We start from the raw sequence: 72089 nt of genomic DNA on the forward strand, positions 1-72089 counted from the left end.
CCAGTGAGCATTTGTCCACATCATGGGACACTAACCAAGCTGGCTGGCTCTTTTCAGGGAACACCTGGGTTTTGCAATGGCTAAAGTGTTGCCTACATATTGACAGAGCTGCATGTAGGAAGCTTGCCTAGTATTGTAACTACTATGAATTGAGCAGGAGGAAGGGCCTGAAGTATATACCTGAGGATGCTAGTGGGAGCCTAGGCAAGGTGAGGAAAGAGGAAAAAGGTGTTACAATTTGCTACACTACAGATTTGTGCGGTATAGCTATGTTGGTCAGGGGTGTGCTGTGCAATCTCAGACCAACGCAGATGTGCCAGCAAAAGGCCCTAACGTAGCCAGTTGTACCAGAAAAGCTGTGCTTTTGTAGCTCTAGTTTATTTTGCTTGGGGGAATTGGATCAAGCTATGATGGCAAAAGCACAATTTTGCTTGTGTAAGCTGCATTTACACTAGGAGCACGCTGCCAATATAGTACAGTACTTTAGCTATGATAGCAAAGCACTCCTAGTGTGTACCTGGCCTTACATTAAATAATAAATCACTCAGTTTAATCCTAGTGTCTGTTTGCCTGTCCCAATCAAAATACTACACAAAACAAGCAGTCTAGTCCAAACCTGGTTCTAGACAGGACTTCTGATCTCTTAGGGTCCAATCCTGCAAACACTACTGATCATGTCTTACTACTGATTGAATTCAGTGGGATTACTCATGGTAATAAGCACTACAGTGGGTAGCAAGTTTCTTATGCCCCACTCTTGCATTTGGATCTTCATGGGCAGCTCCTTATGGCTGCAGTGTCCCACTGAAATCAGGGATGTTCCATATGGATGCAAGAGTCCATCCATAAGGATCCCTTAAACTATGAGATCTGCCTTTAGCTCTGTTTTTTTGTACAGCACTGTGTACACTGCAACCACACACGCATACACGCGCACACAATTGGCCTTTAACCTGTCATGGATAGTGAAGCCTACCCAGATTTATTTTTAGTCAATTTTTAAGACTTTAAATGAAAAATATTAATATTTAGCTCTTGTATAGAACTGTACTTCCAAAGAACTTTATAAACCGAACTACTCCAAACACCTGTTGGAAGATGGCAGATACAAAAAGAAATGGAAGCAGAGAGATCAAGTGACTTGCCAAAGATCATACAAGGAGTCCGTTGCAGAGCTTGGATTATCCAGCGCTGACTGGGGGAGGAAAGAGAGGGCAAAATGCCCAAGGCCTGACTCTCCATTGCCTTGCACCTGGTGTTGTCATTCCACTTGCAGAACATTATCAGCACAGAATGATAGTGCTTTCACTCTCTTTGCCCAGGCTTAAATGACAGCAGCAGGCACAGGAGAATAGGACTTCAGTTTTCCTGCTGCCCCCAAACCTACGCTTACCTGTTGATCTATCAGTGAACTGCTGTTTTTAACAATACCACATCTGAGGAGCTGCTGGAAGCGTTGCTCAGCCAGCTAGGGACCAGGTATTTGCTTTGCCATAGCAATTAGTGGTATGAAGAGCAAAAGAAAAAGCGCAACTACCCTCCCTGCAGCTGGGCAATGCCCCTCATATTAGAGGCTCATGAATCTTCATACACTTGTTAAGGAACCAGAAAAAAAAATCATGCACTAAAACTAAAGTCTTTTTCTTCTCAGTATTTTTAGCTGCCGGGTGAATCCCAGTCAGTAACAAGCTCCCTGCAATTATTACAACCTGTCATCTCTCATTTAGCCATCCGCCTCAGAGCCCTGGGCTGTGCTGCCTGCATTGTTAGCTGTTCCACGCATGGAAAGCGAGTTAGATGTTATTGGTGTTGAAAGTTGCTGCTGAAACGTGTCCTTTAGTTAGTGCAAACATAAAATTATATCACTTCTGGTTGACATTTCAGGGTTTTAAACTCCCTTGTTTCCACCAAAATGTGTAATTTTTGGGGTAGCCCTTTTCTGGTATTATCATTGTTATAGTATTTTTGTTTCCAGCACTTGTGGCATGAAAACCAAGAAACCTGGAGGAAGCAGGAAAACTATTTTCTGAACTGACAGAATGAGTCATGCTAAATGAATGGGAATTTTAAACAGAGGTGCGTTGTTGAACAGAGCAAGTAGTGTGTTTCAGGAGCGATCAATATCTCCTTCAGATTGAAAAAGAAGCATGCCCTGTGGGTTTTAATGGAAAGACAGACAACTCATAAAAGTTACCTAACTGGACAATGGATGTTGGCATTTCCCCCAGAAAAATTCAGCTGGGGAGTCTGACAGTGGACACAGACGATGAGGTGCTTTGACAGTAGCATGCCAATATGCCCTTAAGTATAAGGGCTCTGTTTATACTGCCAGTTTTTATAATTGTGCTCGCATACTACAGTGATGAGAGCCATGTAAGTCCCTGGATACACTGATAGTTACACAGAATGAATCAGTGTGCTTAAGTAGGTGCTTTTGTCCTGCTTCTTTGTGCATTCTCCTTTAGGTTTTGTGCACTTCTGCTACCTGCTGAAAATGTTCATCTTTGGATGCTTACCCAAACTGCAAATCTTCTGTGCCTTGCCTGCCACTAAGTCCTATGGCATCCTTTTGTCCAAGTCCCTTGAAAAATGTGGAAATATTGAAATGCGGGATTAAAAAGGGAAGAACCCAGCACAAATTAGATTTTTGAAAACTAGAAAAACTACCAGCAGATGAAAATAAAAAGAACATGCAAGAAAACATTGTAAGTAATAGAGGAACAGTGGTGGAAAGAGTTACAACTCTTAAAACAACACGTGCCAGTAACCACATTTCTTCTTACTACCCTTTGTTCTAGCGTTGATAGGGCTTATAGGCCTGATTCTTAGAGATGTTGACTATCTGCAATTAATGTTGTAGTCTCATCAGATTTGGCTGTGCTCAGCACGTCGCTGCATCAGGTTCTATGTTTATACCAAGGGGGTACGTTCTTGTTTGATGGGATGTTGAAAATTGCTAGGATTAGAGAACAGTAACTCTGTTATTAGAGAAGGGACCAAGCTGCTAAATTCACACTCAGATCTTGAAGTCATCCTCTAAACTTCATGGGGCATTAGATTCTGGAGTTTTAAATTCACCCCACTGGATATGAGGGTGAGCTTTGAAATTTGGATCCAGGCTGAGATTCAGGTTCCATTTAATCACTCTGTAGTGCTCACTATTGTAGTATGAGTCCTGAACTCCTCTCCAACAATCCTGGGTATATGGTGCCATTATTTTATTTTTAGCATGTAGTGTAACTTTTAGTCATAGCTGTGTCTATGCATGGTATTGGTATTGAACTCCCTAACTATAAAAACCTACTTTTCGGGGGGGTTTAGTAGAAACTCAGACCAAACTCTCAAAATTGGGCCTGGCTTTGAGCATACTGGGTGATGTATGGCTTTTCCCTTGAACCCACCTAAAATTCTGTCTTGTGAAGCTTTGCCGTTGAAGTGGGTGAATGTTACTGGTTTTTACCTAGTTCTACCTTGTGTACTTGAATTTTTGTTCAGACACAAACTGAAAACTCCCAGCAAAATGTATCTGGGAGGGACGGGATTGGGAATCCACATGAATCAAAACTACAGAAAGTATTTGCACAAGTCTTAGAAATAAGTCATTCAGGACTCTCTCAGCTCTACAATAACGCACGGGTGCTCAGACAGCATCCATCATGATAGTATGTAAGCATTGTAGAGGTCTGAACACCTTGCTAAAAGTCTGGGGGTGAAATCCTGGTAATAGAAGTCAGTGGCAAAACTCCCATTGGCTTCAGTGGGGCCAGGATTTCACCCTGGGTGTCTGGATCCAAGGTTTAGCTACCTAACATCGTGGTGATGGGCCTGACATAAGAACTTGAATAGAACAGAATAATTTTACTGTGATCTGTTAAGAATTCTAGTTTGGGATTTTGGGGTAAAATATCCAATAATAAAACACAATCTTTATCAATACAGGGTGGGAAGGGAAAGGGAGGTGGAATCATTTGTCTATAATAAAGAATAAATGTTAAAGAATTAATGTCCCACACTCTTTGTTTTCTTGGCATTTCATTATCCATTCTGTTGTTACGTTCTTTGTCACTGGAAAAGAGCACTGGGCCAGTATAGTCAATGATCTCATCGAGATGGCTTGTGCAGTTGCTCTGTTTATGTGCCTTGAAGCATTTTCTCGTCTGATTTGGTTTACCACTTTGACAAAAAAAAAAAAGTCTTTCATTTTTGCAAAGGGCTCTGTCCCCCACACCTCACCCCAGTCATTTGGTATGTGAGGAAAAAATAGCGCCTTAGTAGTTTAAGGGGAGGACGTTCCACTGCAGATTCCCACAATTTATAAGACAGGGCAGGAAAGTCTTGGTGACTCATAAACACTAACAGATTCTGTGAATTTGTTTCTCTTTGTTGTTTGTTATCCTTAATTTCATGGTTTTCCTTCTTTTGAGCATGTTTGTGTATTTTAGACCATGCCATCATTTTGTCAGGACAACTCTGTGTGTGGTTCCCACAGAGGAGAAATGTTGTTGACTACCTTATGGCTGTTCCTAGTGCACTCAGAAATACGAAAAAAGCAGTTGATATGTGTTTCTGGATTGCACTATATTCTGGACACGCTGATTATGGGATAATGAACAGGAGTGCAGGAAATGCTTTTAAGATACGGGACAGTAGTTATATTATTTTGCACCTATAGGACTGGATCCTCAGCTGGTGTAAATCTGAGTACTCCATTGAAGTCAGTGGCATTATTCTGACTTTTCTGATAGCTCTGGATCTGACCCAGAGTCCTTTCCATCCAAGAACTAAAAGTGATTCCCAAGTATCAGTGAATTGAGCTTTGGGACCCGTGTGAGTTAGTTATTCCTGTTTTAGAGATGAGGGACTGAGACGTTGTAACCTAACCAAGGTCACAAGATATCAAAGCATCCAGATTTCCTAATTCTTGCTCCATGTTTGTCCACAGGTGTAGTCTTCCTCCTGAATGCTCTTCCATATCACAGTTGTTTCCCAGTGCCCAAGCTATGAAAGACTTGGGATAAGTCTACAATATGGAGCTTTTCTGTTGACGTAGGAATACCACCTCCCCAAACAAAGTTAGCTATGTTGACAGAAGCCCTCTTTGGTTGACATAGCTGCATCTACACAGGAGGTTTTGTTGGCTTAACGACATCAGTCAGGGTTGTGTGGTTTTTTTGTTGCCTCCCCCCAAACCTAGCTATGCCTATGTAACTTTGCAGTGTAGACCAAGCCTTGGACTGTTAGTCTACCTGAGGCCAAAGTCTTCTCTGTTAATTATTCTCCTCATGAGAATAGAAGAGAGTGTTCCTTTAAAATATATAATTGCATGCCTCTTGTGTGTAGAAGAGATAAGAGGGACCTTAAGCAAGGAGATCCTGTTGGCTCTGTGTGGACATCAGAGACACCATGACACTTTCTGTAAGCCTATGAATTTTTCAATTGCTACCTCTGGCCAAAAATTCCCCTCTTCCACTAAAGAACTGTTCTCTAGCTGATGCCCAACCTCTGCCCCAAGATGGCTACAGTTTAATCACGCTGGATGTATAGTGTATGGAAAGCACTTTGGGACCTTTCAGGATGTAAGGTGCATTATACAGGTAAAACATTGTTTCATTAAATAACCACATGCCAACCATGTGTACTATCAGCCTGCATTGGCACATATATGCGTGTTAGGAGTTGTCAGTTGTCCAAGAACATACTTGCTATACAGAATTAATATTGAAAGACCTTTTGTTCCCTTTCCGTAGACATAGGAACAATATATAGCAGCTGTTTCAGACAAGATGCATTAGTATTTGTCTGTCTCTCGCTGTAACCACATGAATCTTAAAACTTTCCCAAAGGTTGTTGAGCAATTCTGTTTGCTTTAGAATTTTAGTTCCCAATTACCTAAGGGAAGGATATTACCTCTTTAAACAGAGTTCAAAAACCCCAAGAATTTTTATAAATAGCTCACATCCTCTTGATAACAACTAGGCTGCTATTTATTGCCCACTTCCCCTCAGACAGACAGGTTGGAGTGGTTAAAACTGTACTTCCCATGGAATCCACAGGAACTTGGTGTTGTCAGGTTCCTGCAATTGTTTGTGACTCTGGGCTTCCTTTTGCAGTTTACAACATCCAGCCAAGCTAATTCTGAAAAGAAGGTAGCCAGGGGATTGTTAGAGCACATTTCTGCTTTGCTGGAATCTTAACCAGCATTTTTTGCTCACTTCACTGGGACATGAAATAAAGTTCCATCGTTCCGGGGTGTGTGGTGGGTGTTGGGGTTTGTTTGGAGTTTTTTTTTTTTTTTAAATCTTGGGAGATGTGGGGTAAGAAATGGGGATCCTTCTCCATCCTTGTTTTACCTCCCCATCTCTTTCATTCAAGGTCAAATGACAATGAACCTTCCCCCTAGGTTTGGGTGGGTTGGACACAGTTTTCTAAGGACGTTCTTGTACTGGTCAGAAAGTAAAATACTAATAAAAGATGAAGTTCCATTTATCATGGATTTGGGGTAATAACTCTAGCCTATCAAGACAGGAGCTGGAGGGTGGAGACAATGTATTGCTGACATTTTGGTGTAAAAACACACAAAACTTCAGTGCTAGTTCCATGTCCATAAGCCAAGCCATCCCTATAGCCGATATATTTAAAAATCTTCCTGGTGCAAAAACTGAATCTACAACCCTTTGACAGGGCAGGTCGATGAACTGACCCATAATCAGTGTAACGTGGAAGATGCCAAGAAAGGGGTTGTCTGACTCCTGAAGAGTCTCCATGTTGGCTACCAACTTGGGGAAGCCTCTTTATAGGTGTCAGATACCATTCTTTACCAAACTACTGTTTATAAGTGCAGGCCGGATTTAATAAAAGTGCCTTGATTAATGGGAGTTGTGGGAAGTTGGGAGCTCTGAATAGTGAGCACCCAAGTTTTTGGAAATTTTGGCTGTTCCACATTTCATGATTTGGAATAGAGCTAGGATTTTATAACTGATCCTCTATCTTCCAGTAATTCTAAAATCCAGTGTTTTACCTATAGGTAAAGACATCTGTAGGCCTCTTTGTAACAGACTGTAAGGGTGCAACCTCAGCTCTAGGGCACCCCCTCACACATGGATACAACATGGCAGGGGACTTCACATTGTCTACCACCATCCCCCGCACCCACATGTCTGCCTCCTGGGCCATGATGACCAGTCCTAGCTGATGTCTTCTTCTGACTCCCTCTCTGGGTTTACTGTGACTTGGGCCTCCAGCCAAGTCACATAACAGTTCACTCCCCTTCTGGGGTACTCAGAGTCCCAGCTGACATATACAACAGGTCCTCCGTCCCTCCTGGGCTTCTCTCTGTTTTTCCTCATTCTTGTTAGAGTGCTGACTCCCCAAAGTTTTCCCTGCTGGGAGTCCAAATACCCATAAACCAACCTCTCCCCCTTCTGGGCTTCTCTTCTGTTCCCCTATCCTTGTTGGCCTTAGCTCAGGGCTCCCACACAGGTACCCTACTCTGTTCCCTTTAGGTCTGTTTCTCCTTTTTACAGGCCATAACTCAGGGCTTCCTCCAGAAGCCTACCCAGCTCTCAATGGGTGTCTCAGCCTGACTTCCTCAGGGTCTTCCTGGAGGGAAATGCTCCCTTGTTCCTCCCTCCAGGGTCTTCATTCTCTACTCAGCTCCCAGCTATATTTAGGTAGTAAACTCCCTGTTTTACCACCACAGCTGGCATCAGTCTTTCTAAATAAGCCCCATTACACCCAGCTAGGATCACTAATTAGCCCTAATGTTGCCAGCTCCTCATTGAGGTTGAGAGATAACTGCTAAGTCATGGGCAAGCCTGAGCCCAGCTTGCCTCAAAGGTCCAGCCAGCCCATGATATGGAGACTCTTCCAAGAAGCATCAGGACAGATTGGAAAGATTCATGACAAATTGTCATTGTACAGAATGGTGCTTGGGCACAAAATAAAATAAGTGACATAACCATAGTTGCTCTTACTCAAACCTGGAAACCTCTTTCAGATTTTGTAGAAGCGTATCGTATGAATTCTTCTTGTACTTCTCAGACAATATAATGGAGGGTGGGATTTTAAAAAACAATCAGTATTGACTAAAACTCTGCGTCTTTTGGAGTTAATGTGAGTGTTATCATTCACTTCAATTGGAGCAGAGTTAGGCCAACACTGGGCACTTTTAAAATTCCCATTCATAAGCCTGATTCAAAGCTCACCCAAGTCAATGAAATGGCTCCTGTTGTCTTCAGTGGGTTTTGGATTAAGGCTCCTAAAATCTGAAGTGTAGGATCAGTGATAATATTATTGCAACCTCTGTAAGGAAAAAATAATAAAATACAATAACAAATAGTTGATTTTTAAGCACCTATCTGAAGAAGAGGGCTCCATTGTAATGATGAAATTAAACATATGCTTTATAGCAGTGAGTAGATCCAAATGTACCTTGGACTACAGCACCAATTTTGTTCTTCTAAACATAATTATCCACTCAAGTGGGATAATTAAAATGGAGGGACATGGAGCAAAACATCTGAGTTTCATGCTCTGAGAAGAATAGATGTTTCTGATTAGGAAAAAAAGTTACATAACAGTATAGCATAATCAAAAACATACCTAGAGCTCAGCAGAACTTGGTTTTATGGTTTATTCAGTGTTCCTTCACACCTAAATTTCTGTTCATGCTCTGTTGTGAGAAAGAAATAAGTCAGTGAAAACTTCAGTATTTAAGAACAATCAAAAACAAAGTATTTAACTTTTCTACCTCTCCCTTCTCTGATGCAATCTGAATAACAGGGGTCTGCATGTTTCTTTTGTTTTTCTAGAAGAGATCATACTCTGCATGAGCTCATCTGAGTTATAGGCAGCACAAGTACCATCATCTAAAGTTAAAGTACCTTATATTTTGATAAGATCCAGTTTTCAATTGCTTATAACTTTGTCAAACTCAAACCATTTGGGCTGAAATATTCTCTGCTGTGTGTCTGTCTTGCACTGAATTTTTTTGAAAACTTTCAGCTAAAATGGAGGCTGGGGAGACGTGCTTTGATGTCAAGAATGTGCCTTTCCTCATTTCCTTAAAAAATTGCCAAAATTTGGCCGTAAGGCTCTGAAAAATCTGTTTGTACATGCTCAGTAGAGGACTATACTGTAGATTTTAAGATCACAGCCCTGCTGATGACCAATTGGGAGGGTGAGGGTCAATGTGGTTTTAAAGGATGAAATTCCATCCTTAATTCTTAATCCACTGGGCAACCTAAATTCCAGCATTTTCTAACTCTTCAATGGCTGACTTTGCAACCTTAATGCTTTTTCAATATAGGGTTTTTTTTTTTTAATTTTTTTTTTTTGCAGTGGGCACTGTTAATACAACATTAAATATGCCACAGAATTTGATTTTTTTTATTGCAGTATTTGTTGTATTTACTATACTTAGACCAAGAAATATTGCAAACACTGGTAATGTTTTTATTCCACCCGGTGTATTAAGTTAAGTGACCATCAAACTTGAAGTCATAGTTATTGAAAATGGGCCATATCCTCAGCAGGTGTAAATTGGCATAGCTTAAATGATGGCAATGGAGATCTGAGGATCTGGCTCAATACTTCTAGTTATTGTAATCCATTTTTAATGGAAGAACTGTTGTCCAGTGGTTAGAGCAGAGGCTGAGAATCAGGATTTTTGTGCTCTATTTTGTTTTTTACACTGAGTCACCGTACAACCTCAAGCAAGTTGCTTAAGCTTCTGTTTTAAGAAAATGTAAAAAAGAGATAAAGAGGAATGTTGTGAGACTGAACTTATGAATATTTCTAACGTGCTTTCCAATGGATGAGCCACTGGAGGTGCTACTTGGGAGGCAGAGTGAAGAATCAGCGAGTGAGGTGGCTCCACTAAAGACTAAGCGAAATGCCCTCTATGTGTGGAGAAGAACTTGGTGCATGTAGTGCATAGCCAGAATCTTTTGGTTTCTGAACAGTGCCAAGCCAAGCATTGCTGTGAATCCAGTGAGGATTCTGGCTGTTTGCACGCAGAAGTATTCAGGGTTTCTTCTCCAGTTGGGACCTCCTGGATGAGAGAGACTTCCAAAAAGCATGTGCGAAATTTGAAATGTTTAAACACAGAAATGCTACATAAGTGAGTAGCAGCAGCCTGTGTGTTTTGTTTTTTCCAGCCCTCTGTGGAAAGACATGAGGGGCCCCATTCCCTGTGCATATGCAAGATATCTCCACAGGCATCAAGTAATCCCAAATCACCCAGCATGGCAAAAGTCAGACAAGCAAATTAGGGAGGGAAGTTGTCATAGTACCATGATAACTTGTGGTGCCGAAACCAGACCATGGATAAACGGGGATGGAACAGAGGCTGAGGAGGGAGCAGCCAACAAAGCCGCAGCAGGGCTTGGCAGCCTTTTGGTAGCTGGGTATGAGGTCTATGGAGCTAGGGGTCCCTATAGGACCTCCCAGGTAGCATAGGTGTAATGCAACTACTGTCAATAAAAGAGAGACTAAAAACTGCCTTAAAATGAAGCTGCAGTCAGGTTGTTGGGGGTGTCTTAAAAAGATCCTCTAAATGAGTGAATCTATTAGGTTTTAGTCTGTTCCCTGTCAGTGAGAATCTGAACATGGGCTGGCTGGCTGTTTGGAAAGAGTTATAGAGTTACAGAGTCTTTCACGTCTAGATGCCCAGGTCAGACTGAAAGTTATTCCCACCTGATGACTGTTCAGTGGCCTGAAATGAATTTAAAGTGGTAACCAGAACAAAGACCTGATCCAAAGCTCACTGAAGTCAGTAGATTAGGCCTTGAGCATCTATATCGCCACCATTGTCCTGCTAGATGGCAGGGTCAGCTGGGACTGCATGGGTCATGGAAAATGAACTCTCCTGTGACCACTTGGGAGAAGTGTTCCATTCTGTGCTGTACTAACTCTTTCAGAAAATGACTCCAGCCTCTAGGGCTGTGTGATGGGGTGTACCAGGCATTTGCTGCCCTCTGCCACAGATTCTGCTGGTTTGGTGCACCCCCACCCCAGGAAGCGGCCCTTTAAGAGGAAAATAGCTGGAGTTTTGGGCCTCCAGGTTTGCCTAGAAAGGCTTCCCTGGATCAGCTGCTGATGGAAGGAGCAAGACTTGGTTCTCCAGCTGCTAGAAGCATTGGGAGCAGCCAATCAGGGCCCAGCCGGCCAAATAAAAAGGTTTGGGTGCTTCTGTCAGTTGGCAGTTCCTGGGTGAAACCAGGGTGTGGACGGGTAGGTGGAAGGAAGAGAGTCACTGTCCTCCCCCCGCAAAAAAGTCAGTCCTGAGCAGAGTCTATTGCTGACCACACTTTGTGTTTAGGTCACTGACGGACCTTTTTGATTTACTTTGAGTGTACAGTCCAGGTGTGACAACCTGAGTTAGACATTAGCTGGATTATTGAGCTCATTTCACAGGACAGCCACTGGCTCCGTCAGTCAGCACCTTTCGCCAGCCCAACTTCACATACACACACACACACAACCCTGTGAAAATGTTTTTAAAAAACAAACAAACCAGCCTTGTGGTGAACATCTTCCCTTCCCCCATTTTTGGAACACCGAATACATTTCGTTTTTCTGATGATTTTAGGTTAAGATATTAAAGCCAAAATCTTCAAAAGCAACTGTCATCTTTGGGTGCCTCAACTCTAGTGCACTCCACGTTAGACCCTGAAGGCCTGATTTTTCAGAAGTGCTGAGCACACACTGCTCCAGTTGAATTCAGGGAAAGCAGAAGTTGCTCAGCAGCTTTCACAAATCAGGTCCAAGCTATTTTTGATTGGATACCTAGAAAGTGAGGCAACCAAAAATCAGTGTCCAGTTTTGGAAAACTTGGACCCTGAAGTCTATTCAGGATATCCTCTTTAGCCAAATACAAATATGGATTTTTTTTTTTTAAATCCTGCTTTCTGCTCTGATGCCATTTTGAAGTGTTCATGGTACTATCCTGGGGTAATTTTGCTCTTGTATTCAAATGAGATACACAAAACAATAGAGTATTTAACTTTTCCAGTATCACTTTCCCCAGATTTTGCATGGAAATAATAGCTACAGAAAACAAATCTTTAGAACTGAGTTTCCACTTTTGAAACACTTTGCCTTGACCTCTTAATTTATTTTTTGAATAGGGATCATTTGCTTTGTATGCAAACATAGGTGCCCCCCTGAACGGTAGCTGTTGCTCTCAACTCTTTGATGGAGATCTGTAAAGTTTTATGGCTCTCAGGGGAAGAGCCTAGTGATTCACTATGTCACACAGGAGTTATTATCATTAGGAAGTAAAACAAAATGCAAAGGCAATTTATCTTTATCCAAACCATTTGTCTGACTCACAAAAAGCCAGGCTTTTTATACGTGTGATGTATATTGGCCTTTGAATTATCTGAGTGGAGCCAAACTCTCATCATTACATGGGACTTCCCCCTGTCGTTACCCCAGATTTAACTCCACCCCACACCACTTTGGCATTTGCTAGCTCTGTTAGGAATTATTTACAAGGGAACGGCTGACTCAGGAAACTGCAGTTCTAGAAACTGGGATGTGTGTTATGGAACTAAAGCCAAACTAATTCAAAGCTTCCTGTGCTGCAGTTCTGCTTGTGGCCCTCTTTCCAGTATTTGGGACCTGGCAATTTGAGAGGTGAATGAGCGAAAGTTCTCAGTATCAGCAGTGCATTATGAATGTCAATTTGCAGCCTGTAAAATAACTTTCCCAAGGCACAAGAGAATCAGGCCTTGAATTTCTTATCAGGTTTCAATATAAACAGAGTAGACCCTGTTCACTAAGTGGAATAGCAGCAAGTTATGCTTCCTTACATACATATACACAAAATGAATGTGTGTGACTAATTATATAGATATATATATATATATAAACGTAATGTGTATGTCTATATATGGGGGAGAGAATATTTGTATCATAATTACAAAGAGCAATAGATTAACCATATGCTAGAAGGAGCTAAATTTGAAAGGGCTGGTTTTGCTAGATCCAATAAAATCTATGCTTATAGGACCAGATCTAGCAACATTCAGTAGCCTGAGAACTATGCTGAGTCTGAGCCTATAAGGTACTCAACACCCATGGAGAGTGCTCAGCATTTTGCAGAATTGAGCCAAATGTGAAGTTAGAAATTAATAGGGCTTGCTGAATTATATAATTGTGATGGACATATCGTACCCAGCCTGGTTGATCATATCTGATCATGAATCATGTTTATACCTTTATTCTGGTTCTTGTTCTTTACCCTGACTATTCCATTCTTTCTTTCTGGGGACTAGCCTCTCATTTTCAACTATAAATATTCTCATCACTTCCTATTAAATAAAACCCCCACTCTTTTTCAAGCAATAGCAGCTTTCTAATATAAAGATACGGCACTGTTATGTATATGTCCCCTTGTTTTATAATCATCCTGCATTGATGGTGTTGGAGATTGAGGGGGTTCTCAGTTATTGAAAATGTAATAAAAATGTTTTAAAAACAGATACTACTTTGGATTGAAACATTATCACCCTAACATCTACCTCATAAAATCAGCAGATTCCTTTGGCCATTTTCCAGTGGGGAAAATGTAAATGTTCAATTAACATTTCAAAAGCCCTATGAACAAGACATCAATATGCCAAATTCTAACTGGGTTCTGATTTATATGTTCTAGCCAGGCTGGCAACTTTCAAGAAAAGTTGAGTGTGTTTTTCTTCTCAGCATTACTTTTACTTGCAAATTGTTCTCATATCATCGACCAAAGAATCCCCTCTAGTTTTGGTCAAGTTTCATGTGATCTAAAGGTCAAGTCCTTCACCCTCTACAAGCACTGTGATAACTTGAATTAAAGAAGGTAAATTCAAACAATTCATGTCCCAACTCTTGGCAGCATCACGCTAACCATTATAGTTACTGCCACTGTTTTATGTTCTCATTGGCCTATATTCTGACATCTGGTTGGACTCCTGATTGGTTGAGGTTTCACTGTCCAATGCCTGTGCAACACCCTCCTCCCCCATCTCATTCAATTAATTATACACCAGAAGGAACCATTAGATTATATCATCTAATCTGACCTCATGTATAACAGAGGCTATAGGATTTAATCCAGTTACTCCTATATTGAGCCCAATAGTTTGTGTAAATAAACAACATGAATGGTGAAAAGCAAACTGGAGTTTTAATCCTTTCATTTTTAATAATCAAATATGTTGTTGGTTCTGTAGATAATAGTATATTTGAAAAAATACTTAATGGAACAGTGTCTCTTTAAGAGGCCTTCAGAAACGCTAATTTGAATGCAAATTATCTGTTTAAAAAAAAATTAACCCCATTTCACAGATGAGAAATAGAGATACAATGATACTTTCCTTGGCACACAGCCCTCTTCTCGGTAGTAACTGACTCTTTCACTGGTATGAGTGTGGCATGTGTGTAGTAATTATGTCTATTAGTGGCAGCACAAAGATTTGCTTCCTTGTGTTTATCATATTCGTCACCTCTCCCAAAATTACTGAAAACAATCCAAGGACCAGTCATGTACAAAGTAAAAGGAATTGGGATGAAGAAGATTTTGGGGAAAAGGGCCAAATCTATCTCAAAGGGTTTTCCTGAAGATTTCATCCATTCCATCAGTCTGCCCTTATTTGTCAGCATTCATGCAAGCAATGTGAACCCCTTCGGTATCACCTGTCGGTGTATTTTCTTTCTTTTTTTTTCCCCAGCGGGGCATGGCACATCTCAGATTTAAAATGAAGTGGGAGAGTTTTTGGTGGTCTTTAGAACAAGCTGAGTTAAAGTGGTGCAACCACTGATAGGATTTCTACCAGCATAGGGAAAAGGGCTCTGCACTGAATCCGAATCCATAATTGAACATTGGGCAGAGAATGCAGCTGCCAGCCTCCACTTTGGGGATAGAAACAGTCATTGGGTAAACTAGCCTCACTTTGGAGAATCTAAATGTGTCTTCAGAGCCCTGCTTTCTTATTCAGGGGCTTCCTTTCTGCCTTATGGAGCAGCTTATCCCCACTGCTGAGCTCCCGTGGGAGTATATACTGCTTCCAAAAATGAGGCAGCTGATAGATCAGTAGCAATGGAAGGAGGCTTTTAGCTGATTATCCCCCTTCTCCATGTGACTATAATCACCTGTATGACGGGGATGGACTGATGCCTGTTGAGGACCTGGATGGGGTTTGTTACACAGAGAACAGCTGCAGCCATTGTGGTTGGCTCTCAAGTTCCTAAACAATAATATAGCAACACATAGCACTTCTCATCTGGTTTCATAGTGTGTTACAAACACAGAACGCCTGATGGAGAGGTCAGTGTTGTTCCCATTTTATAAAGGGGGATCCTCAGATGCAAAGAATGTAAGTAACTTTTCTAGAGACAAACAGTGAGTCAGTGAGGCAAGACTGAAACCTAGGATTCCTGGCTCCCACTCATCTCCATGTTCTAGCTTCTAGACCACACGCCCTCCTCTGATATTTATAGTGCAACTGGTTAGACATTTTCCACAGCTCAAATGTTATTAGAGGAAATCCTGTTGTGTAAACCTGGTTATTTTACCTAGCAGTTCCTATGTTTGCAGTTAGCAGAGGAATTTGTGCTCCTTTACATTTTTTTCCTTTGGAAAACAAAAATCATAAGAAACAATGCACCACTTTTTGGAGACATTGGTATAAACTAATAACATTTCATCTGTGATCAACAATGTGCTATGTTTGGCATGTTGCTGGTTCACTATATACTCCTTTTAGGCTATTGCATTCCTACAGTGCATTTCAAGTGGCACTGTGAATTCTTTACAGCTGTTTTCAGAGACGTAGCATGGTACCCCCTGGGGGTTTCTAAATGCTTAGGAAGGTTCAGCAGGTAGGGTCTTCTTGGGCCTAGAGACACAATGACTGCCTGAGCCATTTCACCTAAGCAGAGCTGGGTTTGAATCCTGCTTCAGTTCATAAATCCCCAAGAGTTTGGTGAATTGTTCTTCTTTGAAACTGACCTTTGTCCACAGCACAAAATTCATAACGTGAGAGGAAATCTTTACTTGTGTGGCCAAATAAGAGTGTCAAAGCGGTAGCCTTGATGCCATTGCCATATCCATGTGTGGGAAGCTTGCACAGCATCTGCCCTATTTGTGCCAGGTTAACCTGGTGCTATTACACTAATGCAATAATAATTTAAAACACAGCAGCCTCCTGTGCTCAGCTTTTCCCTCAGAAAACTGATTCTCACTGTTGCTCAGAGATCTCCCCTAATGCTTAGAGGTGAGACAAATTAGATTCAAAAGCCAAATGCCTAAACACCTGCAACCTACAAGAGACAGGGATAGATTGGGTGCTAAATAGGTCAGGGTGTTGTGCCTCTTCCTCAGAGCTAATCCCCAGGCCCCTGCAGACACCCAACCACTCCAGTGCAGACTCCCCCATTGGTCTCTGACATGTACTTTTGCCTGGCTGGCCATATGCCAGACAGACTAGACTGCTTACAGATGTTTTTCAGACTAAGGTGCTCTGTCCCTGGCCCCATGTGTGTTAAAAGAGCAAGGGATGGCCATTCTTCTATCTCTACAACCAGTGCATTGCTGCAAGTGTACGTGTAGCCACACGAAAAGCAAGAAAAAGTGTCTGTGCAAAGAAGCAGGGGAGAGTATAAAAAGGGAAGAGTTTGATGGGGGTGGGAATTTATTTCAAGCCTGTAGCTGTTGAGTGTTAATATACATGTCAATACAGGAAGTGTCTTCTAATGACATGGGGAAATGAGGAGAGTTTTTCAATCATCTGCTGCTTAACACATACAGATGTATTCATAATTATCCTGTGCCTCGGGGTGGCAGGCACAGGTGGGCTCCGAAAGGACTTGTGTTCCTGCCAGACAGCGGAGCCTGAAAGAGTAACACGCAGACAATTGGAATGCCATTTATCGTGCAAAACACAATAAAACCTGGAGCTTTCTTCCTGCCTCAGAGACCCATAAATTATTAAAATTACACCTGCCTCAGGCCACGGACATATTGTTTTATTAAAATTTGGGTGAATAAACTTTAAAACTGTTGGAGGGGAGGGAAGGCCAAATAAGGGGAGTGGGAGTCCTGCCGCCATTTCCTTTGGCCTCCATCTCTGTCACATAGTTGTCTGCTTATGTTAATCCAGTTAGTCATGACTGTACATTTCAAGTCAACTTTATAACTGTTCGGTGCAAAAGCACAGGCTATACACTGTGAAATGAAAACAGTATACCAGTGGGGAGTGGGGTTGGATGCTAAGAGGCACCCTTGTGTCAAACTATGTCTCAGCAAAGTTTCTCCGCAGCTGAGATGATTTAAACCTGCAATCAGGTACATTATACTAAAGACCCAGCTGTAACCATGTTAAAAAAGACATTTGATTTTATTTGTCCCTAACCTTTTTAAAGAAGAAAATGAATCCTTGCTGTCCAAAAGCTCTTTACTACTGACGGAGCAGGACACACACCATCCCATATACATTTGTTGTCTCTTCACTGTAAATATCCTAAATCAACCAAATTTTTAAATGTGCACGTAAACAGGAGTTAACTAAATCAAAGGGCCATAATCTCATCTGGTTGCACCACAACTTGTTTCCCCCATATGTCCCTTTTGAAGTGCTCAGCACCTGAGTGTATCTGTAACTTCACTCCACTGAAATAAAAATCAGAGGTTAAAAAGCATCAGTGCACACCTTATATAAACTAGGTGTGTCTTTGAGGCTGCCTGTCTCATGGGGGTAGTGATATACAGCTGGTCTGTTCTTGCTGTCTGTCCCTAGAGAGCAGAACTCTTGTGGATGGACAATAGGGTCGAAGCACTGGAGGACCCCTGTGGTTTTTGGTCCTTCTCATGGCATCCCATTCCACATTCCCAGTGTTGTCAGTTGTTGCCTTGCCATTAATAGCAAGGGTACATGGTCTGCCAAAGCCACAGTTGAGGTTGGAGATGGGATATGGTCTGACATCTAATGGTGGGCATGGGTTACAGAGGAAACATGGAGTAGGATTCCTATATGCCCTTGAATTGGTGCTTAGGTGTTCTAATTTACACAGTACCTATTATACTAATTAAACTAACAATTGGTGTAGTTGGACAGATATTTCCTTTGTAGAAGAAGTTTGGGAATGGGCATGTAGGATATGCCAAAGAGCTCTTTTTAGAAGGATGATGAGGCAGAAATTGAACACAACTTATTCACTTTTCTGCTCAGTTTAGACACAGAAAGCAATTTCAGTACTAAAAAATACTCTGACAGAGGATTGTTTTATCATTGTAGAACATTGCCACACCCATAGCTTCATTTCTGTGTAAGAAACAGCAAAGGTTGAACAAGTCACCCAGGTAAGCTAAATAAATAAAACGGGAGAGCAGAGGAAGTCAAATTAAAAAATTCTGGATTATCCACTCTCTCTCTCTCTCTCACTCACTCACTCACTCAACTGCTTTAAGCTTTCAGAATTCTCTTCCGAGATCTTTGTGTTGACAGAGTGATCAAATATAGGAGTGTGTGTGTTCATGTCGCTGCTTTATTTTATTTTATTTTTGGCTCAAGGGGGGAAAAAAAAGGCTTGGCAGCTTTCAATTTATTTCAGCCTCTGGATACTTTCAGGTCAGGACTCTACTTGAGCTTTGCACTGTCACAGCTTCAGGCCCCCAGCCAGAAAGCAAGATCATTAACTGTAGTAGTAGAGTCTGATCTAAATGTTCAATCTGCGGCTTACCTCCTAAAAGACTGCTGATTCTATGAACTGGTGCCCATGAGGGAGATATGAATGATGCAATTCAGGTTCTAGAACTACTTAGACATTCCAGTCCTGCTTGGTATCCAACTACTGGGCTTGGCCCATCAATGCTCATATTTCTAGAATAATTGCTCAAAAAAATTTCTTTAAAAAAAAAGTAAAGAAACCACAAACAGCCATTTGTATATTTAACAATATATATTTATATATATATATTTCTAGATCAGTACATTCAGTTTTAACTTGTTTTTCTTCACAAACAGAAGAACTCTTACAATAGTAGACTTTCTAAAATAAATACTATTAAAATAGAGCTTCAAAATAAATATTCTATACAAAGGAAACCTTCTGTAGTAACTTCCGGTGTGTGTATGGAGGTGATTGGTAGGGACGGGAATCCTTGAACAGCTTTTCATAACAAGAAAGAAAGAAGGAAAAAAAAAAAATTCCCAGTGCTGCAAGAGAGACAAAAATGGAGGCAATAAACTAGAGATTTTAGTTTAGTAAAGCAATGAGAATCTGCTTTCAAAAGACAAGTAAAACTTAAGTATTGTGCCAAATCCTGTCCCATTCCTCCTTTACAGCACTGTTCTGTTTAACACCATAGCATGCCTCTGAGGGAATACCTTTGCTTCCCCTACACTGGATGCACAGGAGATGCAAGTTAAAAATAGAGGCCACATCTCTTCCAGGATGCACAAAATGGGCAAGTCCTCTCAACCAGTGTCTTGCTCCCACTTGTGCTCATGATGATAGGAGCAAGCTCCCTCTGGAATTGCACCAGTGTGACCAGAGAGAAGTCCCGGGGTCAAACAGGGTTCATAGTTATATGGCCTAGCCAGCAGCCATTCTCCTGTGTAAGGCCCGGTCTATACTTAGGTTGACATATGGCACTCAGGGGTGTGTAAAACAGCCACTTCTGAGTGCTGTAACTATGCTGACCTAATCTCCCCAAGTAGACACAGGTAGGTGGATGGAAGAATGCTTCTATCAACTTAGCTACCAACACTCTGGGAAGTGGTGTTCCTAAACGAACTGGAAAAAAACCCTTCCATCACTATAGACTGCATCTACACTATGGGATTATGCTGGCATAGCTATTCTGCTGGAGTCCCTGTAGTATAGACATGGCTTAAGAGAACGTGGTAGCTTGCAGGGATGAAAGACCATGTTGCATGTCAGGATCTGTTCTCTGCATGAGAGGAAGTTTACTTTATATAAACTAGGTGTGCTGTAGCCTAGCCCAAATTTAAATGACATACTACACTGTCCCTGTATGCTTTATGTCTCAGGAGTAGCATGAGGTGAAAGTGGAGTAAGTCCCTTAAAAGTGAAGGGTGGGAGCAGGAGGAAAAAGGGAAACACAGTTGTTGGCTGGAAAACTATCCTCCATCAGCACAGCAGCCAAAGGCATCTAAGGAATAGTGTCATATTGTCAAGGCTCCTCTCGCCTGGTCTAACCCAGAATCTTTTGAATGCTATGCAAGAAGCTCAACAATTTTGTTGCCATGCCTTAGGCGAAAAGCTGGTGAAACATGCCGACTGATTGCTACACCAAAGGGGCTTGAAGAATACAAGGAGCTTCATTCTGCTACATTTACCACTGCACTAACACATCCATTAATGCGTTACAGTCTTCCAGCATGGGATCAGTTTACATTATAGCAGGACTTATATATTAAAAGAAACCAACAAAGAAACAGGTGTTTACAACTATGTACAATGAAAGTAAAAGGTGCTGGAGGCCCTCTTCATTAGAAATATGGAATTGTGTGCATGCGCACGTGTGTGAGCACCTGCACATATATCACGAATGTGGAGTGGCACAGTGGAGACCATTCAGATGTTATGTTTGTTTGCAGTAGCAGCCAGCCAATAGAATTTGCTATTGCAAATTTGCACTACAATACCCTACTGCACTAACCTGGGGTCACTAGGGTCTGGGTAAACAGAAAATGTAGAGATGGAGGTTATTTGGACATTGCATATGTTCAAGGTGGAAGATAGCTGATACAGATCTCTGTGCTTGTTGCTGCATCGTTTTTAGCTCATTTGTACTTTAAGAAAATGATTTATCATCCCATTAAATAGCAATTCTTTATACATTCAACCAGCGATTCAACCAGTTTGGGGTTCTTTTCTTTTTTTTTCTTTGCATGTTTTCCTCTTATTTGTGCAAGATTAAACATACAAATCCCTTCACCGCACGCACAGTATCTTCTTGGTGAGGGTAAGCTACAGGAATCAATATCTGGTAACATAGATGCAGGATCCCTTTTTCTATGATTTATCATAAACAAGCCAGCTAATGCTATAAATATAAAAAGGAAGTTTTTTTAAAAAAAATTTCCCCACTTAATAAATACCTACAATTAAAACAAACAAAAAAATTCACCCATTCATAAATGAATTCTTAATTAAAAAAAAAAAAAAAAAAAACTCCAATCAGTACATTTGAAGAAATAGAACAGCAATTGCATCACAACCAAGCAAATGTGATTTCTGGAAAATGCTACATGGGCTTTGCCTATTGCTTATCTAATTAAAGATGACATTTCTCTGTCATTGCTGTGCATTTATGGAGTACATTTCCTCTAATTAAAGAAAACAAAACACACACATATTAGATCAGCTTCCAGCATGCAACAAGTACCTATCTATTTGATTTGTTGCATGTTAGGACAAAGTTTTTTGTTTAGCACCTTGCAGTTGTCAAGAGAAAGGGGTTACTGCAGTTTAAAGGAGTGCAGAGTTGGCTCTTGTACGAGTGCACAAACAAAGCCTATGATAGTCAGCTACTGAAAACCATGGGCAAGATTCCATAAATGTGCACCCTTGGCGTCCCCCACTATTCATTAACGCTAAAATAGACACTTTTAAAATTTCTCTATTTACAAAGACACACTATTATACAGAAAAGGCAAAAGTTGAGCAGCAGCAATAGAAATAAGGGGGGGGAAAATACTTCAAATGTCATTCTGCCAAAAAAGTGTTCTTAATATTATCAGCAAAGTAGATCTGAAGAGCTTGTTCCATGAGAACAGGTATTGGATTAATATTCACTAAAAAAAATATGTACATGTGTATTGTGCTCAGTTTTTTTTTGACCTTTCTACTACAGTTTTGGAGAAGGAAAATAATTAAAAATGGAACTTCTCAGCTTAGTAGGACTTCTGCATCAGCATTTGCTGAACAAGAAATCACACTACAGAAGTTGAATTCATTCAAAGCCCCTTGGAAAAAGTTTTATTGTTGATGTAATAATATATTTTTAAAATCTACCAAAATTGACATCAAAGGCTGCAGGCTCACTAGCAAAATGACATTAATGTAAAATTTCAAAAAAAATTGACATAAGGAGGGGTTGGCGAAAAACACATTATGCCTGTGTTCCTCTGACTGGGGAGAAGAGACGGGGAGAGATTCTGTATCACCATCTCAGCCAGAAAATAAAATCAGCATCAAAAGAGGAATGTGGCAGGTGGAGTAGGAATAAAAATAGACCTAAATGGTAATAACATTTATAGAAAGTGATTTGAAAAAATTATTTCTGCTTCAAAATCCATTCTTAAAAGGGAAGGAAAAAAGCTTTGGGAAAATATTTACTTTGTACTCAACTGGCCCTTTTAATAGTCAAGAGGAGAGAAAAAGGTTAATCCTTTACCTTCAACAGGCTACTGGTAACAAATCAGAGTTGAAAAAGGAAAAAAACCCACCCTACTCTGACTCCACTATTCTGTGAATGAAACTGAATATTGCTTTGGCTGATATGCCTGCCAAGCTAATAGCTAATGATGCTTGCTGTATGTGGGCACAGCAAGCAGCCAGCACTATGAAATGGATGGTGAAAACATTTTTTAAGCAGCTGTACTTTGTGGTGTATGTTGGTTTTCGGCCTTGGCTCTGTAAAATATTAAGAATCCTCCTCCATTGGCCCCTCTCTTTAGATAATCAATTCCAAAACCCTGAATAACCCAAAGTGCTTCAGTTTGTGGAAATAGTTACTTCTGCTTTCTCAGCTGATGGCATGTTATCCTCAGAACACAGGTTATAACCTCCCCTCTGGTGTCTCTTCCACCTTTCCCATATCCCCCGATGATCAGAAAGGCTTTTCTGGCCTGTTTGCTTTGCCATCCAACGCCACTTTGCAAATGACACTGTTTGTGTTTTTACATCTACATCCGGGCCGGCTCACTTGGTCATAGCATCTCTGGGATAGTTTCACGCAGCCGGTGGCAGGCAGGTAGCAGAGCAAGCAAGGCAGGACCAGAGAAAGGGCGCTCATGAAAGACCAGCGGGCACAGCAGTTCGAATGGGAGCAGGAGCATGGGTGATCTGCACAGGAGCCCTCATCATCCTCATTCGTGCAGTGGTAGAAGACCCCCTTCACCAGACACATGCACGTGGAATAATTGACCAGGTTCTGAGCGGAGCAGAGGCACTCCTGGTTGCACACCCAGCAAGAAGGCAAAGTCCTCGGCAGGGCACACTCCTTGCACTTGCATTTCCCACAGGCTTCACACAGTAAAAAGTGCTTGTCAGGCTCCTGAGACATGGGTCCCTTCAGATCCATGGGTTTGCAATTAATCACCTTGGGCTGTATCCGGACCGCTCTCGGGGAGGACTGATCCACCATGGGGGCTGGCGCCATGTGATCCAAGAGCCTTTGGTCCGAAGATGTGCTGCTGCTGCTGCTGATGGAGCTGGGCCGCCCGCTGAAAGAGATCCAGGGGTGGGTGACATCCTGCTCACATCTCTGCAGATGCTGGTTGATCAGCGCAGGTTCATGGTGGCCACGGGGGCGCTTCTGTGCAGCTAGCTGGGCTAGGCTGGGATTGTCGGTGTAGTCATTCTCCAGGTGAGTAGTCTTCATTTGGTCAATAGGCAGGATGGTGAGTGGATGTTGCAGCCTCCCATAGGGGATCCGACTGTCCAGTAACGGTTGGACCATGACAGAGTTTGGGACCACAGTTATGTTGTGGGGAATCCGGGAGTCCATTGGTCAGACTGTCCTTTACCCCTGAGGAAAAACAGCTTTAAGTGTCCTGAAAAAGAGAAAGGAAAAGGGGAATGGTTCCCAAATTAACTCACATTGTCACTATTCCCAGTCCAAAGAGGGCTTGTTTCTCTCGCTGCTATTGCACTGAAGTGATTATGAGCCAAACACATGTCAAGTGGAGATAAAGCAGCTGCTCTTCTGTGAAGCCAGGATTCATACTAACACTCTTTTGCTCTCACTAACCTAGACCTAGCACAGCGTTCCCAGTCATTGCTACGCGTAACACTGTCTTAGGCTTTAGTAGCCCCTTCTCTTTTAATGAGTGCTGGGGTCGGGCTGAGAAGCGAATGAGGGAAAAAGTTGAGGTTGCTGACTTGGAGTTATCAGCCTGCGTTAAAATATTCTTTGGTAACGAAGCTACTCAGAAAGTTACCTTTTCACTCCCCACCCACCTGCATCTCCAACAGGCAGCACTAGGAGCAATGGCTGGGACAGCTGGGGGCACAGCCTAGCCAAAAGTTGGTTCAACAAGTTTGGGAAGTGCTGGCTTAGTGTGCTCACTCCCATTAGCACAGAAAGACTCAGGCCTGAATTAAGGCCCTGAGTGGATGGCCTAAGCGAGGCAGGGAAAATCTCAGCATAGAGTTTGTCTCCCCATGCATTCAGAGAGAAAGAATTTGGCTCTCAAGGGAGTGGGTATGGGGGGGGGGGCGGCTTTCATCCTAACCCACAGATTCCCCCCCACCCCCAATCTCTCCTCACTCATGCCATCCTGGGATGGCTGAGGCATCCACACAACGTCCCAGGTCCTGCTTGGTACCCCTCTCCCTTCCTCTGCCCAGACCTAGTCTAATCCATCTTCCACTCTCCTTCCTCTGGGGAGGGGTCTCATGTGCGCAGAGCAGAAGTGCATGCAAGTTAACAACAGTGGCAGAAAGTCTTCTCCGGGAGAGTCGCTGTGAGTTTCTAGGGAATAATGGCACTGAAAGCCTTCTCAGCTCTGCCTCTCATCTACCTGACCACACCCCAAGCCCAAAGAAGTCCAACCATGCAGAGTTCACTTGGCAGGCCTTACACAGACTTGAAGGATAATGCTACAGCATGGGACCAGTTCCGACAATCCTGCTAAACTGGGAGGCATTGGAGACCTCTTCCCATTATGTGCAAGATTAAATGCCAGAGTGCTCTTTACTACTCATGCTCCTGTGCCATGTGGCTTGGACTATGAGCTGCTTCTTCCCGGCTGAGAGCCCTCAAAGAGATCCTGATGCTGGACAGTTCAAATTATCCCCTCCTTTATCACAGCACTGGTTGGGGTATCTTGCAATTTCCCACCCACTCCCCCACTGAAATAGAACATCTCCAGCCTTCCTCCCCAAACACCCACAGCTGAGCTGAACATAGTAATCTATCTTCCTCCCCAGTAAACTTGAATCCTTCTCCCCCTGAACTCTTCTTCTTCTCCTTGGGGAATGAGAATGGCATAGGAGTTTGGAGCAAGGGAGTGGGAAAAGGTGGGTAAGGTCCCCAGTTTCTGTCCCAGCAAAGTCTCAACAAACCACCCTCCGGACAGATCTTGGCCTAAAAAGAAGGGGGTTTCTACTTCGTTCATCCCCTTTGTAGGAAGTATAAAAAAAAATGAGGATATAGCCTTTATCTAGCAGGACAGCTGTCTAAGATAGCAACAACAAAGGGATAGGTGCAAATTACATGTAAAGCTCACTTCAGTGAGACCACTGAAAATCTCAGCAGAGATCACTTCACCCTCTCTCTGCCCCCCATAAAATTAGGATATCTTTATCAAACATAAAGCAGAATAATATTTAGCCTAAATGATATTTACTAGCTAACCCAGCTAACCATCTACTGCTATAGTTTCTAATTTCATTGAAAGAGTGCAATTTATACTGGAGCCAGTCCAAAGATTCAACTGCAGTGTAGGACATGAAACCACAGGAACTAACTAAACTTAAATCAAAGAACGGAAACTACTTGGTTCAAATTTAGAAAATGCACATTGTTTTCTAGTTGATGGGCCATTTCCTTGCTGAGTGACCTTTATATTTACGAATTATGTTTGAGATCAGTTTAAAGCAGCAGCAAGTAAAACTTCAGCGTCAGCTCAGGGAGAAGGGGGCCTTTTGGAATCCAAAGGAAGTAGCGAGCTGTTTAAGATTAAAAAAAAAAAAAAAAAAATCTCATAGAAACGAGTGAAAAGATTATTTGGATTTTACAACAAAAGGTCCGCAGTGAGGAATGACTTGTCCATAAAACTTGTACGTATGGAAAGAGTGCATTAAACTTAAAGAGCCACCCAAACTCCTGTCCTAGATCTTGGTGTGTATATATGTAGCATACACATATTATCCTATATAGCTTGGCTGTTACATAAAGTTGTATCTCTTTTAAAATGATGAATAGATCCCATTATTAGAATAATTTATTCTCTTGATTGAGCACTTGGGACTTGATCCTGAGAGGTGCTGAACATCCTCAAATCGCAGGGAAACAAACAGGAGGAGAAGTAGCTCAACACCTCACAAAAGGCACTCAGCATCTTGCAGGATAGGGCTCATGCAGTGAAACTTGGCTCTGTGGTCAGTACGGTACATGCCTTAGCATGGTACTGGTTGCTGTGCTTGAGAGAGTCTGCCACACAAGACAAGAAATGGGACAAATGCCTTATCTAGAAGGAATAATGAAGTTACTTATGATGGTTTAGTCTTTAAGCCAATGTCCTTTGCCATTTAACAATTCTCTGTTTATTCTTTCTCCTCAGTCATTCACCACAAAAAAAGAAAGAAAAACTTAGATTAGAAATCAACTGAGAATTTGTTCCTTAAAAATTCATTGCTTTCAGCTCTCACATTTTGGAACTACAGATAGAAGGGTTTGGAAAGCACCTATTTCCTAACTGCCTGAGATGCTTTGACAAAATATTGTCTTTTAAAAAATGTAAGCAGTGATTTCCAATAAGTAGGGGTTTATAAGGTGGGGAGGGGGAATTATATATTTCATCTACCTAGATTTCAATGTCACAGTATAGAAAATACTTATTAAACTCACAGAGTTCAGTATTATACGAAGTATTATAACCATTGAATTTGTCAGTCAGAGATTATTCATTTAAAGGAAGATAGTTGTATTTCAGAAGAACCTCATTTTTTCTGAAGCTTAGAGGATAGAGATGCAGCTATTTCAGCTGGAAAGGTGTGCGTTCGGCATGACCGAGGTTGGTAGCTGGAGAGGTATAAAATAGTGGAATACTGCACCATATTAAAACAGTCCTTTCTCTTGTCCTTTATTTCTGTACCAATAGCTTTTTCATTACCGATTTTTTAAATTAATTAGAGCATATGCACCTGTAGGTTCCAAATATCAATTGGGTTCAATTGAACTCCAACTGTACACTAATGAAATCCGTGGAGTTGTGCTCACTCATAGCAGGTCTAAACTGGGCTGAAGAATGATCATTTAATTTAAGCTGTATTGTGTACCAATATATATGATGGAGAGACCATTTATCCTTCAGGGCAGCGTTTAACGCAATTGCCTGGGTTTAACAAAGTTGTGATTTTCCGTTTACATAGCACCTTTCATCCCTAAACAATTTACAAACTGCACCCCTGAATTCAATACATCTGTGTACATACTGCATCAATGAACAGCAGCCATCTCTGTGAGGAAGGGCAGCTGTCAGGCAAATACCACAATGTTTACAAGGGAAATTGAGACTGTGCAACATCTTTTTATTTAAAGTTTTATCTGAAAGGCCATACAAATGCAGAGTTAGCTGCATGGAATTAGTAGGAACACCTTGCATATTCAAAATATTCCACGGAGTTACATACAGATCATACAGTGACTTCAGCCATGCCCAGCAATTGTTATACTCTCTGTGCTTGTTCACATGCAGACAGACAATAGCAGGTGGTTTTAACTGAGATAATTAATTCTGGTCAGAACATCAGCTTTATTTCCTGGACATAAATCTACCCTCCCTCCCCCAGCCTCCATTCCCCCCGCCCCGCAAAAATCACCCAAATGGATTTTCCAGACAGTTAAGGTTGAAAATAATACTTAGTACTTTTATGAAATGATGTCAATCACTCGACCAAAGGTAGGAAATATCATTATTCCCATTTTACAGATGGGGAAACTGAGCCATGGAGAGGTTAAGTGAGAACTCCAGATTTCTCAACTCCTAATACTGTGCTTTAGACACACTGCCTCTCTTTAGAGTATCCTTTAAAATGATATACATCCATCCACTACTATTTTTGCTGTTTGTATTAAAATTTCCTCTTTCGCATCAAGGTTTAGTAGCAATACAAGACCCCAGTTCAGCTAAGAAGTTATTATTCTTACAAAAATAGCCTGAAGCATAAGTACATTTTATGATGCAACAACTTGTCTTTTTGCTCACTCAGCCTTTCTTCACTATACACCCTGAGCAGCTGGCCTGAGGACTGGGAACTGACATTCTCCCCCAAGTTTCAGCTGCTTTTAGCCTTAGTACCTGGGTCCCATGACCGAATCAGACCTAACTGTCATCTGACGCGCACTGCTGATGACAAGTTTCCTGCAGGCTGAATGATTGGAGGGAGGGTAGATGTACTGGACACTCAAGTTCTATCACATATTTGGTAATGGGATTTTCATAGCCACAACAGAGGGGCAGAAGGTTCTTACTTTAATGTTTCTTCCAAACTACCTGAAACATAGCCACAATGCCTTAGCAAAGCAAATCAGCATTGGATTATGGGCCCAAGCTCAGATACAGGACTTGACCCTGCATGAAACTGGTCACTGTGTCTGAAGCAGCTTGAGACATAGCTGTTGAGCTGGACAGCTCAGTCTGTGCTTTTCTGAACTGATGTGTTTGGTTCTGGCTCCCAAAGCAGTCCTGGTTAAAGAAGGGTGGGAAATAAAAGTTACTAGAATCAGTCAGAAAATGACCTTTTGACGAGAAAGGGAACTCTTCAGCCGGTTAGGGTTGACCAGTTGAAGCACAATGGAAAGGAACTGACAGATGTTTGTGCTACCACTGGATTGGGAAAAGAAATTTCAGTTTCCAGGGTTGTCACGTAGGCATCGTTCACAAATACCAAGTTCACTTAAATTAATTCATTTTGTTCATACAGATGCATTCTAATGTGATGTGTTGTTTGAAGCGCCACTGCAAAAAAATGATATGCCATTTAATGCCCAGCATTTCATCTGCAAGAAAGGGATTAATGATGCCATAAAAAGAGAGTAAGGAATCTCTCTCTGCTTTGGTTGTTTAGAAGGATGGAACAACTTGCAGCTTTTATAGGTCCGTCACAGATAACATTCAAGCCAATATTCAGGCAGGAATGCATAATCAAGTTTATTGGTCTCTGTAAAAGTATTAGTACAAAAATAGAAGGGCCGTAGATTTTAGAAGCCAGTTTGCTTTCAACTCCTTAAATAAATAAATAGTTAAAACAACAAATAAAAAAACACAACAGAAAATCCACCAAAAGTTACATACTTGAATTTAAGAACTGTGAAGTAAGGCCCATTAAACATCACGATGCTTGATGATGAGCCACTTATCCACTAGCAATGAAGTAAATTGATCAAAAATGTACAATACCAAGTAAAACTTAACTCACAGTATAGACTACCTTCTGTCAGCCCCCCAGAGAGAGTGGTGCCATAATGGTCCTAGTGATATTCTTTTAAAATTAATGGTGCTGCCTTTGGGCCCTGATTCATGCAAGGTATTTAAGCATGTGCATACCTTATGCACATCAGTAATCCTATTGTAGTCCATCTGTGATGTATGGGTGCATGCAATCAATACCATTTCTCAAAGCATTGATATAATTCTGGATGCAAATTTTGATTAAAGAATGGAATACCCATAACATGCACATAAAACTAGTTAAGACTTAGATCATTAGTAAATTCAGACATATTATAGTATTAAGCCAGGCACAAATTCACCAGGTATGACTACACAGGCAGTTTTCTGAAACCAGACAATGGAAGGGAAATCTCACAAATGTTCTCAAATTGGTTTTATGTTTAATTTTAAAGTTAATTCCAGTAAGTCAACTGAAACTCCTCCGAGATAGAGAAGGCAAGAATAAACATCCATTTAGAGATTAGTTGTCTTTTTCCATTCAAGAACTAAGAATGACCATATCACAGGTCTGCAACATTTGCTATAAAAAGAATAAATCACAATACACAATCCTTTACAGGAATTAACTTTGTGGTTAATGCCACTAAATTGACTGCAATTGCTGTGATCCCATTTCCCAACATAGATAAGAGACATTTTCACCACCTCCACTTCTCATTATCTGGGGTACTATTTTGCTGCATAATAGTTTCCTAAAACATAAGGGTTTGCAAATACATTTTAAAAAGCTACAAAGTGGTTCTTATAGTATCATTTCAAACTTGGAAATTTTGTAGGATTCACTCTGTGGGAAAAAAAATCTTATAGAATGTAATGGGAAAGTATTGTTATAAGATTTTTGGACTAGCTTACAGAATGGAATAGAAAATTATATCTTTACTATAGAACTCTGGAGAACAGTTTATAAAAACCTACAGAAAGGCTCATTCCCTATTAAATTCTACAGGTTTTTAAATTTCTATAGAATCCCACTGGTTTATCTATTAAATTATTTCGGATTTTCATAAGGGTTGGGCAACTTCTAGTTACTGAAAAACGGAACAGACTTTGAATTACTTATTTAACTTAGAACAGAGATATGCATCTTCCTACAATTAGTTAAATACCTAACAGATTAATATTTATATTTTTGCAATCTATTCAAGACTTCATAAACATGTAATAATAGCAGGATAGTGAAAAATCAGGGACTAACAAAGGGCCTGATTTTGCATCATTTACGGAGGAGAACAGTCAGTCCCACTGATCTCACCCGAGGAAGGGCTGCAAGATCAGGCCTTAAAGTGGCATCAGATTTTTTAAGAGACGTAAGTGTCTTGATTCTGAAAGATGCAATTCTCATTAAAGTCAACAGAAATTACAGATGCTCAGTACTCCCCTCCTCCGCCCCCATGGAGGACCAGAGCCAAGATACCCTTGTTTTGCTCAAGCAGCTTTTGAAAGTTGCAATTAAAATGCAGACATCAGAGCTTACTCTTATATAAATGCCATCTAAAAGAAAAGCTCCCAAAACACTGCTCTGAGCTTATTCAGTAATAAATGTCACTAGCTGGATCAAAGGAATAATGCAATTAGCCAGTTAGAGCGCTATACCATGTTAATATCAAATATTGATTCAGGGGTCACATTACCCCTTTTAATGAAGATTATGATTCAAAGAAGCAATTTCTCAGGGGCAGTGGTTGACCTTCAGCCTCGTGTCTTGGTACTCACCTTGTCACATGGAGAGCTCCGTTAGTGCATCTCAGGCAAATTGTTTATTTCCCATAAAACTGGGGCTGTTCTGTTGCACTAGAATGAGGTGCTATCATGGTTTTGCTCCACCCTCACTGACAGCATAAGTACTGCATGTTGTTTATATCTAATACCTAGACCCAGATTTCACTACACTGAAGAGTTACTGAGCTGCATCAGAGGGTTCCTTTTGAACTAGCAAAATTCACAGCCTGTTGAACTTTGCTCTGGTTCAGTTGCTTAGTCCTGAAGTTTCACTCCATGAAGGTAACAGAATGGGGTAGAAAACAATGCAACCCAAGATTCTTCCCTTAACCTCTTAGCATAACCTCTATGAACATTTCTAGCATAACAAATAATTTTTTTTTATTTGCTATAGTATCATCCATGCAAAGATTTCATGGTGTTTCACAACTATTAATAAAGCATCACAAACCCCTTGTGAGGTCGATATGTGAAAACTGGCACAGAGAGGTTAAAGGACAAAATCCTGAATCTATTAAAGTCAATGGGAGTTTTAACATTGCGTTCAGTGGGGCCAGGATTTCACCTAAGTGATTTGCCAAAATCATACAGTGGGTCAATGACAGAGCTTGGACTAGAATCCAGATCTTTAGGCTTACAATCCTGTTATCTAACCACTAGAAAGATCATGCTAGAAAGAACACCAGCCAGATAGATCTGCGGAATTTCCACCCATGCAAAGGGAATTCTGATTTGGGCAGGGCAATGCTGAGATTTGTCTGAGTTCAACAACTCCCTATATCCAAAATTGTCCAGACAAGAAGATAGAAATATCTGAAACAGATGTTAAGAATGAAGCCAGGACATCTGCCATGGCAGGCATGCCATTGGGCAGCTGGAGGAACACGTCAAACATCTGCCATGGCAGGCATGCCATTGGGCAGCTGGAGGAACACGTCAAAGGGGCTAACTGAAATAATCCTTTCATAGGACAGTACTTAAAGAGGGAAAACTTACGGACTTAACAACATGGGGGATATGCAAAGAGCATCCCAAGGTGGACAGGAATGGCAAAGCCTTGTTCATACTCTAAATCACATTTGACAGTGTAGGAAGGATTCAGAATGGTGAATCAGGCTCGCTGTGTAACTGCAAAGACGCCAAAGTAAGACTACGTAATAGGCAAGCATGGACAACAAAATACCTAGCTCACTGTGAATCACAGAGACAAACAGCTGAATGATATCTGAAGAAATTCTAATCTTGCCTTCGGTTAGAACCTCTTAACTGGACACACCAAGAGTAGAAAATGACATGCTATTACCAGCAGGAATCTAAAGGTCCTATGAAGTCTTCTGAAGATTTAGTTGGAAGGAAAGAGACGGAGAGGAGTTATAGGTGGAAGAGAGAAAAAAAAAAAATCAGCTTCTTGCTGCAGAAAATCCTTTCCAAGGATAAAGCTTAGTGTCATAAAAGGCTAGAAGTCAGAGGAGACAGTCCCTACCAAAAAAAGTGTTGTAGAAAGTGTGTGTGTGTGTATGTGTGTGTTTGATAAGATATGCGGGCATGAACAGTATGTCTATGGTCTCAAACTTCATTGTCTGATTTGATTTAAACTGTAAGCTCTTCAGCAGAGAAAAATGGGGCCTCTTTTTTTTTTCCTGTAGTGTTTAGCACCCTTTTACACATATACAAATGAATAAGAGGTTTGAGTTCCCCTTCCTGCCTAATGGCCTTACCTGTTTGAAGATAGCTACCGTTTTTCCACTGAGAAGAATAAGGGGTGGGAGAGGATGCGGAGGAAAAAAATAAAGAAATCTTAGTGGGAGAAATCTGACCTTTTAAGATGAGGCATTAAATCCAGGCCAGTGGTTCTGAAATAGAGAAGCTGAGGAAAAAAAGACTTGCAAATTTTCCAAGAAGTGCCCTGTCTGGCTACAGTCTCTTTCTTGCAGTGAGAGTGAGGATTTGGACTGAGAAATTTTCAGATCTCTGAAGATTGCAGTTAACCTGCAATAGATTGTCTTATTTTTATTGTTTAAATGAAATACATTGACATACAAAAATAAAAGGTCACAGAATTCAATAAGAACACATTTAGAGTTTTATAGTTCATTATACTAAGTGATGAATGCTACCAGAGGGCTTTATAGTAAATGAAGGCAATTATACTGCATTAGATCTTAAATTTAAAAAGACAACACCATCACCACCTTATTTGTCCAGTTATTTGCCTAAAAAGAGAAACTGCTTTAGACACCAGAGCTGAACTTAGAAAGCTGTATAGTCAACATGTTTGATTAATTTTCTGCTTTATTTATGTTAAGATAGGGAAAACTATAGATATTATGAATTATACATTGCTGCTGTGCTAGAAAAGTGTTGTTAGGGCCATTTTATTGAAGTCTGATGACCATTTAAAAAAAAAAAAAAAAAAAGAGAGACATAGCATTTCCCCATTATGGTCTGGGAAAGATAAAAGAGCAAAACAAAAGATGTTTTATGTTTTAGGAGATGAACAAATTGTTTCCTCCCCTTTTCATACCTCACAGGGGATTTAAAAAAGACAGCAGTATTTAGAAAGGTTTCCTTAATTGTGCAATACCAATAGAGTCTCTTCTATCCACAGAACAAAATAGCCTGTGGAATATGGCACATTTATCAATGAGACATCCTGACATAACTGAGAGGAACTACTCCTTCCTCTGTCATTCATTTTTATATTAATAAGGGGGAGCTAGTCATGAAGATAATTGTGATTCAGTGCACAAATCGCAGCTTTATTCATTAACCCCCAAAATCAGAGATGGCTGACTTAATATTGAACATGCATGATTTCTTTTTATTTATTTATTTTTAAGATGAGCTGAGATTTCTGTAAACTGACTGTTACATATCATGCCCTTAGGATGATTTGGAACAATGAGAAAAGTTTTAAACAAGAAGTTTTAAAGAATATAAAACAGATATTCTCTACTCTGGATAATTCCATAGTGTTTTCCCCTCTACCTTTCTTTAAAAAAAAGAAAAAAGACAAGTTTGGCAATACGATTTTTTTAAATTGAGAAGTCAGACCCTTTTGGAAAGATGATATTGTGAAAAAGTCGTCCCCTATAATAAATTTCTTCTGATCACTTGAGGATCAAGAAAGAATGAAGCCCATTCCCCTTGTGACTAATGCTGATTCCTGTTTGCACTCCTGTTTCCAAGGTCTGCATTTCCAATCCTGCTCTCTTCCTGGACCTCTGTGCCTTGCAGATGTCCCTCTCTGTTTTTTCCATTTCCTTTCTGATAATGAATTTTCAGAATATATCGTTTCTAATCTAGTCTTTCCACTGTGACGCCAGGACTAATACCAGAAAATAAAACCCGAGCTTGTATCTGCTACGCAGTTGGTTGGAGAAGGACACTCCAGGCATATTTTTCTTTATATATATATACACACACATTTATATATAAACATATACACACATATACACACATGAAAAATATAGATGATTATAGGCACACACTGTTAATTTTCTACAATATAAAACATGTAACCACAGCCCCATTCAAAGTTATAACTGAGGCAACAAAACTGCATAGCAATACAGACAATATTGTGGGGAAATAGAGCAGAGATGGAGTAAGAAATAAAGGAAAACAAAATTGCAGGACAGTTGCATGAAATAAAATGCTAAGGAGCAAAGGTCATCCAGTAAAGACCTGACGCTCCAGTAGCTGAGCTGTAAAGCGTCCTATTATGGAGACAGCTCCGGAGCCACTTAATACAAGACAGAGGGCTTGGAGGGAAGAAATACATAAAATCAGTTTTCGTGCTTCACAGAAAGGCTATGTACAGTTTTATTTGTAAATCTAGGGGATCGTGCATGTATACTCGTTATGGGAAAGGGGTGGGGACGAAGGAAAAGATTCTCTATCAACAGAAGAGAAGCCTAATGGGGTTATAAAAAACCCCCAAATAATCCTAACTCAAGTCTGGTAAAAGCCGCCTGCCATGTACATACACCAAATGCAGATGTTAATGGGAGAGCAGGAAAAGGAATTTCAATGAGAATCACAGGCGCACATGCGAATCGTGCAGGAACCAGGGTATTTATTTTCTTGCAAGAATGCAAATCCCCCTTTAGGTAAGGGGGCACCAGACAGCTATATATAAAACATAGGGGAGTGTATATAGATACACATATATATTTATGGCTTTTAGAAAAATCGTAATATACACATTTATGTTTGTGATCAATGGTCATGCAAAGGGAACAGATAGATGCACCTCGAAAGGCAGCAAAAATTTCCCCGGGAAGGGGGGGATATGGGATATATATCTATATATTCACAAACATGAATCTCCCACTTACTTTAAACAGTTCAGACAAGATCATCTCTCAACAGGCGAGTTAATCCTAAATCCGAGACAGATCAAGGGGCCGGACCTGCAAAATCCCTGGCACGAAACACCCTGGATCTCAGGGAAGGACCTGCAAGTGCTGTGCTGGGCTGTCAGCAGCAGAAGTAGCTTCCCCCTGCTTCGCCTCGATGTTGCAACAACTACTGCCTGGGAAAATGGCTATTTTATGAATGGGAGGAAAGGGACCCCCTCTGCGCATGCCTCTCCTCCCAACTCTATGAATGGGTGGGCACTGAAGCCCCAAGGCGCATGCTCTGCTCTCTTTTATGAATGGGGGGCCGGAAGGGAACTTGTTGCAAGTTGCAAAGGCTAGATGCGGGTTGGTTTTTTTTTTTTTATGAATGGAGGGCAGGCAGCAGCTGCGCATGCACCACACCCCTCAGTCTTGGGCTGAAGGTAAAACGAATTGCAACAAACGCGGGGTGCATGTGCATGTGCATGTGCATGTGCAACGAGGAGAGAAAAGGAGGGGATGCGTGTATCGGGGGCGGGGGAGGGGCGGAAGGCTGGAAGAGAAGATGCTGTTCGTTTTTGATGCCCACACAGGAGCCTTCGGGTGGGTCCCTCCAATGTTCAAGGCGTGTGATGGAGCATGACAGAGGCTGTGAGCGTTGTTTTTGCTGCATTTCTGGCTGTTGCTCCTTATTGCTTCTGCTCAGATGTAAAACGGCGGAGGTCCCCGTTTCTCCTCCCCACAATTCCAAATGCTGTAATGACAGCATGAAATTTCCCCTTCTGTACCCATGCAACTTTCCTCCCGGCAGGCCAATCTCCGGGCTATTTCTGTCCTGTGCCATTTCCAATGCGACTAGGCTCGTTCTGCTGATCTGCAGCTGACAATTTCTGTGACCTTCTGCAAAGCAAAACACGCAAAGGGCAGGGAAGCATTGGGCCGTCATGAGTCACTATTTCTGCAGTGAGCATTTTCTCTCCTCCACCCCCTTTCTCCCATCCCAAGGAAAAGAGGGGTTAGTGTTAGGAAAACGGGATTAAAATGCTCCACTAGTGTTCATTTTATTTTGCCTTTACATTAACATGTGCAGTTTGATCTTTTAAGCATTTGGATATCTCTGCCAGGACTGATTATTCGAAATAACTTTATATTCTTCTTTTATTTATTTATTCATTATTGGTTTAACCCCATTGGCATGCATGACAGAAAGGATGAGCTCCTTATCTTAGACTGATGAACAATGAGAAATTGCATCATGCTATGGAGAGGGAGAAGAAGGAGAAACAGGGGACAGGGAAAAACAGCTCTCAGGAAAGCCTTTCTTTACGAGGAAATCTGATAATTTCTTTTGGCATGCAGGCCTGGTGTATTTGTTTATACAGTGTATATATAAATTAATGGGACTAACTGGGAGAAAGAGGGCAAATAGTGTGGAACTGATGTTAGTGACCAGAATCTAGCATTTTGTGTGTGCGAGAGAGTGAAATATAATGTGAAATAAGTCATTGCAAAAAAATTGCTTGCTTTGTATTCAACCTCATTTACCAATAGGGGGTCACATTCTTCACTGATTTAGTCCTTCCTTCCCCTCCCCCTCCAATTTTAATAAAACCAGCCAGAGGCAAAGGATGATCTTGTGGCTAAAGCTAGGACTGTGAGCAAGAAGATTTGGGTTCTAGTCTCAACTCAGCTGATGGCTTCCTGTATAGCTTTGTGCAAGTCGGGTGTAGGGCCTGATCCAATCATTCAAAGCCTGTTGCAGGAGACAGGCCCTTAGGCTCGGCTTTTCAAGTGCTCAACACCCAATAGCTACTATTGTTCTGCTTCTGGATGCTAAGCTCCCTTGAAAATCTTGTCCTAACTGTGGATGCTGCGCATTCTGAAAATCTCCTTAAATGCTTCTAATTCCCACCTGTAACCAAAGACATTTTCCTGTCTTGTAGAGGAGCACCAGTGTAAAACTGATTACCGTTTGCAACATTCTTCAGGACTCTTGCACAGACAGTGCTATGAAAGTGGAAATGATTATAAATAATGATTTATTGTTTAATGCCTTGTAGTTGTTGAAGTGGACATTTTTAAAGCGCTGAGCAGATATCTTTTTTACATTTCCTACTATCGTCAGTGGAACATATCATGATGACTTTACACAGCACTTTCAAAATGTAGTGTTGTTTATTATTCATCTATTGCTAATGATGAATGCAGTGTTGTACATCAGGTTAAATATGCCACACAAATAAAATTCTTCATCTCAATGAGGGTAAACCCTGTAGATTGCAACTGGTATTCAGTCATGTGTTTGTATTTTTCTGAGGATGGGGAACCTTTCTAGTTATGCACTGATGTTTTTATTGGACCATCGGCAAATGAAAAGCAGGGGAGGGGGAAAGAGAGAAACAGAAAACAAGTCATTTATGTTTTCATGAAAATGCTTAATAATAATAATACATTTGAAAATTGGAGGCACATAAGACAAAATTGACCAGAGGTATCCTATTGCCTTTTAATATATGTATTGAAAGATCTATTATCCCTGCACTTAGATACCAATTTAGTGTTACCAGTATTCATGTTAACAGCAGTGATGTGTGCATGCAGATGCAAATATACCCCTGAGCCTGGGCCCACATGTATTTTCTCTAAAACATAGTCCTACAACAAAAACAACTGCCCGTTCTCTAAATAATTGTCACTGTTTTTTTATAATGCATATAGGGTACAATCAATACTGCATTCTGTTTATGCAATGTTGCACACTTCGATGAGCACCAGCTGGCTGTTGGTCTACACGCCAGAAGTAGCTGCAGTTGTTGTTCAGTTATTTGTAAGGTACTGTGAGATCTTTTGGATGAATGGTGTTACATAAAATATTGTTACTAAACCTTAAACATACAAGATCGGCATCTTCTTTGATTATATGGAAAATGGTTGCCAAAAAGGGGTTTTATCTGACGTTATTGCTCCCATATAATTATTTAACTATGATGCTATATAAAAAAGGCAGAAAAACAAAAGGATTTTCTCTGCATTTCCCTGTTCAGTAGATTAGCAAATATATGGATAAAAGAGGAATATGTAAATGTAAACCTATTGTTTTTATTGCTGAAGACCAACTAGAAGTTGAGAGGTTCAAATGCCCAAACAAAGAGCTCTGGATCTGATCACTCTCAGGCACAAATTCTGAACCTTGATCTGAATTTTGCAAATGTGCTGTAACTTTACACTGTTGTTTGCTGTGGTCCCAGGATATTAGAAAGACAAGATGGGTTATGTAATATCTTTTATTGGAATAATTTCTGTTGGTGAAAGAGACAAGCTGTCAAGCTTACACAGAGCTCTTTTTCAGGTCTGTCTCTTTTACCAACAGAAGTTAGTACAATAAAAGATATTACCTCACCCACCTTGTCTCTCTGTAACTTTATAACAACATGAGATCCAAACATGCACCCTCCCCAAAATTAGAGGTGTTCAAAACTGGGTTCTGAATTATGTGATCAAGCACATTACTACAGCAAACATAATTGTTACCATACATTACATTGTGCTCCATGAATCCCCAACTGCTTATGTAGCAACTGGTAAACTGCCATGTTGTATCAAAGAAAGGTAATGCCATAATTAAACAGTATAGCACAGCAAGAGCCTATAATCTTTGATATAGGCACTAACAATGGAACATGGAAGAGGGGAACCCACCAGAGATAACCCATTGCACCTAAGAAAGGAAGCAAAAGATTAGTCCCCAAGTGCTAGGGAGAGGACAGCTAGAAATGGTGGGGTTTACAGTATTGGTATCAATACAAATTGTATCAGGAATAAGATTTTTTTTTTTTTAATTTATATTTTTGGAAAAATGAGACGTTTTTCTATCAAGATAATCCATTTCCTCTTTTGTTTTTCCTCCCCCAAATTCCACTCATGCCTGTGCATGGCTGACAGGTGTCTTCCTTAGGAGCCCATTGTTTTTGCTCTAAGCTTTGGAGGAATGGATTGCTCAAGAGAGACATGAAATTCTCCCTTCACTCAATACGCTGATTCCTCAGTGCTGTCAACCCCTGTTGTAGTAGCTCAGCCTTGGAATTGCACAATACTGAACTGGTATTGCAAACTCTAAGCACTCAAATCAGGAGTCAGGCCCTCAAAGATCATGAGACTGACCTAATAATAATGAAATTAAAAGAACTCATTTGGGTTCTTTTATGTCTTCTCTTTTTTGACCCTTTAGGTTTTCACTTTTTTTCTCTGCAACCATGAGTAACTGGAATTTACTACTCTCTTTTGTTTTTTTTTAAATGAGAGCTGACTCCAGGAGCTGGGACTTTAAGAAAAATCACCAATTATCATGAGACTTGAAATAAACTTGCAATAGTTGGCAATACTGGTGACGCAAAGCTGCCCATTGCACTCCTTTCTTATGCCATAAATTAATTGCTTACATAAAACTCAATGCATCACTTAATTCCTATTTAAACACTAGTCTTAAATGGGCATAGGTTCTTGTTGGAGCCCTGGCAGTGAAATGAATTTTGCCATACATGCATTGCAAACAAATTAGCATCTCTTCAGCTATTCTGGTATATCTTTGGGAATGTTGTAAGACCAGCTCTGCTGTTGTGAGGGAAGCCAGATCCTTGTGAGGGCACTATGCTATCTGCAGCCTACCAGGCCCCAGGTCATTAATTCTTTTATTGGAATTTTATTTATAGTGATGTGGCAGCAAAATGTTTGTGCAGCTAATTCCCAGAACCCCCAATACCTCCATCTCTGGTCTGGCAGGATCACCATTCCCTGAGTCTGAATATGTCCTGGAGGAAGCTCCCAATTAAATGACAGCTGAAAGAAGATGTTCTGAGTTATGCCTCAAATTGCAAATGAAGGTCCTATAACTGAAGCACTCGTGTGTTAACAACTCTGTATTGATCCGACTCATCTTCTATTGCATTTGTCCTCTTGGAGCATTGAAAGTTTGGCTATAGATACATTAATTGTTCTGCATACTGCATGTGCTGGTTTGGTGCCTGGGACATGTGTTCTTTTAACAGGCCTATTCCTTAGGAAGACATTGTTTCAGAAGATTCGTTTGTAGTAGAAGGTATGGAACTTGAAGGTTGATATAAACTTGATTATTTTCAGCTTGGAAAACCTTGTAACATGGAGAAGATAAATGAGTGAATAAGGTTAGAATTTGGAGCAAGTGACTTCAAAATCAAAGTTAAAGCAAGGGAGAAAGAGAATTACAAAACATCCAGGGCAAAACTCTACACTCACAGCCCATGCAGCTCCATTAAGATAGAAAATACTGCACAGGTTCTGTACATTTTGATGGTTGGATATACTGCCTGCTGTTCTGCAGTCTAAAGTGCATAGGCCAATAAAGATATGAAAGAGGTTTGGCCTTTGTGGGCATTTCAACCCATAACCAACTGGTCTTATGTTAAAAAAAGCAAAGGTTAGAAATTCGGTCATTTAGGGCCAAACCCTGAGAGGTGCTCTGACTTCAGCAGATGCTCAGAGCTGCTCAGGATGTAAAAGAGGAAATCCTGATGAGTGGCAGACATATGACCCTGTTCCTGCTCTACTATCATTATTCTGTACTTGGATTATTACTCCTTGTGCTCCAAATGACAATACGATTTCAGGTATTAGTATTGTGCACAAGATTAATTTAACAGTAGACTACAACAAGTGACATTTGAAATGGACATTTGTGCCCTCCGTTAAGTTCCCATTTACTTTATTTAAGGGGCCACCAGTGGTCTATATAATAATATTCCATGAATGTCACTCTAAAGCATATTATATCTGTTGAATGGGTGATAAGCGATGGAAACAGCTACGTTCATGGCTGATGGCTCTTTTTGTTCAGAATAACACCAGGTTGAATCCATCAGTGGGTTTCATAGTCTGTTACCATCCAGTATTTAAGTTCTCAGCCATTTTGACTTTCTGAATTACATCCATGCAGTGTACAGCTACAGTAAGGCATGTATCTATGCCATGCCAAGAGTCCTAGCCCATTGTGCTATCAGAGGTAACTCAGCCAATTGCCACCCTTACTCTACAGTTAATTTGCATGCACCAATTTAATTGGTTGTATGAGGGAGACTGCACAGATGGTGCATTACTAGACCCACCTCTCCCTCATGCATATCAACACAAATCTCCCAGTAGAACACAATCCACACGCACCTCCAAGCACAACTCCTCCAGACACAAATCAATACAACCACTCTCACAACACAACCAACAAGCACAATAACCCCAAACACTCAGAGCCCCTCACCACTGCACAAGCCCCTCATTTGCCATCCTCACCACTCTCCCAACACAACACAACCCACAAACAACAATACAGCCGGTGCACACAATAACCCCAAACCACACACAGCTTCACTGCAGCACAAGCCCCTCATTTACCATCCACACCAGTCTCCCAGCACAACCAGCACACACAATAACCCCAAACAAACACTGCTTCACTGCAGCACTACCACTCATTCCCCACTCATGCAAAACCACACAACTGTCTCCCAGCATAACACAACTCATGCTCAAATGAACACCGCCACCAACACCACAACCAGCATACGCAATAACCTCAAACATCACTCTGAAGACTAAAATGTCAAGTGGAGGAAACCGTGACGAGCATGGCTGAGAGCTGTTTGTGTTTAGAATATTCAGGTTCAGTCATCACTGGGATTCATAGTCTCTTATTGTCCAATTTTTAAGTTCTCAGACACTTTTGGCTTTTTTATACACATGACTTTATGAATTACACCTGTGCGACAACATAGGCTTTCAGCTGCTAGTTACTGGTTATAGGTTATAAAGCAAACTTTGAGATCCTCAGGTAAATGCTAAGCATTACTATGACTAAATGGCAGCGGGACAAAAATTTGACAACAGTGCATTTCAGACAGCTGCATCCTATTATCAAGCAGAAAGTGCCTGAGCTCTAACGTTTGCTTCTGTCTGTATATGTCATCAAGCTGAGTGAATGAGTGAGTGTGTGTGTGTATGTGGCTAAATGCCCACATGGCCAAATCCTTTCTGTGCATTGCATGTTTAAGCACTTTAGCCATTGGAAGGTCAGAATTCACCCCCTCACACTGTACAGACATAGGCAAAATAATCCGAGTTACAGGCACAAATTTCCAAAAGAGAGCAATGGGGGTCCTAGTTAATATGTTTTCAGAGACCTGGGTTTCCCAATGTCTCATGGTAGCTATCATTAGAGTGTAGCCTATCTTCCCAATTACATAGATTCATATATTCCAAGACAGAAGGGACCATTGTGATCAATTAGTCTGACTTTTTGTATAACGCAGGCCATAGAACTTCCTCCCAATAATTCCTAGAGCCGATCTTTTAGAAAAACACCCAATCTTGATTTTAAAATTGTCAGTGATGGAGATCCATCATGACCCTTGATAAATTGTTCAAATAGAGATTACAATAGAAGTCACTGAATGAAGAAAGCACCAATGTAAATGAGCAATAACTAGATAACTGCAGAAGGCTTAAGGGAATTTCATAATTACCCCAAGTAGCCAGTTATATCAAGTGTACTGCTAAGAACAGCTATTCATTTTAAAGGTGTTTATATTTAAAAAGAACACTTGGGTTTGTAAAGACTCAAAAGTCAGAGCTCCATATAAGGGTGAATAACCTCCAGCCCCGTTTTTTAAAGGTTCAATTCCAGTTACTTACAATGTGGCTGATTTTATGAACAATCAGCCTTGCAGCTGGGAATGATAAACAAAACATAATAACAAATACACAACTTGATTTAGTTCCTTTAAAAAAAAACAACTTGCAAGTGTGTTCCTCCTCTCAGAGGCACTGTGTAGTTCTAAACCACTGTGCCGTTCCTGACTTAGAACTACAGCTTCATTTGTGTTAGACCGGAAAAAAGCCAACCGCCATTCCAAAACAGCTCAAATATTGGCCCCCTTATGCCTCGCTTTCCATTTTGGTGGATCTAGACCTCAGTTTTGTAGTGCTCCAGAACAGTATGTAGTAGACTCTGAGCATGGAGTTCAACCATCGATGACTGTCTGATGTCTAGTTGGTAAAATCGATAATTATTTTTGAATTTGCCACCTTTCAGTCTGACATTCAATTAAAATGAAAAGTGGCAAATACAAAACTGGCCAAAGGAAATATTTTATTCACACAATCCACAATTATCTTGTGGCGCTCGGTTCCACAGGCTATCACTAACATCAAGAGTATAGCAGGGTCAAAAATGGGATTATCCATGTATATGTCTAACACAAATAGCCAGAGATGTTATAGTACATATGAAGGAATTTTGGAAGGGATATAAACCTTCCTGCTTCAGGGCAAAAGCCAATGACTTCTGCATAGGGTTTAGGAGGACATTTTTTCTGGGGATAGGTTATCCTAGAGCTGCCTGCCTGTGAAATAGCTGATACTGGATTAGGTAGATGGTTCTGATCCATTATGGGCCATTCCTATTTATTTTTTTCTATGAAATGAGATTAGTGATCTCAGGTCAGTGGACAGGTTCCCATCTTGCAATGCCATCAGCTCCTCCACCGCTCCATGTCATGGCTGAGGCACACTGGCTGGGCAGAGGGAGGACTCTTGTACTGCCATTGCCTGCTATGTGGCTAGAGAGAGCTTTTGAGCCTGCACGTTACACAAGAACAAAAGTAATGTTAAACATTTTAGCAGATATACGTAAAAGGGAGCAAAGTTGTCAGCTTGTTAATGTATTAGAGAGGTTGGACAAATGTCTTTCTTTTCCTCACCCCCTCCCTTCTGTAACGAGAATCTGGCTGGGCCAAGAGAACTTGGATGAAGTGAAGTGTTTAATGAGCAGACAGCAATCTGCTTCCCAGTTCACCTTGGAGTGGCTGGTTTTATGACATGGGTCTCCAGATCTGCATGTTCTGAGAATGTGGGCTGGCCAGTCTCCAGAAAGGGATATGTGCACTTAGGCCCATTGTGGGCAGTTTTAGGAAATACCTGGTTTCTAATCTACCATCTGAAAAAGGCAAATGTGAAGGCAATTTAGTAAGTGAAATTGCAACTTCCTGGGGAATGCATAATTTATGCTGTCGAGACATTTCAGATGCGTTGCCAAAAGGGGAAACTTTGGCTACTTGCGTTTTATCATCTTTAAGCTAAATCCAAGACACACATACTGAATTTAGCCCTTTGGGGTCCTCCATGAAGATTTGGGACCCCTCCTAGAGGGTTTATAGCATTATGATGATTTAGCATGCACATGGGGTACTTGTGTGCAGGAATGGCCAGTTCAGCTTCTAAGTTGCAAATTGCACATGCAGTACCTTATTTACATGCATAATCAGAGGGAGTGTGATGTGAACTCAAACAATTGCGCATGAGAGGAACTACTTCAGATTTGGTCTTCGTTTTGGAAATCAAAGAATGCCTATATAGGCAGTTTTGCCCTGTGGCAGATATAATACTGAGAACATTTTTCTTTTTTATTATTTTCTAACTAGTTCCAAACATAATACATAAAGGGAAACTGCAGAATGGAAACCTCCTGTTAAATAAAAAATGGGGGGAGTGAGGAGTGGGGGTTGCAGTGTTTTATGGCTTGGCTCCTAGAGGCATTTCATATCCTGGCTTTTAGTCTGCAACGTGCAATTTCTGAATGAGAAGCCATGCCACATGCTTGGAAATAGCTTTAACCCTGTTGCAAAATATTGCAGACCACATTGCTCAAGCATAATATGTTTGTTTCTGTGCTGGGTGCATGTTGTGATTCTAATCATAAATGAGATAGGTGAAATTGAGGCTATTAATTTGTGTGTGTACGATATCAAATGTATTGGTCATATGTATGTTGGAGAATTTGTTTGGATTCTGCTATTCTAGCAGACTATTCCATCCCCCCTGTTCTTTTACGTTTTTCTAACAATATTTAGTATATTGGTCTGTTATGGCTGGGAATAAATTAACAGGAAGTTTGTTTTGAATTGGCAGTGTAGTAGCAGAGATACAGGTGAAACACTGGCTCCCCATTTGACAGAAGTATAGATCTGCAACCTTCAGCCACAGCCTGATCTAAGCTAATGTGTGGATGCCAGTCAGAAGGCCAGCTGTGGTAGAAACGTTGCTGCCTTAGCTGCATAGAGATGAGAGCTGGATGAAACTCTTAAAGGCTCACACAAACATTTCATGAGTCCCAGAGGGCCTGGAACAGCTCAGGACTCACTCTCTCCCCTCTTACAGCTTCCTCCAGTGCCACAACATATACCACTTCCCTTTTCTACTGTATCTCATGCCTTCCGCTATGGATCAGAAAGCTTGAGGATCTAGAATCTAATCTCGTCAGGGTCTCTGTTTTAGGAGGCAAGTATCCACCTGCTCTCTCTTTAGAGAGGAGATGAGGGTAGGAGCACCATCCTACATGTATGGCTACAGAGATGGTAGGTTGCTGGCCCTCTCAATTCTGCAACAGTAAGATCCAAAAGCCTCCACTAGTCTTATCTTACCACCCTATGGTGTCTGAAATGCCCCTGCAAGCAGCACAGAGTTGACAGGGAGTCTGGCATCAATAAGCACCTATTGCCAGGGTAACATCAAATAGTGCTATCCTGTCTTCTTCCCAACTAAGGTTCTCAAATGACTTTGCAAGCATTTCTGAATTGAAGCCCGGCAAACCCCCTTGAGGTGACTATTTTCCATTAACCCCATTTTACCAATGGAGAAATGACATGTGTCCACCGCCGCTGTGCAGATGAAAGCTCTGGGTTTTCCTCTTGCCTCATCAGGCACCTGTTGCTCATATCCTTGCATTACTCACATCCAATAAGTCACATCTTGTTCTGCATAATTAACACCAAGGGTTTCGTTTCCTTCCTTCCCTTGCAGTTGTGTTCTGTTGCCTTATCTGGCTATAGGCACATGCTCAGTTTCATTCTTGAATCTTAATAAAAAAAGTGAATGTGAGTTTCTTTGCCTGGGTATCACTTCAGGGGTGGAGAAGGCAAACATGGCGTTTCTGCCCCTATAGACCGAGGGCTATGGGATGATGCATTAGAGCAGAATATCTATTGGTGCTATTCTGTTGTGTGATACTTCACCAGTTTCCTATGTGTGTTTTTAAAAACAAAACCAAGCCCAGTTGTACATAATGCTGTGCAGCTGGAAAGCTGTCCAAGCACATGACATGTTCCCTGCCCCAAAGGGCTTACATTTTACAGGCACAAACTGGTATTCTACAGAGCACTGTCCTTACATTCTCTGAATGAGCTCTGGGTTCCTTTCAGATGAGAGGCACTTACATCAATGGGAAATACTGTTTTCCAAAGCATGTGTCATAGTTGCTTAGTTCCCTGCGATTCCTAGTACAGGCCCCTGTCTCATGCTAATATCCCCCAAAATGCAATATTTGAGTATGCACTGTATAAGCCAGGACCATTCCTTTCTGCATTTATCAGGTACCTGATTCTGCAGACACTTAAGCATGTGATTAATTTTACGTACGTGAGGAGTCCCATTGACATCAATAGGCTCCTTCGTGTGTGTAAGTGTTTATAAGATTGGGCTGTATAATTGTAGATGGTAGTGGGTATAATAATATGTGGCTTGTGTGAATTTTAGTAATTCTAGCTGCATGTGCTTGCTTGCTGATATTGCTTTTCAAAATGCTGCCAGTGTTCGGAGGATAACAAGTGAGGTTCAGTTGTTTCAGTTGTGAAATATTTGTCTCCTTTCAAGGATCACAAGTTGATGCATAGATGCTGGATTTTGGTTGTGTCTCAATATCAAAATCTGAGCTAGACTAAAAATATTATCGCCATATTTTGCCATTGACTTAAGGCAAAATGGAGGTTCTGCAAATGAAACCCAGCAGGATAAGGACCTTAGACATACCATTACAAATAAATGTATTGTACTCAGGTTGTGTCCGTGAAGTAGAGAAGAGACATGGCTTGGTAGTAATGATTAAAGGGGATTCTTTACTGAGGTTGCTGAAAACAGAAAAGACGCTGTGGTTCCTTTTGCGTCACAAACTGGCAGAATAACCCACCCCATCATCAGACAGAGTCTCTCTAAACCCTGATATGGACGTTGCAACCATAGATACTAAGCCTGCAATTGATCCACTCAGCATTCATAGATGGGACTGTTGATTACTCGACAACTCACAAATGTCAACTGTTGGACAGTAGAACAACCAATGACTTATGAAAAATAGATTTCTGTTTCTCAACTTGATTAGATCATCTCAATTACCTTATTTTATTTTATTCTGAATATTTGTTTGCTGCTCAAGTCAATAATCTCCAGAAACACAATTCTGCTTATAAACTAAATTACTGGGCTGAATTCCCAGGCATCCCCATGTGACTTAGACATTTCTAGCAACTAAATGAACAAATGCAAATACATGGACATGGGGAGGTGGAAATAGTTATTTATTTATTTATTTATTTGTGGTCCCATAGCATCTAGGAGCCATTGTGCTAGGTGCTGTACAAACACGGAACAAAAAATAAGTTCCTATCCCAGAATTTACACTCTACATAATGAAATGTATAGTATGGTTGTATTGCTCATTTTCTGCTTAACTTGGTCACATCTGGAACAAATCAGTTGTTTTTATGAGTTCACAAGAAGTTTATATGATAGTTATATTTTCCTTTTAAAAATGCAATGAAAAAGAGAAAATACAAAAGTAGAATATGATACTGTAAACTGGTGTCCACTATCACCCATTACTTAAATGTATATTATTCCATTTGTGATCTAGGAAGGAAAACACCCTGAATTTCCAAATAGAGAAAGCCTCCTCTCTGACAAACACAGCACCATCAGGTAAAAATATTATTATAAAACGTCAAAGCAAGCATAAAGCAGCATTTTACTAGCCTCTGGGTGTTCATATTACTGCAGCAATAAATAAATTGCAGGCCTGTGTGTTCCTGAAAAGTATAAGTGCAAGTCTTGATTGCTTTTTCTCACTCCTCCCTGCATTAGTTCATAAAGATAACTACAAACTACTAACAGCAATCTGGAAAAATATTGCATCCTTCATTAAAAGCAACATCCTATTACATTTTAAATAGAAATGGCTTAACTTTTTTCCAAAGGGAAAAGAATTTTTCACTACAAAGCTGGTTTAGCTGTGATCTAATTAGTTAACAGTAGAGCAGACACTTAAAAAAATGTCAGGCAGAACCCACCCAATTTTAATCCAATTATGTTTCTGTACTACATGCCTGACAGGGGATAACAAGAGAAAACTCAAAAGTTTTCACCTCTGTACAATGAAATGCTGAGATCAGAGCAGAGGACAATACAAAAGTTTTGTTACAACATGATTAAGCTATTGACGTATAGATAGATACGATAGATAACTATAGATAAGGTTATACTATCTATAACCTTATAGATAGATCAACATCTACAGCAAATGTAATGGCACCATACAAAACTCAAACATAAATGACTCCATTTCAATTCCTTTATCTAGTATTTTTTCTTTAGAATTGGGTTTGATTGCCAAAAAATATTTTCTGCATCTTCTTTTTTGAAATCCCTCCAAATTAAAAATCATATTTCCCTGCCTTAGAAATACTTTGGAGTGGAAAATCAGCTTGTAGTTTTTAGGTAAGATGTTAGGTCTGTTACGTACAAAAAAAATTTTCATGCACATGTACAGATCATTTTAGCTTGCAACTATTTGTTGATTAACCAAAGCACCTTGAATGTTCCTGTCCTATTGCATTTCTGGACCTAAGCTATGGCAATCGAGTAATATGTATTTATGAAAAGTTGGAGCAGAAGGTTATATATTTAATTACAAAACAACTAGTGGTGCCTGCTAACTGTATGTCTGAGGTTAAGGTTTAAAATGCAAGCATTTTAATGGGAATAAGCTTCCATTGCTTTGCAATTAGCCAAGTGGCTATACTTATGTAAAACTACTGATTTTTTTTTTTTCAATTGTAAATTCGTTTTATGAGATAGACCTTTGATAGTCTCAGGGGGTTGGTTGTGATTAGCTGCATGTTTTAACCATGCTTTTTCTGGGGACTCTAATAGTGGGACTTGTAAATATTTTCTTCTGGGTTTAACTGTTTCAATTAAAATGTAAAAAGTTGTGTGTGTGTGTGTAATTTAGGGCAAAAGACCCTAATATATTTTGATTAAGGATTCATTTATTTCTGATGTTACAAATAAAGGGCTAAAATATTCTAGATACAATGCAGTTCCATTAGGGAAATAATATTGATTGAACAACTGGGGAGTAATTCCCAATTAACATTGACAATGAAGATTCAAACCGATCGAGGCGCGTTTATACTCCTCCTGGTTATCCAGTGTGATGATCAGCTTTTAATTTCAGGCGGAATATTACACCCTGGTGATGGAAAGCGTCAGACACCACCATAAATCAAAGCACCTCCTCGCACAGAGGTGGCAATTGCCCTACTTCCTTTCCCTGTAAATAGCCGGGGGGTGTTTGTGTAACCTTGTGTGAAAACTCCTCTTCCTCCTGCACGTTGTAATGGACTCAGTCGAGTCCTATGAAGTCAGTCAGGGTTTGTTCAGCAGGCTCGGATCTTTCCCAGCTGGAGGTTAAAAGGCAGTGCTCTGGGGGGCAGTTTCCCTTGAACACATCTTCAGCTCTGGGGATGATTTTTCAGTTTGGAAGTGGTCCGTTTTCACCTCCCTCGCTTTTTAAGTGACCTGTCCAGGGGAGAAGAAAAGTCTCTGTAGGTTCCCCTCCCCAAAGAGCCTTTTCACTCCTCCCCAGGGGTAGGCGCACAGAGAGAGGGAAGGGGAGGGTGGTTTGTGGCTTTAAGGGACGCCAGCGATCAGCCTGGCAGGCGCCCCTGAGCCTCACAAAAGAACAGGATGTTGTTGATTTGTAACCAAACCACAGAGAGGAAATGATTGTAAATTTCCTCTAAACATCCCCACTGTCTGCCTGCCTCCCTCCCTCCTTCCCTTCCGCCGCCGCCTCCCCCGCGCCAGCAGAGCTGCACTCGCTTGCAATTTCCAAAGGGGGCTTTCTGGTGGGCAAACGGATCCCACCTCGTTTTACAGCCTTCCTCCCCCTCCTCTACATTAATCCGATTTTAGTTAGCACATCACTGACACCTTTTGTGTGCGGCTGGGGGGGGGGGGAGGCTGGTTTATAGTTTACACCTAGCTTGCAAATCCACTGCAGCACGCAGAGAGGAAGCCGGGGCTGAGGGGTGTTGATTGATTGTGTGTATGTCCCTCTTCGCAGAATGAGTTCCATTATCTATATTTGTTTATCCTAATTCGTTTACTAGTCAGGATGTTGCAGTGGAATAAAAATTTAACTCAACCCTTCCAAGGAGCGCCGGGCTATTACAGAACTGCCGAGTTTGATATAATGACCAAGTTCTAACACCTTCATATTTTACTGACTAATTTCCTTCCCATCCTCCTCCAAAGATCCAGATTCTAGATGTGCAAAAAACAAAAACCTGATCAGCTGGAAAATGTCTGATGTCAGAGGAATCTCTTATGTGAACAGGATCTACTTTTTAAAAAACCCAGCTGTGTATCAAGTGTTCATAGGCCCAATCCAACAGGCTTTAATCTGAAAACATTCCTATTGAGTTACCTAGGAGGTTTGCCAGAGTGAGGCTCACAGGATGTGGAAACTTAGAACAGGATAAGGAGGAAAAGTAAATGATCAATTATTTTGCCTTTAACCAACACTTTAAAAAAACTGATTTTTAACTGGCAATACCTTGGCTGATGTTGCTGTAGAAGACCTAAAGAAGAGCTCTGTGTAAGCTCCAAAGCTTCTATCTCTCACTGACAGAAGATGGTCCAAAAAAAGATATTACCTTCTCCACCTTATCTCTCTCTAAGATCTTGATTTAGGTCTCTAAGCACCACTCTTCTACTGATCCTGCTAGTATTCTTTGTAGTTTTTCTTTTTTTGCTTCCAGTGAACTTACTGATGTTAGTGACCTGTAGCCTACAGGAAGATAGTCTGGGCACTTAAAATTTTGGTGGCACATTTGCACTGTATAGTAGTGAGTGGTATGGTGAAATTTTTAAAGGGAAAATACTGGTTACTGAGAAACAAACCTTATAGTAGTTCAGGAAAGCTGACACAGTCTGTGCTGTAAAATATCTGATACGGAGGCTGTATCTTAATAACGATCAGAAAAATATGAAGCCTGGTCACCATCACAAAGAATAAGATCCCATTCACAATTTTGGTTTTATTTTTATAGGATTTTTTTTTTCTAACTTTGGGAAAAGGGGGAATGATGTGTAGCACTAAAGATTCGTAAACAGAAGGCAGACCGGGATAAAAGTCAATTACCACCTTTTGTATTTAAAGAAACCTGAATTCCAATTAGTCAGATGCGTGTTAAATCATTATGCAAATCTGTACCATTTGGAGGATAGGAAACATGCAGGTCGATATCTCTTCTCCAGTTAAAACTGCTGGATAATTGGATGTAACACTGACATTAAGGTTAAAAGGAAAATGTGAATAAGGGGAAATCATCACACTGCAAATGAAACAAGGGAAGCAATAACAAGAGTCCTGTAGCACTTTAAAGACTAACAAATTTAATTTCTGCAGGCATAAACTTAAATACACATACAATTTCAGGCTTATTTAGGTTGGAAGGTATCTTAAGAGGGCTGTCAAGCCCATCCCTCTGCATTGTGGCATGCTGATTTAGTTATTCCTAAACCATCAATAATGGATGAGTTTCTAGGCTAGTCTTGAATGTCTTTAGCACTGGTGATTCCGCAGCTTCCCTTGGCAGCTGGTTTCATTGCCAAACTGTACTTATAAAGATTTTTCTGACTCTTCAAAGTCTATTTTCCCTGCTGCATCTTAAACTCATTATTATCTGTACTGTCCTCACTGACTGATGAGAATAATTGAGAATCCCTTTGCAGATGGTCCTGCCTCTCCTCAGTTTTCTGTTCTCTAGACAGAACATGCCTAGTTCCCTGAAACTTTCCTCATAAACCTTATTTTCTCAAAGTGATTGTGAGTCTAATTGAGAGTACACTAATTCCTCTGTGGATAAGCTATGCTGGGGCAGACCCAGTGAGGATTCTGCAAGGAAAGTGGGGACTCTTCAACTTGATATTTTTTAAATGAAAAATTAATGAAATAGTAGACAATAAATGTGACCCAGTTCATTTTCAAACAAAGCTTTTAATAAACTCCCTCATGCAGGTTCTGATTCAGCTAGGCATTTTAATCCTGTGAGTTGTCCCACTGACGACAGTGCACTTAAGGTGACCAGATAGCAGGTGTGAAAAATCGGCACAGGAGGTAATAGGTGCCTATATCAGTCAAAGCCCCAAATATCAGGACTGTCCCTATAAGATCAGGACATCTGGTCACCCTAAGTGTAATGTTAATGTCTTAAAATTAGCGTGTGCTTAAATGTTGTGCTGAATTGTGGTCATAAAGAACTCCTAAGAAAAACAAATAACAATGTTTTCGTTTGGACTATAAATTGTTTGGGAAGGACTGACTGATACCCCAATGCTAGGATCCAGAATTACACACCCTTCTCTAAAATTCAGGAGTTTTGGTAGCTAGCATTTTGGTTGAAGTCCCTCTTTTGTTTAGCATCTGGAAACAGAGTTGTGAAGAACAGCTGCTCATCAGAATGGAAAGAAGCTAATACTGGAGTATCCCAGTATTAGTCCAATATTTATTTAATATATTAATGCTTTGCAAGAGGAAGTGGAGTGTGAACTGGTGAAATTTGCTGATTACACTTTACATTATTTGATTTTTTTTAAGGATTGCAAGAAACTCCTGTTGGACTTGAATGCTCTTGGGGGAGTAGAGGAGGAGGGAGAAGGAAGGGGTGGGGGAGGCGGGCAGGGAAGGAAGTTAGCCTTCCTAATGGCAGATGAAATGCAAGGTGGACAAGTATAGAATAATGCACATGGACAAAAGTAGTGTAAAATTCAAATTTAGTGGGCTCTGACTTGCAGGTTACTCTGAGGAAAGACTGAAGTGACTCTACACACCTTAGTGGAGGTATCTGGCCATTACGCAGTTTCATATCCTTTAACTGTGATATCAGTTAAAAAAAATAGAGAATGTTTGGGTGAATTAAAAACAAATAGAGGGCCATGATGTCTACAAAAAACATAACAATGCCACTCTCTGACTTCTTGGAGGGAGTAGGTGTAGGGGCTCATGGGCCATAGGGGATCAGGCTGCTGATGGGCAGATGGGGTGCCTGAAAGGGGAAGAGCAAGGTCAGGTATGGAGGGTGCAAATCTATGTCCCCCCTTTAAATGGAGCTCCGCAGCACCTGAATACAAGTAATAAATAATAGTAGAGAAAATACTATAATGGCTTATCCTGTGAACATGGGGAGCCACTCCATAGTTAAGGTAATGCTGAGATTTGCACTTCAAGCAGATCTAAAATCCCATTTTTTCCATGGAAAGATTGAATTCAGTCTCTCCATTAGGCACAATAGCCCTTCCTGGGACAATTTAATTTTCATATAACTAAAAACAAGTGCTAATGTTGGAAGGGGAAACACTTAGACACGCTCACTTTTGAAAGTTTGGCCTGTTCGTCTCATGTTTCTTTGGCTTCCTCTTACTTAAAAACTTACGTGTTCTGAAAAGAAAACCACTACTTTCCTTGGTTTTTAGGGTTGTTTATTTCAATCAATACACGTTAACAATGAGAACAAATAACCAGATTTGCTTACTTGTGGTAAATTAGCTGAGATGGAAAAGGTTCAGAGAAGGCCAACAAAGGTGGTTGAGATGTGGAAGGATTTATATAGAACAACAAGGAATGACAGAAACTGTGGTTGTGTGTTGGAAAGAAGAGATAAAGGGTTGTTAATTGGGGTATTCAGAATGCAGGGTATAGCAAAAATCTATCAACCCTTCCTTGTAGTTCGGTCTTACAATACAACAAAAAGGAGCTGCTTGATTAAAGTAGTGTCTGGTAAATTTAGAGCACCGAGAAAAGAATATAGCTTGGCACAATGTGTAGTTCATCTGTGGAATTCCTGGCTGCAGGAGATTATGCAATCAAATGTGAGGGCTGAAGAACTTTATAACCATGTAATAACATTTTGTATTTATAGATCAGATAAGGACACTTAAGTTTCAGGCTTAGCTATATAGGTCAGTAATGCATCCCCGATTGCCTCACCATGTAGTTTTGTAAAAGTGACTCAATTTGTTATGAAGGTTGTGTGTCTGTGTGTGTGTGTGTGTGTGTGTGTGTGTGTGTGTGAAATTAAACTGATTGATATTTGGACTTCTGTGCCAGTTTGTCTGACTGGAGTATATTTTTTCATTGACTTTAATCCCTCTTAGCCATCAGTCTGTTGGTTGTGTATAGTAAGAGTAAGTAAATATTTCTATTACAGTAGCACCCAATGGCCCCAGTTGGGATTGACGCTCTAGTATGCTGGGGTGCTGTACAAACATGGAAAAGAGACAAGGGCTTACAGTGTTGCTAGAGGAACACATTTTCAGATTAAACTTAAAACTGTGGTCCTGATTGTTCATGCTCATTAAAGATCTCATAGCTCTTTTCATAAAAGTAGGAATGCTGTTGCTAACTTCTGTATCTTGGTTAAATTCCATTGTGGATAATGAAATTCTGTTTAACTAGAGCTTTCCCCAGAGTTGCAATTGGATACAGTATTCTCGAACCTGGCAGTGGCAGGCATTCAACCCAGAAACACATTTTGAATTAACATTCTCCTCTTCTGTGAATTGTGCAGGAGCTTTTTTGTTTATTAAATGTGTCCCAGAATGCATCACTTTACAGTTATACTCATGTGACACCTTGCTGAATTTTTGCCAAGCTAAGACAAACCTTGCATCTCAATATATCCGTATAGATTTGTAGCTTCCTGACATTGTATTTCGGTGAGAAAGGCTTCTCTAGACTTGTCTTGTGTTGTATCCTTTTGAGTTACATTGTTTAAGAAGGGATCCCATTGGTCTAATATCTGTATGTTGGACAGTGCCTCACACAATGGAGCCCAGTTCCTGTTTGGAGCCTCTGGTTAAATATCATAATACAAAGAGTAAATCAGAAAATATGTGGGTTTTTCCAATGAAAAGACATGCTATTAATTTAATCCAAGAGGCCATGATCTTGTCCTTCCAATATAGGAGGGTTATGTGTTTGGCTGCAAGCATTCCTACTATTACCCATTAATGTAAAGGAAGTTTGTGATCAGGGATTGATCAGGAATGATCAATGAGAAGGCATTGGCATCACTCTTCTTGGAACGATTTTTGTGGAAGGAGGAGGGAAAGTAGAGGTTGAGTTAAATCTATTATCCTAATTCCACCCCCACCCAGTTATGGACTTAACACTGAAATAAAAGATTCAACCTGTCATGTTCCAATCCTTTCATACAGACCTTTTAGTAATATTTATTATTGCAGAAAAGGTCACTTCTGCAGCTCGCTCTTTCTCTCTTGTCTGTAGCTGATGGTTTCTAATGCTGTATAGCAACAATACATCTCCACTCTCTTTGTCGCTAAGTCTTATGAAGAATGATATAGAATAAGTGAATATATAACCCAGTCACAATAAAAGCAACATCATCTTTTGGAGGAGAGAATATAGGATGTGCCCCACCCAACCAAACATTTGACACAGATTTCTTAACTGCTGTCAGATGTAATAGTGACTCATCCTGATCCTGTCACTGGAGCAGGGTCTTAGTCCCCTGGAGATATATATAACTAAAAGAACCTTGATAGGTTTTGGGTGGACGTCACATGTCTTTATTAATTTATTAGTGTCAGATCCTTTTATTAAACCAGATATAACACCACAAAGGTGGTAATGTCTCCTTTTCCTTTGTTATGCAGGATTCCAATAGACTTCGTAGCTCTGTTTGTAAAATGACCACAATCTTCCTTGAATGTCGTCTTCCCAGTTAAGTACTTAGGTAAGTTATTCCAATTTTAGAAGCACCAAACCCTTTCATTTTACAAGTTCCTAAGCACTCCATCCTTTAATACCATGATATCAGAGTTTGTTGTGTATCTTGAACCTTTCCCAAGCATTGGTTCCTGCAGTGTATCAACCTTGAACTGTGTTGACAAAGGTAGGACAGATGGCAAGAGAAAACTGTTTTTGTACAATTTTGTGCTCTCAAACTTTGAATGGAACATATTTTGAGTGAATGTTGTGGTCCACTCAAAAGTACTTATTATTCTGTGCTTAGCATATTTACCATAAGCATTTTATGTAATTGCTTTTACCATGTTGAAAGCTTTCATGACTTCAGAGACTTGGTTGGATGACTATCCTTGGAACATCTTCCGTTACATTATTAATTTCACCAGAGAAAGTGTTTTGTTTTCAACATAAAACAGAGCAAATTGTAGTCATGTAAGAATATGTGGCTTTTAAAAGCAAACCATTAACTATGGACATCTACAGCCAGAATCCAACTGTTCCCCTTATTTCCGCCCTTCACAGCAGGTATCATGGTATTTGAAAATGATACATCCGTTCATTGGACAGTCCAGTATTTTCAATCCAACTACACTACGTTTGAGTGAACGCTAATCTAAAATAACTCGCTTAAGTTCCACCAGAGTAAAATAATTCAACGTATCTGAGAGAGCTATGCGTGTGTGTCTCTGTGTGTGTGATCCTTGTGTGTCTGTGTGTGAGCTATGTGTGCCTCTATGGCTGTGTGTGTGGCTGTGATCCGTGTGTGTCTCTGTGGCTGTGTGTGTGTGTTTGTGTGTGTGTACGATCGGTGTGTGCATGTGCAAGCTTCGCTTCACTCCCCTGCCCCACACGGTAACTGCCTGGCATGGTTAAGGAGTGTGACATCACATTGCGGGCCAGTGGTTGGCCGAGCCTGGGCTGATGTCAGCCGGTGTCGCCAGTTGGGACCAAAGGCAGCGGGCCAGGGCTGTGGGTTCGATTCGGAGCTGCTGGGTAGCGTGGCTCAGTCGGGGAGAGAGAAGTGCAGGGGCAATGGATGCGTCGTGCATAGGGGCTGGCAGGGGCCGCCCAGATCCCACTCACCTGGCCCGACCCAACCGTGGTCCCGGGACACTGCCCCCCTGAAGTCGGAGCCCAGCGCGCAGTGCACAGGGGGGAGCCTGGGGGTGTCGGGGGAGGAAGGCGGATGCCATGGACTGGGAGTGTTGGCCAGACAGTTCGCCCGCTCAGGTGAGCTATGGGGGCGATGGGGCTGGGGGGAGCACCCGGGATGGAGGTGGCCCTGTGTGCCCTGCCTGGCCCAGGGGGAAGAGGGTGGCTGCTCCCCAGATGCTGAATGGGGGAAGGTTCGTTTGGAGGGTAGGCAGCCTCGCTCCGGCTGAGGTCACTTTCTGGAGGAGGGGGTAGGAGGCAGGCAAGCGGGGCCAAGCCCCTTGTGGGAGCAGTGTGGGCGGGCAGCCCAAGCCAGGACTTCTGAGTTTTCTTCCCAGCTCTGGCCTGGGGCAAGCCCCTCCTCCTCCCCCCCCCACCTGTAAGGGGGATGGAGGGGTCATATTCCCCCATGGGATGACCTAACCTCCCTCCTTTTTGCCCCCCCCAAATTAAGCAGTCAAACTCTGCCTCTGACTATCTGATAGTCAGATAGGGTTAGAATGAGATGAAATAAGAAGTCCTTTCTAGCCCGATTATCTTTTGGGTGGGGAATAGGAATTTGCAGCTTCAGGCTGTATTGTAGTTTAGGGATGGAAAAGACTTACAGTATTAGAATATCGATTCCATCTTCCTGCAATAGCAGAGTAAAGTCTCCCAGTAAAGAACTTAGCATCTGCTTTCCCCCAAACATTTATAATTGTGTGCCACTGGCTTCTTTTAGTAGTAAGTTCTACTCAGTGATATTTATTTGAAGGGTCAGGCTACCATACATTAAGCTGGTACTACACTTGATCTTAGTAAAAGGTTAAGAACAGGTCTGTAGTCATGGGCATCAAAATTATACAGTTTTCATAGGCTTTGTTATGGATGAATTAAGATGTACCTCTGTTATTGAGATGTATTAGTATAGAGTGAGTGTAGCTAGATGTAGACTCTTCATCTGTTTCTTTTTGAAAGACACACTGAAATGATTGACACTCCTGATTAAAAAGTTACTATTCACAGATGTACAGACAGTCACAGAGCATTCCTTACCAATAAGAAAAAAACAACCATCCAACCGAATATTAGAATTGTCTTAAATTCATTTGTAATATTGAAGAGTGCAAGCATCAGACTCAGCAGAACTGATTTCTTTAGGTGCCTTTGCACTTTAATTTTAGAATCAAATGTTGATTCTGTAGCTGCTTGAACTACAAGTTGCTGTAAGCAGAACATTGTGTGTGACAGTAGAATTACTGTATAAACAGTGATTTTTTTTTTTTTATTTAAAAAAATTTGCAGCAAAGAATTTTTAGCACATCATGCAGCATGCTCTGTTTTCTGGCTTGTAAATTCAAGCTATGTAATAATATTTATATACAAATGCTGACTGTGATTTTTCCATCTCGGAAAAAGGAGATCTAATTTAAAAATACCGTGCGTGATGCAAAGCAGAGATTTTTGACTTGTGTAGAGGTGCACGTGTGTGTTGTAATTTTTGTTTGAAAAGGGATTGCTTTAAAAAAAAATATTCTTGCATATGCACAGTCTACTGAAGGAAAGGTCATTTTCTTTTTAAAAAAAGCAAATTGCACTTGTAAGAAGAGCGTTTCCTCCCCATGGCTTCCTCCTCCAGAGTTTATTACTTTAAAATGCAAGTGACTAGCTGTCAGGCTGTAACAGACCTTTGGACCTTGTTCACACTGGGATCAGTAACATGATGGCTACACGATTAAACATACGTGGCTTCTGTGGTCATTGTGGACAGGGATTTTTTTTTTCAAAGAATCATGCTATCAGAACAAACCTTCTCCCCAGAACTGTGCTACAAACTAGCACCTCAATCCTGTGAACACATGGTAGCTTTATTCAGGTAAGTAGTCACACTGACTTTGTTTGCAAGATCAGAACCTAATCCCCCTTAGCCGCTCTGTAGCATGATTTATAACGTAGATTTAAGACAAAAACAATGCTTATCTGTCCTAGCCAAGAACACTCTTCTAGAGTCCTAACACGTTTCTGATCCCACTATCCATAGTGCCTTTGGTTTTCACATTGAAAAACTGTCCCTGTAGTACTCCTTTTATAAAGTGTATATCTGAGAAATAATTACACAAGACTACAGATGTGTCTGAACTTTGAAGTTCAGCTCCTGATCCAAACTTGCCCAATGCGCATAGGGACCTGGGTCAGTATTTTGGTTTGTCCTGTTATAGAGGTAGGAATCAGATGTAAAGTTCAGATCCAAACTCCTTAAAGTTCTTGTTGGTCTGATTCCTTTGTAAGTTCTTTGAAGCCAAGATCATCCTTATATATGTACATCTCCTAGCACAATGGAAGCCTGATCCTTACTTTGGGCCTCTAGATACTAACATAATATAATTTTATTATTATTATTATTATTTTATTAATCCAAAATTTTGGGTTAAGGCTTCTCTACACCAAATAGTTAAATTGCATGTCTAAACAATTGCTCAGAAACAAGAGAGAGAGAGAGTCAACTGTACAAATGCATCTTACTGACACTCCTGGTTGATCCTAAAACAGAGATTCTGAGCCAAAGAGAATAATGAGGTACTGAAACAAATTACACAGTGGGTGGCATGGAAATCATGTAACTTGCCTACTGAGAGGCTCAGACAATGTAAGATATAAAAATAAGGTAATGCAATTTGACATTGAAGTTTCCTGTTACTTTTTAAAATTACACTCTGGCAATCTGGATATATTTGGATTGTGTGTATGTGTTCATTCATATAATATGAACAAAATCCTTACTCAATTTTATCAAGCTATTTTAAAATATCTTCTAGTAACAAATTAATCTGGACATTTTCAAGTGGTGCATATTTAATCCTAAAGCTCCACACTGTTAAATCTCATAGTTGAATTATATAGATGGCAGTACTGAGTTGACAGAAACAGTGGGGGGGGGTGATATAGAAAAGACAGGTGATTTAGATAAGTCGTCTTTAGCCTTTGATCACCTTGAGACTGCCTGGAAACCTTCCAGGTCGTACCTAAATTCTGAATTGTTAGGATGCTGGTGCTATTAATTGAACTAGCACATTGTATCCTATCCTAGGTGCTCTCACATAACATCCACCATCCTGAGGATGTAGAATAATGTTAGTGTTGTAAAGAACTGTTGTATTGAGAGGGATTAATGTGAGGTTTGGGTTCCAAGTGCGAAAAGCTTTAGGAGGGGCTATCAAAGAAAGCTTTATAATGAATTTAGTTCCAGTACACACATTATACAGTGCTGCAGCAAATCTATTTAAGATGCTAATATATATTGCGTTGCACATGTTGGATGATGAAAAATACACAGGGATCTCATTCCTTCTCACTTAGTTCTCAAAAGAAACAATATAAAATACATAATTAAAAGGGACACAAAGTTATTCTGGCCCTGAATTTGGCCTGTTTTAACAGTAGTGCCTTTACCTTGTAGTTTGTCTTCAGATGCAATACTTATACATACTGGTAATTTATATTTTATATACTCTGTACATATATGTGTGACTTTGTCATCTTAACAATAAACTAGTTAGTGTTCAAGTGCTATGGCAGGAAGTACATGCTTCATGTGTGCATTGATTTGTTTGCCAATCCTCCAGGATTGTTGTTCTGGAGTCTCCAGGAATTAAAAATTAATCTTTAATTAAAGATTATGTCATGTGATGAAATGTCCAGGAATACATCCAACCAAAACGGCAACCCTATGTTACAGGAGTTCCTTTTTGTCAAGCATAACAGTGCCTTGTGCCTCAATAACACTTTTCATTCAATAATCTCACTGTTTTACAATACAAACACTAACTAATCACAACTGCATCACTCTGAAACTGAAAAATTGTAGCGCACCCAATCTAATCCATCCAGACACTTCATGGGAACCAGTTTTCAGATGACGAAAGTAAGGCACACAGAGGTTCTGCAACTTTGCCTAGAAGGTCTTTGACAGAGCCAGGAATAGAGTGTATGGCTTTTGACTTTCCTTCACATTCCCTAACCAGTACACTTCACTGTCTCTGAAAAGAGAGTCAGAAATGAGTCAGAAATTCTAAAATCAAAAGTTATTGTCCTCAGTGATGATCTACTGAAGAGAACTATGCTTGTTAGGTAAAATAAATTCATATTGGGGCCATTTTCCTCTGATAGATGTTATTAATTCTGTTTGTTTTTCTTTCCATAAGCCTCAAAATCCACAGGCACCAGTTTGTTTGAAAAGAGCACAGAACAAACTGTTGGATTCTGGGTTGTCCTATTTCCAAACATCCTTTGAGGAATGCACTAGGAATGATACAATAAGAGTTGCCATTTAGGATGAATAAGTTGTGCTATCTTGTTTTCTCAAGATCACTTTTGTTTCCTTCACCAACTAGGAAAAGAAGATTTACAAACTATAATTTGATCACAGCTATTTCTAGCAATCAGCACCTGAGGAAGTAAAGCTTCTAGGACAGTAGGTGTGAATTAGTTAATTTCAGTTCTTCCTGCCAGGAAGTGTTACTTTGAAGCATCACCCCCTTCTGTTAACACCTGGGATTCCTAAATGAAGGCTGCACAAAGTATTTGAAAAAAATTTGAATTTGAAAAGAAAAGGACAGCATAGTTCTTTTAAAATTGGCATTATACTTTGTGTGCAAGGTGCATTTGTGTTTATTGTTAGATATAATCTGCCACAGCTAATATATAAAATATGTTCCTTAAAGATTCCAGTCTTGTCAGTACCAATATTGCTATGCCATGTGTTAGGTAAGCACAAGCACCAAGTGTCCAAGTACAGAGGTAGGCTAGATGACAGTTGTAAAGGAGTAACTGGATTTTATACACCTGGCCAATTTTACATTATTGTCCACTTCTGATTGGTGGCTGGCTGCCTCACTTTGAAAACCTTTGGTTTCTTCTTGTCTGTTGTTAAATCTTTCCTTACTAGTTTACTGCAGATGAGAATTTGGGTATTTGGGACTGGAATTGATATCTACAAGCTAATTTGCTAGCAATAATGTTAATCGGCCAGATATTGGCAATGAAAATAATATTTAATCTTTCTCAAAGGGCTGCAAGAATTAAGAAATGGGATTTCTAAGAATGTTCCTTGATTTTACATCCACATACGGCAGCTCTATAATCTAAGGAGCTGTTGACCGTTTTTCCTTCATCACTTGGCAATGTGCTGGAAAGAATAAGGCTAAAAAGGGGGCGTGTTACCCAGGAGCCATTTGATAAAATTCTGCCATCCACTCAATAGGGGGATTAGGGTGACTTCCTTGTTCAGCGGTCTGGTTGAATTAAGAGAAATAAAATGCAGTGAGGTGGAGAGTTTAGTTTGATAAGCAAAGAGCACCCAAGAGTCTCAGTTCACAACAGCTTTATTATCAGGGAAGCTGTCAGGGTCAAGCCTAACCTCTTGCTCAGAGCAGGAGTTGGGGGTGTTCAGCTTGTCTGTTTGCTACAGCTGGGTTCATTGTTACCTTCTTTGGTAAAATGATGCTTTTCTTAGCAGAAAAAGGACCCTGGAAAAAAAAACGTGTTGCCTGTCCGTTTTGAACAAGCTTTACCTCTGGGGTGATTGTTACTTGGCATAAGCAATGACCATGTGTGAATAGAATACCTGCCTTTGAAAACCCGAGTGACATGGCTTTAAAAACGTTGCTGGACAAGAGATCAGTAGCTGGCACTTCCTCCTCTAACCCATTCAAAAGCAGCTTTAAATCGGATTAGCATTTTAACAAACACTTCATGGTTTACTCTCCATAGGGAGGATCAAAGCACAAGGAGGGCTTTTCAGCTGTTTGCTTTTCCTTTATGTAGAAACTTTACCAGGCCTGTATTTTTTTTAAACCCAACAAGCCATATGACCACAGGCTAAAATAAAATGTTGATTATCTGTTGACATTTTTTAGTTTCCTATTTGCTGAGCTCTCGCCCAGGAAATCTGTGTGCAGGTGCTGGGCACCCACAACTCCAGTTAAAATCATCAGGAACTGGGGGTCTCAGTAGATGTGAAAATTGGGCTCAGCACCTGCCATAAAGTGCTGTTTAATTTAACTGCAATCCTGACTCACAGAAAAAAAGTTAAGACTTGCTTGATAGCAAAACACAATAAGAATATGGTTTCTTGTATGACTGGAACTGTTGCACCAGTACAAGTATTGTAGTGATTCACACATTGCTTTTTCCCCCCGCTCTGCAATTTGAATTTGTGTGGTCTTTTGTTACTTTCTGTGTTTGATCTCTCTTTCACTTTCCGCTCAAAATAAGCAGCAACCTGGCCTCTTTCTCCTAGCAGGATCTAGGACACAGAGTTGAAGAAAAACAACAAAGTTCTTAAAATTAAGAAAAGAGTAAGAGTGGTCTTCTGTCTAAAGACTAGGGGGCTGATGTTGTTGATTCTGTTTTTGGCCCGGTCACAACATTTCAGTGTAACCTTGAGAAAGTCACCAAGGTCCTTTCTACATTACAGTTTCACCAGAGTCCAGGGACTGAGGCCTTGCCTACATCAAGGAAATCGCACTGGAATGACTACCTCAATGTAGTTATATTGTTGCAGACCCTGGATGCAGATGTGCTGCACCAGTGTAAGGCATGATCTGTCTTTAACAGTAGGCCTGATGTCACAGTGCAGCTTCTTTCCCACTCCTCCGTATATTTTAATTCTCGACTCAGCTACAGCTTCTCCTTGTGGGATCTGTGAGCTCCTCACATCATTATTTCTCTGTAAATGGGAATTTGCTGTGAAGTAGCCTTCTTAATATCTTTGGTTAAGAGAGCTAGTATTCACTGAACAACCTGGGTTGGGATGGAAGCCTATTGTACCTCAGTGGCTTAACATGGCCATTACTAGCCATTGGCTTAAAATGAAATCCCAGATCTGAATACCCCCAAAACTCAGGTGAGTTTGGATCTGAAAGCAAACTTTGCAAGTCACCCCCTGAAATTGTGGAAAAGTTTAGATTTGGATACCAACATTGCATCTTGGGCCCATCTCTATCTCAACCCAAGTGTTGGCCCAGGCACACTTGTAATTCACCTAAACTTCATAAAAAGGCACATGAGTTCAATTTTGGGTTGATAACAAACCTGAACTCAGACTTACCAGGATCTGGGTGATGTTCACAAGGCTGTTTGTAGACATTCATAACTTTTTATTTTTAGGACATTATCAATTACTTCTCCCCCTGTCTAACTTAATTTGGTTAGGAATACAAGAGTTAAATACAGAATTAAGATGAAGCCATATAATGAATAATCTATATTTCATAGGTGAGGTGCTGTGGAAAATTGTTTAAATGTTGGAGCAGCAAAAATGTTTTCTGGCTTTTCAGACACAACATGTTGTGTGAAGAAGCATGGAACAGATGCACTCTTGTAGTTTACTCTATTTGTCATCTTCAAAATAATAAAGATGACAATTTCAGCTTATTTAATGCTTTGTTAGTTCAAATAAACTAGTTTGTCTAATCAATATTTATGGCAAACTGATAATACTATTATGGCAGTGGAAGTTCCCAAAATAAATGAGAGACAAATTTCTATTTTTTGTTGCTGATGGATCTGGTAATGAAATCAGACAGTGAATACACAGGTTTTAATCCTACACACCCTTCTTTCATATCCATTGAAGTATAGGAAAAACCAAAATTGTTTTTATAAAGTCTAAAATGTGTTGCGTTTTTTTGCAACCATTTGAGAAAGTTTAACAAGAAAGGAAGGACAGTACAGAAATCATTCTCAATTGCGGGCATCAAAACGAAATCTGATGGATTTTTTTTATTTTTGTTTTTTGGGGTTTTTTTTGCTTGTATTTAGCTAAAAATTGTCCTTGTTTTTTTCTTCCAATATTGACTTAATTTATGCAGTGATATGAGAGTCTCAGAGAGTTATTTTACCCAGGAGAGTGTGGTGCTGCCTAATAATGGCTCAGGAAAGGAATAAAGAAAAGACCTGTTGCTCTAGCCCTGCAGATGTTTCTCATCTGGAATATGGACCATTTTGGCCGCTTTTTTGATTGCAACATAATAAAGAATGAAAATAAACAATAATTACTAGGAAGGAAAAAGTGCTCAAGAATCCAAGCAGCTGAGCTGCAAATTTGTAGTTTAGTTATATGTATTCAATTACTGGTATTTTAACCCTTTTTCTTCCCTTTCCAGTTCTGAGGCTTCAGTACAGTTTAGAAATGTGAACGCTTATTTCCAGAGGGTAACAAATGGGGACCTGTTGGCCTTTTTTGCCACCTAGTGCCTCTATCCCTGCATTACTGTGAAAGCATTGATAGAGGGAAAAAGTGGGAATTCATTTGCATTAACCATCTCTGCTAAATGCCCTTATTTAATTTAATTTAATTTAACAGATTACATTTAGACACTCTCCATTCTAATCAGGAAGACACTCTTTGGACTCATGTAACTATTTAGTAAGTGGAATGAAAAGGAATGGGCTTGAATAGCACTTCTGGGTTTTTTGGACCCTAATCCAAGATTAATCATGACTAGCTCACACATTTTTAAACATGACTTATCCCTTTTCACGCTAGGTGCTAAATCACGTTTAACATCATATCAGTTAACATGATACATTTTCCCATTGTTGACATGGCCACAGATAATAATGAATTGATCCTGTAATTGATGAGCCACCTTCTAAACTCCCACTGATTTCAAGTTTATGGCTCAGATTCAGTTAAGCATATGTTTAAATCCCATTGACTCCAGTAGGATTTAAGCACACGCCTACATGAGTTGCTGAATCAGAGCCCTAAAACTATAAAGTTTAAACTGTTTGTCCTCATCTCGAATTGTCTGTACAACTCTGCTGTTGTGGCCTGCATCTCTGATCTTGTTCTTTGTTATCCCTCCCTTCCTCCCCAACCCCTCAAAAAACAATGCCAGTCTTCTTGTATCATAGAATCATAGAAATGTAGGGCTGGAAGGGACCTCAAAAGGTCACCCTGTGCTGAGGCAGGACGAAGTAGAAATAGACCACCCTGACAAGTGTTTGTCCAACCTGTTATTTAAAACTTCTACAATCTCCCTTGGAAACCTATTCCAGAACTTCACTAACTTTATAGTTAGAAAGTTTTTCCCCAATATCTAATCTAAATCTCCTTTGCTGCAGATTAAGCCCATTACTTCTTGTCCTACCTTCATTGGACATGGAAAACAATTGATCTCCATTCTCTTTACAACAGCCCTTAACATGTTTGAAGACTATCAAGTCCCCGCTTAGTCTTTTCTCAAGACTAAACATGCCCAATTTTTTTAACCTTTCCTCACAGGTCAGGTTTTCCAACCTTGTATCATTTTTGTTGTGCTCCTTTGGACACACTCCAATTTGTCCACATCTAAAGTGCTAAAGTACGATGGCCAGAATTGGACACAGTACTCCAGGTGAGCCTGAAGTATCATTAGTTTCTCCTTCCATGCCTTTTTGTATGGCACCACTATACATGGGATAATCTCCACCACTCTAGTGTGCCAAGCTATCGCCTGTCTCGCAGTAAAGGTCCCCCTAAATATTCTGTGATTGCCTACAAATGTGAACCAAACCACCATTCAAAACTAACTATTCAGTCATATTTCTCCAAATTACTCCTATCTCTCTGGGTTTATCTGGCAGTCCCATCTTCTCCTTTTCTGTCTATTAGTTTGTAAATTCTTCGGGGCAGTGACTCTCAGTACAGTGACTCTCAGTTTTACTGTGCTGAACTAACTCATTATTTCAACACTGTTGGTTGTTGTTATTGTGATATACATAGGTTGGTTGAATTACAAGCCCGGAAGTTTGAGTGACTTGAGTGCTGGACAAATTGCAATGGAAGCATTTGCTAATTTTGTTAGCAATCTCCTCTGATCAGTAACTAACTTATTGTGTACTTGGTGTGTATTTGTACAATATGCACAGTGTGTTGATGTGTAATACATGTGTGTCTATAGCAGCCTGATAATATAGATAACATTGGGATATAGTTGGAACCCTGTTTTATAGCAGAGAAGGGGACTGAATCAGAAACTAGAATCTGGACTTTGTGGTGGGGAGAGATTAAATCTGATTGCAGATTTGGGCCCATTACTAGTTTCTAATTAAGGTAGGTACAGTGAAAGGCCCACATTGTTGCAGTGCATTTTAATGTGCAAATTCCGGCTCTTGCATGAAAAAACCTCCACTTATAATGGAGTTGTTCTGGCTTTTTAAATGCAAACAGAATTGGAAGAAGGGGAGAGAGAGGGTGGGGTAGGAAATGAGGGTAGCGATTGATGAGGGGACTGCCTGCAAGGCCATTCCCTGTCTCAGCAGGCCACGCTGGACCTTGAGAAGCTGATGCAGTGGTGGACCAAGATCAAACAACAGCAGCAAGCTGCCCAGCTTCAGCAGCAGCAACTGGTACAGACCCTGGGGGCCCAGCAGCAGCAGCTAATCCAGGGACTGGGGGCCCAGCAGCAGGAACAGCAATGTCAATGCATCCAGCCCCAGTGGCCCAACCGCTGGAGGGGCCAGGGCCCCAGTCGGCCACGTGATGCCACTTCGCCTCTCCAAGCTGGGGCTGGACGATGATCCCAAGGCATTCCTGATAACGTTTGAATGTGTCATGTCAGCCACGGGCTGGTCGCCCACACAGTGGGCCACCCTATTGGCCCCCTACTTGATAAGGATTCCCCAGACAGTCTATCGGGCCCTCTCTGAAGAACAGGCCCACAGATACAAGGCCGTGAAGTCCGTGATCTTGGATGCGTTGGACACTAGTCCCAAAACCTTTCAGCATCAGTTCCAGGGAAAAACATACCCTCTGGGAGCTCAGGCTCCACACCGTGGCCCAGGTACTGAAGGACGCGTGTTGGCATTGGCTGCAACCTGAACAACGCTCGGCAATTGATCTCGCCAACCAGATTGCCACTGAGCAGTTCCTCCATATCCCGCCACCTAGGGGGAGGACCACTGCCCTGCCACACTGAGTGATGCCATACACCTCATGGAGGGTTTCTTAGCAGCTGAAACCCTAGCATCACCAGGGGCCCCCACGGTGGACCGGAACCCTCCAGAACCTCCGCCTCCATTCAGCAGAGTCCTGCCAAGCCTGGCCTGGCTGCTGGAGGCAACCACCACCGGCCTCCGGCCCCACCAAACCCACCTGCCCGCAGAGCTCCCATTGAGCATGTTCAAGAAACGACACTGGAGCCTGGGACCCCTCAGACCATGCCCGTGAAACCAGAGCCCAAACTGGCCTTCCTGAGGTCAGTCCCTGCTTCACCTGTGGCCAGTACGGCCACTTACAAGGACAATGCCTGGCTATGGACTGCTCGTTTGGCCTGGTGTGCACCAGAGAAAGGTGAGCCCGGCGACATTGGACTGCCAAGCTGACGATCCCCGTGGGACTGCCCAGCCAGCAGGTACAGGCATTCGTGGATTTGGGATGCAGACAGACGCTGGTACACTGGGAGCTGATCCCAACAGGCAGATGGACCCTAGGACGGGTCCACCTCTGATGCATCCATGGGGACGTGAGGGAATACCCAACCTGACCCATCCTGTTAACCATCAACAGGGTAATCCGAGTGGTGCCGGTGGGAGTAGCCACTAGTCTGCCCTACCCAATTATCCTTGGTCAGGACTGGCTGGAGTTCCCCTGAGTCCTGAAGGCCATTGCCCATTGAGTGTTTCCCAGGTGGGCGGCCCTTACTGGGGTGGCCTCTTGGGACGAATCTCCAGACCAGGAGTCTGAGGCAACCCCAATGCCATCCAGCAATGAGGCAACCACCGAAACTGACACACTGGGTCCATTGGAGGGATATGATCCATCCCAGAGCATCCTGGGGGACTTTTGTCAGGACCAACAGGAAGACCCCTCTCTGAGCTGGTCATATGAGCAACTCGCATTCATGGATGGTATCGCTACCAGCCCAGATGGCCCAACCAACGGCCCTGCTTTGAACTCTGTGCCAACTGTTTGTATTGCGTCGAACAGGATCCCCGGACCAGGAGCCCTGATCTCAGTTGGTGGTACCCCAAACCCACTGAAGAGCTGTCCTGAAGTTAACTCATGATATTCCCGCCACCAGCCACCTGGGGCTAGAGAAGACCCTGGCCTGGGTCTTGACCCACTTTTACAGGCCAAGGGTGCACCTGGAGGTGAAAGACTATTGTGTATCATGCCCAGAATGCCAAATGGCAGCACCCTCTGGCATACCAAGAGCCCCCCGGTGCCTCTCCCACTGTTGGATCCCCCATTGAGAGGGTTGTGATGGACCTGGTGGGACCCCTCGCCAAAAGCAGGCTGGATTCTGCTACATTCTGGTGTTCATGGACTATGCCACCTGCTTTCCTGAAGCCGTCCCCCTGAAGAATACCATGGCCTGAACCATCGCTGCGGAGCTGATGAAAATCTTCACCAGAGTAGGCCTATCCTTGGAGAGCCTCTCTGACAAGGGAACAAACTTTACCTCATGCCTACTCCGGGAAGTGTGCAGTATATTGGGGATTAAGAAACTCCAGACGTCTGCATACCACCCCCAAACAGATGGCCTTGTGGAGTGATTCAATTACACTCTGAAGGGGATGCTCTGTAAATTCTTCCCCGAGGAGTTACGCCACTGGGACCAGCTAATCCCTCCCCTGCCCTTGGCTATTCACGAAGTGCCCCAGTCTTCGACTAATTTTTCTCCTTTTGAATTATTGTACGGGTGTCAGGCTTATGGTATATTAGACCTCGTGAAGGAGACATGGGAGCAGACCCTCTCCTGATCTCATGGACTGCTCCAATACGTCCTTACCCTGCTGGACCGGTTGGCCCAGGCCAGGGTGCTTGCTCAGGAGAATCTCCAAGACACCCAAGGGGCCCAAGCTCGAACATATAACTGTAGACCGCGTACCAGGACTTTCCAACCCAGAGACCTCATGCTTCTCCCCTCCTAGGAGTCCAAGCCCAGTGTAAGGCCCGTATGAAGTCATCCGGCAGATGGGCCCCATCATCTACGAGATCCACCAACCTGACCACCAGAAACCCAGACAGACGTATCATGTGAACTGACTGAAACTCTGGCGCGAACAGGAAGCACTGATGATCGTGCCATACTCCCCCAAACCGAAACTAGGACTGTGAGTCCTGGAACCAGACGACCCCCCGGAACTCCTTTTCGGTGACACCCTCAACTGAACAAGAACAACTGAAGCAGGCCTGACACCTTCAGGAGGCCTTCTACAAGACCTTCACCATGATGCCGGGCCAGACCACCCTAGTGCACCACCGGATCCAGACTAACCCCGGGGATGTGGTCTGCACGCCAACCCGACTCCTCCCACATCACCTGCGGGAGAACATTGACCAGGAGGTCCAAACAATGCTGGACCTTGGAGTGATTGAACCCTTGACAAGTGAGTGATGCAATCTTGTGGTCCTGGTCCCCAAATCAGATGGGTCCCACAGATTTTGTACTGATATCCACATTTGATGCTTATCCCATGCCCTGGGTCAATGAGCTCTTAGATCACCTCGGGGAGGCTCAGTATATCTCCACGTTAGACTTAACAGATGGATACTGGCAAATCCCAATGGAGCCGGGGTCAAAGGAGAAGACAGCATTTGACACCCCCAAAGGACTCTACCAATTTGCTCGGATGCCTTTTTGTCTATATGGGGCCCCTGCAACCTTCCAGCGTCTGATGGACCAGCTCCTGCAGCCTCACGTTGAATATGCGACTGCATATCTGGATGACATGGTCATTTACAGTCATTGCTGGGAGGACCACTTCAACCACATAGCGGCCGTACTGACAGCTCTTCGGGAAGCTGGCCTGACGGCCAATCCTAAGAAGTGCTGCATTGATTAGCAGGAGACAATGTATCTTGGCTACACCTTGGAGCGAGGAATGGTGTGACCCCTAGTGGGAAAGGTGTACGCCATTCAGGAACAACCCACCCCGACCATGAAATGGCAAGTCAGGCAATTCCTGGGGCTGGTGGGATATTATCAGTGGTTCATCCCCGACTTTGCCACCGTCACTACCCTCCTGACGAATTTGTTAACCAAAACCCCGCCGGTGTGCATATGGTGGACCCCTGAGTGCAAGAGGGCGTTTCGAGCCTTGAAGGATGCACTCTGTCAGGAACCTGTGCCGACTTTGACCATGGGATTGGGCGCGGTCCTATCCCAGGACATAGACGGGGAGGAACACCCAGTGCTTTACATCAGCCGTAAGTTATTCCTGAGGGAGCAGAAATACTCAGTAGTTGAGAAAGAGGCGCTGACCATGAAGTGGGCGATGGAAGCGCTTCACTATTACCTCCTCAGAAGCCCCTTCATGGTGATGACCGACCACGTGCTCCTAAAATGGCTCCAACAGATGAGGGATACAAATGCCCGACTAATGCATTGGTATCTGGCATTATAACCGCTTGCATCTACTGTGTGGCACCAGGCCGGTCAGCAGCACGCAAATGCCAATATGCTGTCATGCCTCGGGGAATGGGGCCAGACCAGCCCTGAAAACTGGGAACTGGACTTGAGGGGT

General features: G+C 41.4%; 1 protein-coding gene across 1 annotated transcript; it reads right to left on the reverse strand.

Annotated features, from left to right (window-relative positions):
* Window positions 1-19917: 19917 nt before the first annotated feature.
* On the reverse strand, window positions 19918-35863 carry SPRY4 (sprouty RTK signaling antagonist 4). The gene is made up of 2 exons (XM_067566770.1): window positions 35474-35863; window positions 19918-23786 (listed from the first exon to the last, which is right to left on the reverse strand). The coding sequence occupies exon 2, from the start codon at window positions 23738-23740 to the stop codon at window positions 22841-22843; it is 900 nt and encodes a 299-aa protein (XP_067422871.1). The 5' UTR covers window positions 23741-23786; window positions 35474-35863; the 3' UTR covers window positions 19918-22840.
* Between the last annotated feature and the right edge of the window lie 36226 nt (window positions 35864-72089).

Source organism: Emydura macquarii, unplaced genomic scaffold (assembly GCF_026122565.2).
Source record: "Emydura macquarii macquarii isolate MOO-44397 ecotype Brisbane River unplaced genomic scaffold, CSIRO-AGI_Emac_v2 contig_2768, whole genome shotgun sequence".
In the NCBI taxonomy this organism is placed as follows: Eukaryota; Metazoa; Chordata; order Testudines; family Chelidae; genus Emydura; species Emydura macquarii.

Coding starts and splice junctions, on each gene's coding strand:
- SPRY4 (XM_067566770.1), bottom strand. CDS start 23,740: ATGGACTCCCGGATTCCCCACAACATAACTGTGGTCCCAAACTCTGTC.